Below are 72,089 nucleotides of genomic sequence, written 5' to 3'. Positions count from 1 at the left end.
ATCAATCAATCAATCAATCAATCAAAGATTTCCCACACCTCTTGCATGCATGTTCCTGTACACTGTCCTGTGTGTGTTGAACTGATTGTTTTCGACCTTTCTGTTCTGGTCGATTTTCTTTGTTTTTTTTTTTGTTTACAGCGTGTACCACTCTCTCCTGGGAAGCTGTACTCATTGCTTGTATTTGTGCACTAGCAGTCTCAGCAGCTCGACATGTGTCTATGGCCTTCTCCAGCGTGAGATTTGGTTCTCTCAAAAGTCTCTCTTTCTGGCGCTGATCATTCATACTAAACACAATCTAGTCTCTGATCATGTTGTTTTCTGCCACGGAAATTCACAAGCTTTACTCTTTTGTCTGAGCTCTGTCACATATTTATCAATTGTGATGGATTCTGCCATAGGGTGCGCCCAAAGCTGATGTCTCTCAAACACTGTATTCTTCTTGGGCTGGCAATAGGCTTTAAATGCTGCTAGAATTTCCTCCACAGTATGTTCCTCATCATGGACAATATCAAGTGTGTTATACACTTCGAGAGCTTCCTCTCCTATTGCGTGCAGTAAGATGGCTTTCCTCCTTACCGTCTGCAGAGCTCGCGGTCATGTAGAACTGGAAGCGCTGTTCCTATCTTCTCCAGTTTCCAAGTAGCAGCAGTGATGGTATTTTAAACTGATCCATCTTCTCTGCACTTCACGTTCCTTGAATAGCACACCTGCTAGCTTGATCTTCAGTTAGCAGAGTTTACGGGGCTCGTCTTTGCTGGCAAAATGACAAAGGGGACCGACTTCTGACACCATTTTATACTTTGATATGTCCTGACAACTTGCTGTGTTGTTAAAATCCAGAGGCTTGTCTTTAATTCCATGTCCAACATTTACGCCATACCGTGTAGTCCACATTACATTCATAACACACTTCTAGACACCGGAATTCGTTGACAACATATCACTCCGCCGCATCAGTCCCTTAGCATACTTAAGTGCGCGGCACTATAAACTACATCCTTCTTTCTCAATATGAGAATAACAGTATTTTGGATTTGCTACAGTAAACAGTTTCAAATTGAACTTTATGTCTTGTTACTTTCTTTTCTGTTTAACTGATACATTTTTCTGTAACACCAGAACATATGAACATAGATCTCATATAAGTACAAATGACCTGTAACTCAAATAACATTACTTCTTCTAACACATTCTGACATGTGCAGTATATACTACAATGCTCACAGATACTCTGTGTGATCCAGCAACAAAAATGAGTAAATAAACACTTATAGATTACCTTTCTTTGATGCCAAGCACACAGAACTTAACATAATTAATAAATATAAGATCCTGTCCACTCTTAATTTGCATTTCTGCTGGGCAGTGGGATTGCATCAGTGGTTTTAAAGAGATAGTTCGGATTTTTTTAAGTGGGGTTGCGTGAGGTCCTTATCAATAGTAAGTGTACTATGTACAGTAGATAACAGTCAACACAGCTCCTGTTAGGAGAAGCCGGCCGGAGTTCCTACACAGAAGCTAAGCTTGCAGACAGGGCCAAAAATTGCATGTACATTAGCCACTTAAAATGTCCTACATATAAACAAACATTTCAGATTAAGTGTACGCTGTATTTTATATTTTTGTCATCGCTTCACATTGATGTCAGTCAGCCCTTTCCCTGCACAATGGCCCTGTATCCCTATGCAGCCCACAGTATCATAACAGCTGTTTAGGTCAGCAGTTTGTAGAAGAGACAACAAATAAATCTTGCTTCCTTGACATCTCTGTGAATCAGGTGACTCAATGTTGTTAAGAAGTTAATTCCTGCATTAAAGCGTCTAAAACAATAGGTATTTCAAAGATCGGAATCAACACAACCACAAGGGGTTGCTGAGCTTGCAGGCATAGATGTGTACAGAAAATATAGGGCTGATTGGTCCAGAAGTATCCAAGATTGGCATACTCAGGATCAATAGCATGATCCCCCCAGGCATTTGCCTGCCAGATATAATCAAACGATTTGCCTGACAAACCATGATGTTTGATCAAGTAAAATGTATTGTGTTTTTCGGGGGAAACTGTGGCTAATGAGCAATAATATCAGATTTTGTTCTCTCTACTACTTATCAACACAAAATAGGGACATGAAGTTGACAAGAAAAGTCAGTTTCTAATAGCAGTACTGTCCAGTGGTGCTTTAGGGGGCCTTGGCTGTATATAGGAAAACTGTTGGTGAAAAGAGAAAAAATGCTTATCAATCTTCATTAAAAGACATTTTCATATAAGTACAGATAGAAATCTGGTCCTAGCAGCAGCTGGACTTTAAAGAATGATGAGAGCACATAAAAGGAAGTCTTGGTTGGGTAGCTTTTATTACTTTTCTGAATCTACACTGGCTACACTAGCCGCCCCCAAAAATACGCCGTCACTACTAAAGGCTCTATCGTCATCAGACTATGGTTTCTGAGAGAAATGCTCCTGCTAAATATCAGGCTAAATATATTGTATTTTACCATGATATCCTTTAAGTCACTATGTGTCAACACATTTAGACTTTTACTACAGACACAAAGTACTCTTGGCCTCCAACAACTGCTGTGTCTGGAGGCAATTTTCTTTGGTTTTACCATCCGTATGTCTGTTTTTTGTCCGTCCATCCCATAAATGTGATATCTCAGGAACACCTTGAGGGATTTTCTTCATATTTGGCACAAACATCCTCTGGGACATAAAAATTAAATGATTACATTTTGGTTGCCAAAGGTGAAGGTCACTCTGAACATACAGCATTGTGCAAAGGTTTTAGACAGGTGTGAAAAATGCTGTAAACTAAGAATGCTTTCAAACATATTTTAAAAATTGTTTATTTTTATCAATTTACAAAATGATAAGTGAGCGAACAAAAGAAAAATCTCAATCAAATCAATATTTGGTGTTACTACATTTTGCTTTCAAACCAGCATCAATTCTTATAGGTACACTTGCACAAAGTCAGGGATTTTGTAGGATTATAGTCAGGTGTATGATCAACCAATTATACCAAACAGGTGCTAATGATCATCAATTTCACATGTAGGTTGAAACACAGTCATTAACTGAAACAGAAACAGCTGTGTAGGAGGCTTAAAACTGGATGAGGAACAGCCAAACTCTGCTACCAAGGTGGTTGTGGAAGACAGTTTCATGTCACAGGTCATACACCATGGCAAGACTGAGCACAGCAAGAAGACATAAGGTAGTTATACTGCATCAGCAAGGTCTCTCCCAGACAAAGATTTCAAAGCAGACTGGGGTTTCAAGATGTGCTGTTCAAGCTCTTTTGAAGAAGCACAAAGAAATGGGCAATGTTGAGGATCGTAGATGCAGTGGTCGGCCAAGGAAACTTAGTGCAGCAGATGAAAAACACATCAAGCTTATTTACCTTCAAAATCGGAAGATGTCCAGGAGTGCCATCAGCTTAGAACTGGCAGAAACCAGTGGGACCCAGGTAAACCCATCTACTGTCCAGAGAAGTCTGGCCAGAAGTGGTCTTCATGGAAGAGTTTCAGCTGAAAAGCCATACCTCCAACATGGAAACAAGGCCAAGCGACTCAGCTATGCACAAAAACATAGGAACTGGGGTGCAGAAAAATGGCAGCAGGTGCTCTGGACTGATGAGTCAAATTATGAAATATTTGGCTGTAGCAGGAAGGCAGTTTGTTTGCCGAAGGGCTGGAAAGCGGTACAGTAATGAGTGTCTACAGGCAACAGTGAAGCATGGTGGAGGTTCCTTGCAAGTTTGGGGCTGCATTTCTGCAAATGGAGTTGGAGATTTGGTCGGGATTAATGGTGTCCTCAATTCTGAGAAATACAGGCAGATACTTATCCATCATGCAATACCATCAGGGAGGCGTATGATTGGCCCCAAATTTATTCTGCAGCAGGACAACGACCCCAAACATACAGCCAGTGTCATTAAGAACTGTCTTCAGTCTAAAGAAGAACAAGAAGTCCTGGAACTGATTGTAGGGCCCCCACAGAGCCCTGATCTCAACATCATCGAGTCTGTCTGTCTGTCTGTCTGTCTGTCTGTCTCCTCACTGATGTTTGGAACAACCTAACAGCCGAGTTCCTTCAAAAGCTGTGTGCAAGTGTACCTAGAAGAATTGATGCTGTTTTGAAGGCAAAGGGTGGTCACACCAAATATTGATTTGATTTAGATTTCTCCTCTGTTCATTCACTGCATTTTGTTAATTGATGAAAATAAACTATTAACACTTCCATTTTTGAAAGCATTCTTAATTTAATGCATTTTTTCACACCTGGCTTAAACTTTTGCACTGTACTGTATGTCCATCTATTAGAAGATATTTTAAGAAGGGAATTTTATCACGTCTTGCACAAATGTCCACTTGGACTTCAGGAAGAATTAGAATTAGAACACATTAGAATTTGGTGGTCAAAGGACAAGGTTAAAATTTCATTTTCAAGGTCATAATGTTTAAATGAATAAATTGAAACCATATCTTACCTGACACCTGCCTGACACTAACCTGAATTCTCAACCTCACAACTGACTCAATGAAACTCAATGACTCATTGAGTTATGTTTAATGTGTTTATTGCTGAGAGAGAGACTCCTACTCTCTCTGACTTTAATTTAACCACAACAAAAGTTAATGTGGGAAAAATAATATATGTAATATAATAATAATCTGTCTAATAAATGAAGAAAGTAGTTTGTGGCCCTAGACTCCTAGAGTTCAGACATACAATTGAGTTAGAATTGTATCTAAATTGTAAATAAGAAAACAAAATAGATATAGAACCTGCTAGATAGATATAACATTTTTATATAAAATTATTATTAATCTCATTGACACATGGCAGGGCAAGGCTGGCATGCGGCGGGGCTACGTGCTGCTATCCTGGTGACCCTGGGCCTTTGCTAATGCAACGTTGGGAGAGAAATATTTGAGCCATGCTAAAGCTTGTATGTTTAATTGAAATCACACCAACTTGGATTCAACAAGCAATCCTCTGCATTACACTAGAAACAACAGGATGTATACAACCAATTTATTTTATTAAGTGTAAAGAATACTCTTTCAGGATAATCCTTCACTTCCAGGTCAAATTGACCTGATGACACTTTGAGTTTGAGTTCCTAGTGTAAATTCATTTTCTCATTTTCTGTTGCATACTTAAATCACTGATTCCACTAAGTACTTTTCCCAAATGTACTCCTACTTTAAAAATACATGCCTATGAGATCTCAAAGGTTGACTTGAGGACTTATTGTTGCTCAAATTTATTTTGCCTTATTTTTATTTGCTTTATTTCTTTATTTTTTGTCTGAAATGTTGTGGTCAATACACTTCTATTAAGATATCCCTAATAGAGGAGATGGGGGAGAATAAAGAGGCAACATTTTAGTTGCTTTTCTGGGTTATCAGTCTCAGCAGCCTGAGCAGGACAGAGGTGTTCAGTCTGTTGTCTTTGTTATCAGCAAAGTTGTTATAACAGGATGTGCTTGAATGGGACACAATGTACCAGTTACCGGAGAGGGGGTGGGGGGTTAAATGCCAGCGTACACAGGAGCTTCCATTCCATATTATCAGTGAATCCCAAAGGGAATTAGACAAGAAGCTGTGAAGGGAGGAGGAATTAGGAGACTGATCCATGAGCTGTTTGCCTACACGTGACATTGAGGATATGATAACACCAAAGATGTTGAGTTGGACGATTACTTGAGTTCTGCCATTGCCTCAAGGAAATAGATCTTGCTCTCTTGCCTAATGCCCTAAGTAAGAACTCTGTTTAATGAATAACATTAAAGGCAAAGACAGCCCACTTCATCTGGAGGAGGAGCTTGGGACAAAGAGATGTCTTCTCTGCTCTTTACCCTGTGGCTTAACATTAGCAAGAATGTAACATCCTCTTCCAAGAATGAGACACATTGTCCAGTCTCTGTGGGATTAGGAACATGCACTTGCTTAAGTGACAAACAATGAATCTTAATTTAGCTGCAACACACAGCCCAGTTAACAGAGGCTATGCAATCAGTTAAGCCGGCTACAACAGAGTAAAACAGTAAATGAATCAGTGTGTTTTTTAAACAAGCAGCAATGGCATAGGTCACAGAGTCCTCCACCTCATCAGTGGAAGCACATCTAGATCTGGAGTCTACATAAAGAAAAGAACCTGCTAGAAAATTGTTGTGGTGGATATTAGAACTTTTACTTTTACTGACATGACCTCCTTTAAAAAATGTATCTTTAAAAATCCACTGACAACAAGAAATTGAGAGAACAGACCTCTAGGTGTACTCTGATGTGTTTAATGAACAAAAGGCCCTCTTAGCTTGGCCTCTGCTGACTTTGAGACCTCAGAGTCTGAGCTGAAAATCAATGAGCACAAAGATGTAGCATTATTCAGCTCAATGTGCCTGGAGTTTGAGGAAAAGGTCAGTGTAAACCACAAATGTCTGCACGTGGAGTTGAATCTGATGATTTTTAAAAGTCAGAGCCCTTGTGGACTATCATATAAGTATTTCTTTGATCCCATTGTGTAATTAATTCAAGGCCCCATTTTAGGCTGAACATTTTTGTAATAGACAAATTACATGCTTTCAGAAGACCAGAAAACTTTTTCTCATACATTTTTAATGAAAAATAATTGTGGTTTTCCCAAATGAATGCAGTTCACAGATATAAGAATCACAAATACAGAAACAAGAAACTATATCACTATCACCAGAGATTACATATAAAGCTATGGAATCATTGTCTATCAGTTGTTGTAAACAGTAACACTACTGTAATAGGTAAAGGTCAACTATACCTTATTACTGTACTTGTTGCCTTTTTTACTTACCACTAAGTACCCATTAAGGCAGTAAAGAATTTCAGTGAATTCATTGTTTATATACTGAGCAACAGTTTTGACACAGTATATAAACCCTAACCCTGTGGTTATTTGAAAGATGGACAACCCAAGAGGATGTGCAGCTGCTCTGTGGTATATATTGAGTGCATGGCACTGGGTGATAAAGAGCTGCTCCCAGTGTGTCCAGACTAAAGCTGGTGACACATGAGGTGAGGCCATGTCAGTGATCAGGCTAAACATAAGCAACCAAAATGCATGCTCTGGACAAAGCATTTTTCTAAAATAACTTGACATCCAATTAAATGTAAGGGTTTTGACATCAAAACAATATTTTTTTTCGAGGTTTTAAGGTCATGTTACAACACTTCTTTTTGCAACCTTGAACCTAAATATCAACTTACCAGTTGCATTATGCACAGAGAACAATGAAAACCAAAACATTCAAATCAGACCGTCCAGTGGAGAAGCACTCTACAAACTGAGGCACCAATCAAACATCAACCTTTAATAAGATGTCAAAACCTGCATATGTAGATTTTCTTTCATGGAGTTTGTGGTAGAGCAACGGGCTGCACTTCAGCATTTTATCATTTTGTTATCTTACTTAATTTAGGGTTGAGTGTCTTGCCTAAGGACACTTTGACATGTGACTGTAGCAGTCAGGGATCGAGGCCCAACCTTCCGATTGAGAGACAACCAACTCTGCCACTGACCCGCAGCCGCCCTATTAATTAATATCAAGAGAATTTTGAACATCGTTACCATCATACTATTGACATCTACTATGGATGGACAAGCACAGTTAGGTTATTGACTCAAAAGCTCTGAACTAGAAAAATCCACTAAAACAGCCATATGTTTATTAATTTCACTTTCTTGTTGGATACCATTGATTGTATTTAAAATGGATGACGTGTCTTCTCCTCCTCTTGTTGTACAAAAGTGAAGGCAAAGTATCGCTGACATCTAGCGCTAGTGCCGTCCTTTGAAGCAAGAGTCTGTGCAGTAGAGGTTGCCTGGTGGAGTCACTGAATAAACGTCCCGCCCCTACACCTACCCAAAACACACGTAACTTAATGACAGAATGGGAAAGATCCCTCAGGTTGGCACAGTCTACAGCAGAACATCTTACTGTGTTGGTCTGAAGCTTATATTCACAGTAATGGAAAGTTCAATGACTGTTGTGTTGGTGTTAGTTACAGCTCCTCTCGTCATTTCCTCATCTACTCTGCTACTGTATATAATACTGCAAGACCCAAATTTGTATACAGAGCTGTCAATCATGACATGACAAACCCTTTTTATAGCATTAAAACTAATTAAAACTTAACTTCTCTGAAAATGAACACATAGACATTAATCAATGTGATCATAACCAACTACAATGACAGGAATCATATTTGTGAAAAAAAAAATTCTGACTTTAGTTTAGATTTTTTTTTTTTTTTTGTTTGACCCATGTCCCATCTGTTAACATAGAGGAGGCTTTATGACCTATACTGCAGCCAGCCTATACTGCCATATAGTCTAATGACCATTTATGCATGTTATCCACTGATGATGGCTGTTATTCTGTAAAACTATTTGATTGCCTCGGAGTAGAAGCTGAATTTTTCCCAAATTTCATTCATTGTTGACCACACCAATAGCCAGCAAACTAAGCTCATGCTAAACAAATGAAAAATGGGGAGCAGCATAAGGAGAATCACATTTTTTTGTAACTTCAGTGCCTATACAGCAATAATTATGGATAATCAGGGGCTTTCATATCCAGCATCCTGTATCCACCCTCCTTTTGGGTTGATCATCGGTCTGAAACCCTTGCTCCTGTCATGTAAATGGTAAATGGAATGTACTTATATAGCGCTCTTCTAGTCTTTGCGACCACTCAAAGTTGCTTTTACCCATTCACACACACACATTTATACACTGATGGCAGAGGCTGCCAAGTGCCCAACTGTCAACCAGTTAACACATTCATATCCGTGCCACCAGGAGCAATTTGGGGTTCAGTGTCTTGCCCAGGGACACTTCGACATGTAGCCTGAGGGAGCTGGGGATCGAACCTCTGACCTTCCGATTGTAAGACGACCAACTCTACCACTGAGCCACAGCCGCCCCTGTCCCCATGTCAATGTGTGCATGCACAAGATACCTCAAATTACTCCCTGATGCATGCCTTTGGTCTGTAAGTGCATGTGGATGTGCCAGATTCTAAAGGGCAGGCACCTTGCATGGCAAGGTCATCAGTGTATGAATGTGTGTGTACTTTTTTTACAGCTTAATCCATGAAAACAGAGACCGTCCCATCTGACAATGACTTTGGTAAGTATGATGAGGGTGAATCTACAGTAAAGTTAGCTGAAAGGTACTCCAACAGCCAGTAGAGCTAAGGAAGACTGCAGTCGGAGGATATTTCTGTGCGTTTGGTTTGCTTAATGTTTCCATTGTTATGAAAATATTGATAAATTGGGGTTTAATAGACTATCTTAGCATTTGGAAACAGAAATGATGTTCACTGGCATTCATTTCCATTAAAATGTTGGAAATTAGCAGATTTTTAGATTTGATCCAAAGTGACAGCACAGGACAACACCAAGATAGCATAAAACAATAGTTATTGCTATAAAATGAATTTGTTATGAATGAATGAATTATAAAATTTTCTACTGTTCATTCAACAATGTTACAGCCTTGGTTTGTCTGATTGTATAATACTTTGTTGTGATTATACCTATCATACCTCAATAAAACCATACAAAGCCCAAATGTATGCTTGTTAAACTCAGCTCCAAAGAGGACAGCAGAATCTCAACATACAACAAACTTTCCTTGCTTTGGAGCACTTTGAATGCAATTACCACTGTACTTCATACAAGGGGGTTGAGAGTCTTGCCAGTGCACACTTCGACATGTAGACAGGAGGAGATGGGGATCAAACAGCCGGCATTCTGATTGGAGGGTGACCCAAATCTTTCTCTGAGCCCCAGTTAATTCATAAATTACATTACTTCATCTGCACTGTTCAGTTTGCTATGAGGCTGTTCCACTCTGCCTGCTCCACTGTTTACACTTTCGCCTCTGTTACTACCTCTGATGCCAGCTAAGAGGCGGAATGACTTCATCCCACTATTCCGCCTCCATGCATTTTACATTAAAGACGAGGCGAAACAGAGGCGTTATAATCCTGCCTTGAACTGGCAGTGTAAAAGGGGCTTATGAAAGCAATAATGGTGAACCTTAACAGTTGTGAAGGTAGCCAGCAAAACAATGAGCTAAACTAAGCGACTTTGAAGGTCTGTAAAGCTGATGGGAGCTGCAGATTCTGATGAAAGGGTCATAACTTAGATCGACAGCTTCCACATGGTCATCTTGTCATTTGAAACATTGTTATCATTAAAAGTTTGAAAAAAGGTTGCTTTAAAGATAAACATGTTTTTGTATTTTATTGTATTGTTCTTTTACTGTTGATCTTGCAGTATGGAAATTGAGCTTTTCTATTAAATGAGCTAATGATTCAACCCGAAATGTGCATTTGTTTCTGATTTATAGGTTGAGAGTGTGATTAAATGTTGCCAGCCTTTTTCTAGATCCCTGAACTGGTTTTTCACTTCATTCTCACAGGGGTCAGAGGTAACCTGGCTAATTAACGGCCCCCCTCCCCTTTTGGACAACCTCATCTGAGCTTTATGTTTTCACTTTCATGGTCCGGCAGGTCTGCCTGGTACTTCTAAGCTAATTTCACCTTGCCTGCACGGCTTTGGGGGGAGGTCTTGATAATCCACAGATAGCTTTTCAAAACGTCAAAGAATGTTTGCTCAGGAATCTGGGATGGTTGTCTGGACTATTTACTGCAAAATTTATACCGTATGAAAGTAAATTCCTCCGAGTTGCCCGGCTTTATAGTAAGTGCAACCTGCTTAAGAGCAAGCAACATGTTTTTATTTCCATCAAAACCTCAATGAAATTATCTCTCTCCACTGAAGTATTAGGTGCATATAAAAAAGTCCACAATAAAGAGTTTATTAGTTTTGCACATAGACATGACCATGTGAAAAAGTGTAATATCACTGCTAAGAATAAATGCATCATACTTCAAATGCTTTTCTGTTACACAGTGGACAGAGGACACACTTATCTTGCAGAACATATTGGACTTCATAATATCACATGCATGTCTGTCATAATTGGCAGAAATAATAGTTTTTTTTACTTGTGGGCATAGAAAATCTATAAACCCAATGCAGAAAGTTTTGTGTCCAATGTCTGAGTTAGAATTTTTTTTTTTTTTGTGTTGGACAACCTTTTTTTAATTATTCCTGAGGTGTTGGAAACTGATATCGGATCCTGACCTTGAACTGCCTCAAAATTGCAATGATTTAACACGTAACACACATGTAACTATGATATTAATCAATAAGTAATCCCTCTCAAAAAAAACCTTTTCATCATTATATTGTCATGTTTTTAGGGTCAATTTGGTCTCACCAGGATTTAAATGAATGAAAATATGTCTGTGTAGTGGAGCAAATAGGATTAAATGTGTTGTATGCCAAATGTCTGAATAATGGAATTCTGTCAAGAGATAATCCTCCCTTCGGATTTATACAGTGTCTCAGGAACGGACACAGACGTAGGAATTTCTGAAGCTAAAGTCTATGATCATGTTGAATTTGTGATTTTGAGAAATGCTAAATATAAAATCTAGTTCAGAATATGTGGAATCAAGAATCTAGAACAGATTATCCCCTACCATTTCACCTACAGAGCATTATCACCATTCACATCACAGCTGCATCTCATACAGGTATACCATTGTGTTGGTCGGCTTACCTTGAGAACTTCCATGTGGTTCACAGCATTGGTTGGGGAGGCTTGACACAGACAGTGGAGGTGTATTGGGTGCCTCGGTGCAGAGGGTCCCGGGTCTTCCTCTGTCAGACGTCCCTATGCTCTTGACCCAGGAGATGGGCAAACACCGGCTGCACTCAGAGTCGGGCCTGTGACGTCACGACTGGTAGAGGGTGGGAACTCTGGAGGCGCTTGTAGAGGTCGGGCAGGCCGGGGGAGCACTAAGGACCCAAGCCCACCCAAGGGCGAAAAGGGGAGGGAGTAGTTAAACAGACCAGGTTAAATAACATACTGGTGTGTATGTGCAAGGCCAGTGGCATTTTTCTGAGCCATCCTGAGCCAGTGAGCAATATGAGGTATTGTGGTGGAGTACAATATAATGATTGAGTGAGAGGGAGGCCAGAGATACTTCACTGAGACTATGTTATTGTTCTTTGAATGAGGGTGAAAGATGCATATGTTTCAGGGAGGTTATGCAATATGAAGTGCTAAACATTAGCACAGAGCTGTCTAGTACATTTTAGTGGTTTGAACTGACCTGATTGAAAATGTTAATTGTATTAAAAATGTTGTAGAAATGAGTCATGTTTGTGACTGTTTGTGACTGAACAACACATTGCAAAGGTATGTCTAACATCTTAAATCTGATTTGGTCTCCAAAAACCCCTTAGGGAATATATGGCTCTTGAGCAGCTAAATCATCCACTTTGTTCTCTGGCTGGCTCCAACTGGAGGCTAGCTCTAGCTTACTTATACCACATTTTGTTGGGCAGGTGGTGTACAGTGGCTTCCTGCTACAGCTGAAAACTTAACTGTCGCAAGTGTGGGGCTAAACCAAAACGTTAAAGCTGTGGAGTAGAAAAGAAAAACAAAAAGCTGAAGCGCTCCATAGAGCTGAGGGGAAATGCAGAGCTGTGTGACAGTTTATTTATCACTACATGCAACCCACTTCATCACATATAGTCATTTGGATCATTGTTATATATAGAAATAATGATTACAGTAGCTTTAAGTCACAATTTGGCTTTCTTAACTTCAAATGAGCCCTATTTTAGGAAGGTAAGGCAAATCCAAAGCTGATCTGAGGCATTACATCCATTGTAATTATGTTAATTAGCCCACCAGCTGCAGCCAAATCTGTTTGGTAAGGTTATTAGGGCCTAAATTTGGTTTACCCTCCTGCTCTGCCAGCTAAGAGTGTGATTTTAGGTGTAAGCTGGTTTGACTTAGTGCCACCAGAGTTCCAATAACTGGTTTGATGCAAGGTTTGAAGCAGTAACTGTGCCTATTGCAACACACAATGACTCTAATCACTTCATTGCTTTACTTATGTACAATAAATCACAGCGTAAAAAACTCAGTGTAGTGCTTCCATTACGGTACTCTCCTCTTGTCCACTCTGGGTTGATTCTTTCACATCTGTAGTATATTTGAGCAGACAGCGCATGCACATCCCAAACTGAAATGGATCTGGCGGCGCATACGCTGTCAGGATGAGGCATTCCCTGAGAAAATGATCCTTTTGATGAAACCACTTCAAATCCCCTCAGCCTTTGCAGCTGTGTGATAATCGCACTAATTAGGCTGGCATGTCAAATTTTGCCTCGGTCTACAGCTATCGCTTTAAAATCACAAATGGCAACGATTGAAGACTTGTAGAGCAACTCAATGATCTTTGGTTTTATATATCTAAGATATCTTGCCTGTAGAGAATGCCTTAGAACCGAGATGCTGAGTATAAAGTGTGTTTTATTATATCAAAGTCATCACAATAGAAGTTAAGTGGTTGGTACACTATTCGTGCATCTTTGTTTTCTAAAAAAGGAGGTAAAAAAAAAGGCTAGACTAAATCAGAATTGTTTTCTAACAAAATACAATTTCTTATTCAATTAGTTTTTAATAATAATGTCATACTTCCTTACTTTTTAGACTGTCATGGCTGCCACTTCTGTTTGTCTTTTTAAATTATCTTCTTTAAAGCCAATATGTAACACGAGTTATTCATGCATATTTGATTAAACTGACAAAAACATACATCATATATAGGCCTACAAATACCAGAAAGAATTGCTATAAAGAATTGTTATGACAAAACAAATGGAGAAATACTACATGTTGTATTGCCTGCACATGTTCAAATACATATTTAATGTGTCTGGCAAAAAGTAATTCATATACACAGTATGTTATCCTACATATGATTTGTTTGTATTTGGGGTCAAAAGAAACCAGGGCTGCACGGTGGTGCAGTGGTTAGTGCTGTTGCCTAGAAGGTCACTGGTCCAAACCCCGGTTTGGACAAAGATGGCCTTTCTGTGTGGAGTTTGCGTGTTCTCCCCATGCATGAGTGGGTTCTCTCAGGGGTCTCCGGCTTCCTCCCACAGTCCAGAGACATGCTCGTTAGGTTCATTGGTGACTCCAAATTGCTCATAGGTGTGAATGTGAGCGTGAAAGGTTGTCTGTCTCTATGTGTTAGCCCTGTGATTGACTGGCAACCAGTCCAGGTGGTACCCCACCTCTCGCCCAATGACAGCTGGGATAGGCTCCACCCCCCCCACCCCCCGTGAGCCTGAACAGGATACAGATAATGGATGGAAACCTCAGGGAGATCCTCTTATGAACAGTGTTATAAAACTCATCTAACATAGGGCCAAATTTGAATTGAAGAATTTGGGATTTCGTATGGCACTGCTGCATACAAAGCAATGTAAACACAAATAATTAAGAATATATAGATTAATTATATTAACCATGCTGTTTGCTCTAAGACCCCAAACTAAAGTATTGTTCCATTTTATGTAGTGGACTTCAGAAAACAATTCAAAATCAGATTTATACACAATTGTCAAATGTATCAAGGTAATAAAACAATATGAGTAAGTAAGCATTTTGAGTTAAGGCAGAAATTAATTGCATCTACAAAACAGTATTTACATTGCATACGTACATTGTGTTGCATTAAGTATTATGTATTATAATGCATTAAGCATTAAAAAAGTGGCGGCTATATTTTATATGGTCATTGTAGAAGCTCCACCTCTTCGTCATGTTTATTATTATTATAATTATAAATTGCTCTATGTCAAAGACATTGGAAGCCTCATTGGCACAAACAAGAAAATAAGGTGTTTTGTTTATTTATTTATTTATATTTAATAAGGTTCATGCTGGCTGGTGAATGTACTGTATGTTACCAATGAGTGTATTGATGCATGTCAGACTGACCTGGCAGAAGTGGTCATGGCAATGATTCAGGACGTGGCCAGTAAAGCCAATATATAAACCTGAATTTCAGATGCATGACTTTTGGTACCGTCCGGTCATTCCCAGTTGATTAACCTTTGTCAAAGAGATCTGTGGAAATCTGTTGTTGAATAACATGCTGTGGTAAATTTGTTTCTCTGATCTGTACTAGATGCAAGTTAGGTAAAATGTTAAATTCAGTGTCTAGAATGTCTGAACAAAAAAAAAGATTTGCATTACAGACTCATGGCAGCACTTACTCATGACTCAGCAGACTACTGTTGACTGTTTTCTGCACATGCTGTCCCTGAACAAGCAGAACTCTGATTAGCTTTATCCATTGACATTTCCTGTCCAAACAATGCCTTGACGCCATAACAATGTCAGTCATGTCCCATCCAAGTTAAAATGCCTTTCTTCAAAAAGTAACATTGTGACTACAAAAATATCAGTCCCAATGACTATCTTATCTTATAACATTACCTTTGTAACATTAAGATGACCCTGCTATCTCCAAGCTCAGTGTATTCTGTGAAAACCATAGAGAGCGAATTGTCTGCAGTTGGCATTTAAATAAGGCAACCTAAATTGATTAGCTTGCATGGGTAGCTCAGACACACAGCTGATGTGTTGCCAATTATTAGGATGTGGCTATTTGCTCCACCATAAAACATCCAGTAGTTGAATATGAAAGTAGGCATGAGAATGCAGGAAACATCTTTGACCTTTACATTGAAACAAAGAGGTAAGAATGCTTAAAACCAAAAGTAAATCATTAAGAATAAAACATCTTCATATAATTAAAGTTGTTTCTTACATTTTTATTTGCATGACAGTCTGTGATTCAAGGGTCCCTGAACCAATGACAGCATATAGGTGAGTGTGGGAGTGGTTCAAATTAGCAACCGGACCCCATTTAGACCGGCTAACATGGCGAAAGAGCAATGCAGAGTTGGCTTTCTTTCTGTTGGACAGGTAGGTGCCTCAAACTGGGGAGGACAAGCTAACCAGCGCTTAGCTGCTAGCGCAAAGCTAAATGGCGGTTAGCATGCTAGCGCAAAGGTAACCGTGATGCTGTCGGTGTTAACTCGGCGAAGTGGGCGTGTTCTCGCATGAGAGAGTGAGAGTGCGCTTCTGGTGATGAGCCCAGGAGGAGGGGCCCAGTGTTAATGTCTTGTTAACAAAATTCAAGGAACAATCCTACTTATTATACCTTTAAGGCACAGAAAGGTCTGACTCCTGGCTACATATCTGACCTTTTAACTTTTTATGAGTCAGCCTAAGATCCTCTGGCAAGGCCCTGTTATTTGTCCCACAGTCCAGGCTCAGGACAGAAGGTGACTGTGCCTTCTTTGCAAGGGCGTCTGTACTGTGGAACAGCCTGCCAGAAGCCACTAAGCTAGCACTTTCAAAAATATATTTTTATCAAGTGACAAATGATAAGCGAGCGAACAAAAGGAAAATCTAAATCAAATCAATATTTGGTGTTACTACATTTTGCCTTCAAACCAGCATCAATTCTTATAGGTACACTATAGGATTATAGTCAGGTGTATGATCAACCAATTATACCAAACAGGTGCTAATGATCATCAATTTCACATGTAGGTTGGAACACAGTCATTAACTGAAACAGAAACAGCTGTGTAGGAGGCTTAAAACTGGATGAGGAACAGCCAAACTCTGCTACCAAGGTGGTTGTGGAAGACAGTTTGATGTCACAGGTCATACACCACGGCAAGACTGAGCACAGCAACACGATCCAAGGTAGTTATACTGCATAAGCAAGGTCTCTCCCAGACAAAGATTTCAAAGCAGACTGGGCATTCAAGATGTGCTGTTCAAGCTCTTATGAAGAAGCACAAAGAAACGGGCAATGTTGAGGATCGTAGATGCAGTGGTCGGCCAAGGAAACTTAGTGCAGCACATCTTATCAGCTCATTTACCTTCGAAGTCAGAAGATTTCCAGGAGTACCATCAGCTCAGAACTGGCAGAAATCAGTGGGACCCAGGTACACCTATCTACTGTCCAGAGAAGTCTGGCCAGAAGTGATCTAAATGGAAGAGTTGCAGCCAAAAAAGCCATACCTCTGACATGGAAACAAGACCAAGCGACTCAACTATGCACAAAAACAGGAACTGGGGTGCAGAAAAATGGCAGCAGGCGCTCTGGACTGATGAGTCAAAATTTAAAATATTTGGCAGTAGCAGAAGGCAGTTTGCCGAAGTGCTGGAGAGTGGTACAATAATGAATGTCTGCAGGCAACAGTGAAGCATGGTGGAGGTTCCTTGCAAGTTTGGGGCTGCATTTCTGCAAATGGAGTTGGAGATTTGGTCAGGATTAATGGTGTCCTCAATTCTTAGAAATACAGGCAGATACTTATCCATCATGCAATACCATCAGGGAGGCGTATGATTGGCCCCAAATTTATTCTGCAGCAGGACAACGACCCCAAACATACAGCCAGTGTCATCAAGAACTATCTTCAGCGTAAAGAAGAACAAGAAGTCCTGGAAGTGATGGTATGGCCCCCACAGAGCCCTGATCTCAACATCATCAAGTCTGTCTGGGATTACATGAAGAGACAGAAGGATTTGAGGAAGCCGACATCCACAGAAGATCTGTGGTTAGTTCTCCAAGATGTTTGTAACAACCTACCAGCCGAGTTCCTTCAAAAACTGTGTACAAGTGTACCTAGAAGAATTGATGTTGTTTTGATGGGAGGGTGGTCACATCATAATATTTGATTTAGATTTCTCTTCTGTTCATTCACTGCATTTTGTTAATTGATGAAAATAAACTATTACCCTTCCATTTTTGAAAGCATTTTTAGTTTACAGAATTTTTTCACACCTGCCTAAATTTTTTGCATAATACTGTATATAAAATATATTTTATTATATTTTTCATCTTATCTGCTTTTTTATCTTCTGAGCTAACTCTTGGCTTTTTTTTGCATTGTTTTGTCTCTTTGTGTAGGTAAAGTCTTCCATTAGTTAATTGAATAACTGCACTTTAATTCAGGTTAAAAAAGATTCACATAAACAGCCTCATGTGAGCTTTGTTTTTTGGGCTTTATTTGATGTTTACAAACGATGCATTAAATAGTCACTATCTTATGATGCTTAAGTCACGTAAACAACCATGTCTTATTCAGTAAATGCAATGAAAATGTAAAGCACAATAGATATAATCAATGGATGTGTTTCTGTCTGCTGAGCTTTTACAGTTTTTTTTTTCACTGTGGTGATAACAGCTCTGAGCCATGAAACAAGCCATGATATTTGTTCCACAGGGTCACTGTCCTCATCTGCTTCATTTTTAACAGAGCCTTGTTTTCTTTCTAGTTTTAAGCTTGGTTATAAGGGTGTGTATATGCATGTGGAAATTATAATTGAAGATTTCAATAAGGCCTATCTATTTCATGTTAAAGGAATGTTGGGCTGTTTTTTTTAATAATTTTCATAATTACACGTTTTATTTAACTTCATATCGGTAACCTTGGCTTTAACAGCACATTTTATGCAAAGCAAAGATTTCCGACTGTACTGTAAAGAACACAGGTGGACAAAGCATGTTGACATTCATAGTGTGACTAAGAACTTATTTGTGAATGATCTTCAAAATCTTCCTAGATTGAATGTGAACAGTAACACAGCTAATGCGGTCACTGATAAAACAGGAAGCATGGTTTGTGGTTCAACCATTCCCATGCTGAAATTTGAAATTTTTTTACAGACTGGTTACTATTGTGACAAAGTGGGTGAAACCTTTTTCAACAAAACCCTGAAATCCATGCTAAGGACTTTTGTGGAAGACTCCAGGCAATACAGGGACCAGTGGCTTCCCTTCCTCCTTTTCGCCTACAGAGAGGTGCATCAAGCATCAACAGGTTTTTCCATTCCAGCTCCCATATTGGCATGCAGTTCGAGGTCCACTGGATGTGTTGAAGGAGGCCTGGGAGAGACTTTAACCAGAGAAGCAATGCAGTGTTCAAACTTGAACATTTCCAGGAGCTCGGCGACACGCATCTGGTCAAGACTCAGAAGCGTCACAAGCAGAGCTATAACAAAGCGACATGCCAGAGGGTCTTCCAAGAGGGCCAGAAAGTTCTGCTTCTTCTTCTGACATCAGACAGTCGTCTCATAGCCAAGTGGCAGGGTCCCTATGTGATCAGCAGAAAAGTAGATCCTGTCACATATGAACTGTTCATGCCATAAGAAGCATCAGGTATTTCACATTAACTTGTTGAAGTGGTTTGACAGACCTACAACATTGCGACAGCTGTGGGTCTGCACTGTTGTTGAGGAAATGGAAGGATTAGGAGCTCAGTGGTAGAGTTGGTCATCTTTCAATCGGAAGGTTGGGGGTTCAATACCTCACATGCCGAAGGGTATTGGCAGGTGCCATTGACTGGGTCTCTAAAGACTTAACAACATTTAGAGTCCCAGCTACATTTCAGAGGCTTGTGGATGAAGTCGTAAGAGGAGCTGATGAGTATGTGGCGGCCCACAATGATATTGTGGTGTCCAGCGAGACCTGGGAGGATCACATCCAAAACCTCTCTGATGTTCTGCAAAGGATCCAGAAAGCTGGACTGATCAATGCACAGACATGTTACATCGCCAAGTCAGAGATGGAGTATCCTGATTACATGATTGGGGATAGGGTCATCCAGCCTCAGGTGAGTAAGATTGAAGCTCTTGCCGTCTATCCTCCTCCAACCACCAAGAGGAAGATTAAATTATTCCTGGGTTTGGCTGATTGGTATTGTCACTTCATCCCCAATTTCTCCCAAGGGAACAAGGTATTCGACTACTGAGAAAGAGGCATTGGCAGTGAAAGTGGCATTGGCCACATTGAAATATTATTTACTGGGTGATAGATTTGTGTTGGAGACTGACCATCGAGCATTGCCATGGATGAACAGAATGAAAGATTCAAATGCAAGAATCACCAGGTGGTATCTGTCTCTACAGCTGTATCATTTTCCGGATCCAGTACAGACCAGGACACAAGAATGTGGTGGCTGACTGTTTGAGTTGATTATGATTTAATTTAAGTTTTTTTATTTTTCTGATAAGTTTCACGTGTAATTGACTGACACTGTAAATAAATATGCACCTCTGGGAAACAAAAAATCTGCTGAATTTGCCTGCTTACCTCCTTCTTTGACTCGTGAGCTTAACTACTTTACAATCGCCTGCATCCAATATCTTAAAAACCCGTTTCTGGCTGTATATCAATGTATTCTTTCTATCTTAGAGTTTCTGAAGGTCTAACATTCTGCTCAACCAGGGTCCAAAATTAACTTTTTGGTCTACATGCCATTGGCGGGTAAGCCAAAAAATGTTACCGACCAAAATATCTTTTAACCGGCCATAAAAAATGTCTTAGATATAATGTCAATAATAAACAGTGGTAGAAATCATACATTTACTTTAGTACTGAACTTATAATGTATCTATACTTTACTAAAGAAAAATATAAAGTACTTAAAAACAGCTCCACATTTAAAAAATGGTGTAGGCCTATGCAGTAATGCTTAAATAATACTGCACTGATATTAAACATATTACTCTGAAATAGGCCATCCTGCACAATGAGTAGGCTACCTTAAGTTATTGTACTGTAAGAATATCGAGATTAATAAAGGTTTATCTTATTGCAGGGCTTTTGCTTGTAATGAGTATGTATACACTCATTGATATTATTTTTTTCTTGAGTACTTATTTCATTACTGCAACAAAATAAACTTTTCATTAGTGCAGCTCATTAATCCACTGCACTATGAAACTTGCAGTAGTTCTGATCAAGCACTCGGCTCTCTCCTTCATCGCTCATCCGACTGTCATTTACAAGCTCTTCTGTTCTGCTAGTGACCATACTGTAGCTCAGCTGTGAGCGATAGCCTCTGCTGTTTCTTGCTAGGTGTCTCAGGTGTTTAGCTTCTCCTCAACCTCCCGTAGTGACAGTGGTGCAGGTTAAAACTGTAATTTAGATGCAGTGATGGCGAGGCTAAGTGAATTGAAAATACGTCTCCACAACATGGAAACTCAATAATTAGCTGCTGTAGCAAGGCCTCATTAGCCAGCTAATGTAGCGTCAGTTCCCTGTCCGGCAGCCCCCTGTAGAGTACAGTCACATAGCCACCCCGACAACCTGGTGTTGTCGGGGTGGCTGTGTGACTGTCCAAAGGATACATAGCAGTAAACAGAGAACGCCCACGGTCCGCCAACGTGTTTTGTAGTAATGGGAGGACACCGCCCCTGACGCCCAACCTAATTTATTTTAGTCGCCAAATTAGATTTTTACCCGCATTTGGCGAGTGGCGGGTGCTATTTTTGGACCCTGTGAGCAACATAAAACTGGAATCCAGAATCATCTTGTTTCAGTTAGGTTTAATCATTTATATTTTTAAGGACGGAATGTATTTTGGGGTACTCTGTTTTGTTTTGTATTACCAGCAAAAATGTTTCACTCACAATGCAAAAAAATTACAATTTAGCAGGTCAAACAATAGTAATGCGTGGCACAGATGGAGTGGAGTAAGAAAACATGGTTTTTAGTTGTGTTAAGCTTCGTACAGGACGCAGTGAAGAAAAGTCAGAAAAGACTTCCTCCTTTGTCTCTGTGCTCCATAACTGGGTGGAGCATAAAAATTAATTTGGCAGCTTAGTGTGCAAGGATGCAACTCATTACAAGGCCAGGTTGTCTGCACACAAAGGCCAATTCAAAGCAATATTGTGTGTTCCCAAGGATAATGAGTTACTCACAGGATCTAATGCAGAATAGTACAGATTTGCTTACCTCTCTAATTAATTTATGTTTGATATTCAGATGAATTACATCCAGAGCCTAGACCTCAATGGCTGTCTCTAGGACTTCCTAGATCATTAGTCCTGGACTGAAGAGAACTTTTTTCCTGCTTAATGTAAATTATTTCTCTAAGTCATATTGTTCCTTTTGTAGATTAGAGTCAATTAATCTAACGATGGAAGAAGAAGGAAAAAGCAAGTTCATTTAAGAGCACTTTAAAAGTTTACCATGTTGTATTTTCTTTGTTAATTGTTTTCTGATTAGGTTAAGTACTAGCCTGAACCAACAGTTCATCCATTTGCCATCAAGCTGCAGTATGGCAACTTCATAGTGACAGCAAGAGTTTAAACAAAGACAATTTAAACTTAAACTTTCTGAATTGGCAATCCAGATCAATCAGAGATGCATGTAAAACTGCATATGTGTATGAATCAAGGCTCCTTAAAAAAATAAAGTTCAAGAGAACAGTAACTAATTTGTATGTTTTAATACAGATAATCCAACCCGTTTTAGCAGTTTTAATTAATTCAGACAAATCATTTACATTTTTCTGAAAATGTCAAAGCCCTGAAGTGGTTTACTCCTCCATTCAGACCTCCTGCTCTTCATCACTTCAGGATACAATCTTGACTATTTCAGTTATGTGTTCTTCAGTGCCACCCACTGGAAATCACTGTTATTATGGGAACACACTTACCAATTTCACCAGAAATTTACAGCTGTCTCCTTTTGCCATGGTTCTAACTCTTGATTTTTCTCGCTTTCGTTTGTAGACTGTTTGCCTTCATCTGAGTGTCAAATTTGTTTCTTGTTCTTTGGATTTTCACTTATTTTTGAAGAAGTATCTGTAGTTAGTAATCGATCTTTTCCTTGTTTGTTTAGCCATAGTAGATTTTACTGTTTCCTCGCAAAGCTTACAGAAACCAGAAGTGCAGCCACTTAGCTCCACATACACTCTCTGACAGACCAACCATGGCTGGGTGATGGAAAATGCGTCACTAACTGGGCACCGCTTATGATTTTTTCCACAAATGTCACCACAGACACCCAGTCTATAAAAATACAATATACTGGACAATAGGCTCAATCACCATTGTGTTAACTCATTCAGTGATAAATGGTGACTTAAAATACATTTATTAAAATGAAAAAGTTCGACATTATACCTTTAACTTTGTTCATTTGTTTATACTGTATTTAACATTGCAGCTTTTTGTAATGCTTTGTGATCAAATGATAAATGGATTGTACTTATCCATTTATCCCACACCGTCATTGATGCAGAGGCTGCTATGTCAAGTGCCCAACTGTCAGTCAGTACTAATTACATTCACACACTGATGGCTATGTCACTGGGAGCTTTTTGGGGTTCTGTGTTCTGCTGAAGGATACCTCGACATGTAGACTGAGGGAGCTGGGGACTGAACCACCAACCTTCCAATTGATAGACAAACAACTCTACCACTGAGCCACAGCCGCCCCAAAAGAATGTTATTGTTGCAATGTTGTTTTTTTATTCTTTGGCTAGTTTTGGATCCCAAATGTCTGTTTTTATTAACAGACAATGTCATTTTTGCATTTCTGTTTGTAAACTTATCAAACAAATGCAGTATAATGTTATTATCAGTTAAAAAGTTCTTAGAAGTCTAGTTGAAGCTTTGAAAGCTAACTCCCTCTCAAAAGTGCCCTATTCTGCGCCCCTCTGGTAGATAGCATTTTTTTAAACTTCCCTATAAGATGGCCAAATGTGCAAGAAAGCCTGTGAAATGCGTGTGAAATCAAGAGTGCCCTCCTCGAAGGGTTAAAAGGGAGACAGTGAATGGAGATTTAGAGCTGTGGCGGTGAAGGAAAATGCAGTACATCTGATGGTTTCAAAGTAGTTATGTCCTAGAGCACAATTAATCCTACTCATGCCTTTTAAATGGATAAAACACATTACAGTGACAGAGGTTTAGTATTTTTACCTCAGTTCTGGACACATTAAATACAATTTTAATCTGACCAGGGATTATAAATGTTTTACCGCATGCAGATGGTGTTCTTTTTTTTTTTCTTCTTCTGTGCGCTAAGGCACTTTGTCTTTCCCTAAATCCAGGTCTACTGAATGCTACATGGCCAGTGAAAAAACACACTGCTGAAGCTTTCAAAAAACTCTTTGTCTCTGTAGGACCTTGCTGTGTAAAAATTGTTTTAGTGTTTTCTTTCCCCCTCTTCCTCTGCTCTTTTTAAATGTTGTTGTGTTGTGTGTATCACTTTGGGCCAAATTGTTGTGTTTGAATGCTAGAAAAATTAAGGTGGGTTGACAATATATGAAGGTATATGTATAAGGTCAGCTTTATGTATGACATAATTAAAAATGTTTTTTTTCCATCTTGTTTCACATAAGAAAAAAGCAACCAAATCCCTTTTATTTAGAGTGAGCATATAATTCATTCAATATGCTGACTAGGTATTTGTTCCTGTATTTTTACATTGGTAAGTCACATGTTACACCCATGCCAGTTCATCAGATAGTTGAACTTGACCTCAGGGCCTGCTTCAAAAGCTGTTGTAACCAGAATGGAGGGCAAATATAGTTAAGGTCATACCTACCATAAAGGCCTAAACACAGAGATTAATAGCACGCATAACATGATTACAAAACTTAGTTTTTGTTGTATGTTATTTAGGCAGGGACACTTTTGTCTTTGCTGCCTAGGTGGTTTGAGTTCAGGGTCAGCCAGATTACAGGGCCTTGGAGTATACAGATTATCATGCAGCTGAGTTGCAAGCTGAAGTACACAGCTGAAAGCCAGGTGATCAAGTTGAGGGCTGTGTGTAGCTACTGCACTGCTCATACTGAAGCATTTGCAGATAAAAAAGACAAAGACTAATAAAAAAGATTAATAGTTTTGGGCTCAGCTTTGAGATGGGTTCAACAAAACAGTCACTGTGATTTTCTTGGCTATTGCAGTACCTGAACATGTTTACCAGAGGGCGCCAAAGACAAATTACACTTTACTTTAAAGTCATTTTCTAGTTCACTAAAATATGAAAAAAGTTTAGGCTCTCCCCTCTCATATATGTTTAAATAAGTTCTGACAGGGTTGGACAACAATATTTCACAAAAAAATTGAAGGAATTTGAGAAAACTTTGAACAATAGGACAGACGCTGTCTGAACCTCTCCTCTCAGTTTAACATGCCCAAGCGATCTTCTCCACATGGTGGTACTCTAACAGCTTAAACAGGCCATTTGACTTACTGTTGACAAGCAGCCTGGTGAGTGATAAAAAGGCTTTTTACACTGCCATTTCAAGGCAGGATTATTACGCCTCTGTTACGTTCCGTCTTATAGAACGCACAGAGGCATAATGGTGGGGCTGTTCCGCCTCTGAGTCGGCATCGGAGGTAGTGTATTTGAAGCACACGCTGTTTGTTTACACCTTGCTCACGTTTTGCTTCTGCAACGCCGGAACAAAGGTGGCATGAGGACAGAGCTTCGTTACGGCGCTGAGGCGGAACCGCAGTGTAAAAAGGCTAGAAACTCTATGTGGCATAGCAAATAAAGTGCAGGAAGTCCATTAAATGTATCCTCTGATATACTACTTTTTTCTAGTTTTTAGGCAAAGTTTCCTTACTCAGCTCCCTACACGTTTTTTCAGCTGTGTTCTGATAATTGCAAAACATGCTAAAGGTTTAGATGCTCTCACAGTGTGATCACATAGCTACTGTTTTGACCTGAGCAGCCAAAAGAAAAGTCATGAGACTTTCAACGTCTTGATTACCCTGAAAATAGACATCCTAGTACAGTGGTCTTACACATCCTGTGCAGTCTGCCCTTTAGCTCTCACTAACGATAACTTGATTACACCAAGCCAACAAAAGGAGTCAGAGCGCTTGAGGACACAGACGCAAGTCCTCTCAGCAGCTATATGGCAAAGTTGATGACACCCATGACCAGTTCTGGAAATCACAAAAATATTTCGTCATAACTAGCATCCAGGAAATGTTTTGATCTGAAAACACTGAATATAAGATAATTAAATTCAATTTAATGGAACAAATTTAATGTTTCCAAGACTGACAGAAGAATAGGCCAACTGTGAGATGACATTTTATGTGACATGATGATTTACATATCAAAGATAGATATTGCTTCAATGTGCGTTAAAAGATAATTGTTGTTATACTATATTCTTGTTATATTTTATCACATGCAACAGATGGGACTTAATACTGTAATGTAAACAAGATAAGCACCCAGGAATCTCCTGACAACGTATCATACCCCTTTTCTACACCACATTTTGAGTTTTAATATCTTGTTCAAAAGTGTATTTTTTCTTAACTTAATCTGACTTAGCCATACCTAGCACTAGCTGAAGAACACTCAGAAAGTCCATGAGGTTTGCAGATGCTTTTAGGTGGCTTCCTTGCATGATGTTAGTCATAGAGAAACCACAACTCGGGCTTTATTTTACAGGTAATTGTGTTGTTTTTGTTTTCTGATCATAAACTTTTGTGACTGACTATGATAAATTAAATATTTTATTATATATTTGTGGACAGAATCATTCAGATGACATTTTCGTGGTCATTTTGAATGACAAGACACACAGGGAGAAAACCCTGGCTTAACATATTTAAATCTGAGCACCACAACACCTGCAGACAAAAATGCAGGAATAACACAGAACTATTTGGTTATTTTAATGCCTTGCTCTTTAATATTACCAATGTTCAACTCATTGTGTGACCACATTTTCAAGAAAAACATTTGCGGTTTAATTCTGTAGCCTGCATTTGCACTCTAGATGGGCAGCTGTGGCTCATCACGTGGCTCTGTATATGTTTCTCGGTCATCCTCAAGTCATTCGCCAAACTTGGTAATTGTAACAAAAAATGAGAAATGCTCTTTCTATTGCGCAGACCTAAGAAAATATTTTGATCACTTTAAAATGTTTGGAAGGGGTAACACACAGCAAGGAACTACTCCACTCATTCACCCTGACCTGGAAAATACTAAAGACACACTGAAATGACCAAGTTATCAAGAAGAATAAAGAGTGGTGGCATGAGGACAGCAGCACAACAGCTGACCTGCTTAGAGGCCTGATAAGAGGATGACACGGGGTGGAGGGGTCAGTGCTCACTTATTGTTGATGTTACTTATTGTCAACCATCTTTTGTTAATTTCCAGCTATTCATAAATGCAAGTTTTCTTTAAAGGGAAGCATGAAGTGAATGTCTGTCAGAGCAAAAAAGAACATGACATTACCAGTCCATCAAGGTCAAGGCTGATAGCAGGGGGGCAGAGTTAATCTATTCTGGAGGGGGTGGGGACAATCTGCAACCGAAGACTCAGAGAACAGGATGCACATGGACAATAGGCCAATGACTGAGGGACAGTGTGTCAGTCAGAGGCCGCTCTCATGAGGGCAGACCTCTCCATGTTAACATCTGTTCCACGAGCACAACATAATCCCTTGTACTTAAAATTCATATTTTCCTCCCTCTGCAAAACAAAGGTCCCCACACTGCAGTCTCAGTTATTCTCAGTTGTTAAATCTGGGCTTTAAATCTGTTTTTTGTTGTCATTGTCATCAAGTAAATCAGTTTTTGAAATTGTGATCTTCCTAGAAATATATGATCCAAATCTTGGCATGTTCACGCGATGAACTTTTGCCTATTTAACCACAACACTGTTTTATATATTTTTGTTTACTCAAAACTTTGCAATATTTAAAACAATTTACAGAGAATTCCACACGTCTCTAAAATCACAACAAAATAACTCAGTGATCAAAATGAGAGTATAGCTAATATGAAGTGTCATTAGAACAATAGCTAGTGGGCTAATCTTAATGGGAGTGAGCCCAAGCAGAGCTTTAGTGTGCGCGTGTGTGTGTGTGTGTGTGTGTGTGTGTGTGTGTGTGTGTGTGTGTGTGTGCGTGTGTGTGTGTGTGTGTGTGTGTGTGTGTGTGTGTGTGTGCATGGGGGGGGGGTTACTTGGAGCACACATGGCACCAGGGTGAGCCTAATCATGGGCTTGCAGAAATCCTCACAAATGGGGGAGGGGGATGGGGGCCGTCTCTGGGGTGACTCATTAAGATTTCGAAGAAAGCATTTTGCATGAGTAATACAGCTGGGCCTCACCTACACATGAAGAAGAATCTGCTTTTTTTTAATCTCTTCTGTGTGTGTATGCACAGCTGAGATAACGTCACCCACTGCCCTGACACTTAGTTCCACTGGTTAATAATAAACAGGATAGTCTCATCCCTCCCATTTCCTTAAGGCTGCAGTTTCTCTGGATTACTGTCCTTTTCCATTGTTTAGCCTGCAGAAGCCACAACAATGTGGTACTTTCATATTCTTTTCTCTTTCAATGTAGTCACTGAAGAACTACAATATTTCCAAATGTTAAACCAGGTTTGTAATAATCCTTATTTGAAATATGTGACAGTACAGTACAACATAGATAGATAGATAGATAGATAGATAGATAGATAGATAGGAGCCATTCAAATATATGAATATAAATATATGAATCCATTGCTGATACAAAAATATTGATTTTATATTAATATTGTTAGTCAGATGTATGAATGGCCGATATTGTACTATTTCACCAATACTCATCAAAATAATATAATAATATGTTAGAAACAACAAAAACTAACTAATCAATGGACAGTTTCTTTTTCTCATGATGGTATTTATACAAAAAGTTAATAAAAATAAATTTTAACTTAAAATTTACTTTCTGGTGTCAGTAGAGCGTTGACGCAGCAGAGAGCGCTGCTCCACCGCCGTGCGCTGAGGCAGTGCACGAGGGGAACGCATCTGTCCCATCCTGAATGTGTGGAAGGTAGCGGTGGGGAGGAGGAGGCGGGGAGTGTGAATGGATGGGACTGACTGAGTTGAGTGTCGGAGACAAGGTTATTATGCCGAACAGGCAGCGGCTTCCCTTCCTGCACTTTTCGGCTCGATCTCTAATGAACTCTGACAAACAACCTCTTTTTTTCACTCTGTCTCTCTTTTGAAAGTCTGCTTTTTTTGTTTTAGAGAAAGGGGTGGATTTATTTGACTGATCGGTGCCGGGCGAATGAGACGCTCTGCGCTCAGACAATACGCAGGAGCGATCAGATCACAACAAAAGACACAAGGTGAGAAACGTTTCATTTTCACACAAACATGAAACGTTAGAGCTTTTCGGGCATTCAATTTAATCGTAGAGAGATATTCGGTTGTATGATCACCTGTAACGAGCTTTTCTGAAAGCGGTCGGATTTGATATCTTAATAACTTGTAAACTTCGCTCTTTTTTATTGCTTTAAAATACATACTTCCATTATTTGTGGCTTTAAATGTTCTATTGTATATTTTATGCTTAATATTGACTGTATCAATTTTTAAAAAAAACTGCTAATTCGGTCTTTTGGGGTGTAAATTAATTCTTAATTCACGCCTCCTGTGAACTCGCATATAGGCCGATATGTCTTTTACTAGACATCTGCTGACTGGTGTAAACTTGGTGTGGGGCTGTTGACATGTAAACATTAGTGATTTGCTGATCAGTGACTTGTATTGGAGTTGGTAATGTTATCTGGAAAACATGAGATTGTGGACACCACAGTGATACCTGTGGTGCACCTTTAACTGAAAGGATAGAACAATTCTTCTATGATTTGTTGTTGTTGTTGTTGTTGTAAAATTAACCTCTAACCCTTCTGGCTGTAGCCTGTGGTCAGCTGGTCTGCTCTCCTCTGTGTGAATATCCTGTTTCCTGGATAAAACAAACAATGGGGAGGCCAGCATGGAAGGCATATGATATCCTGTATGGGTCTTGTGTCATAGCAGACCATAAAAAACAGGAGTGTGTAATGCCAGGCTTGGCAAAAACAGGATGAGTACTTTCATAAAAAATATACAAAAATATACATCGAACAGGAAAGCTAATGTGTTCTGAAAATGTTCAGTGTAGTTCATTGGTTGTGAAACACAGCAGCTGGTGTGAGGAAACGCAGGCACATGAGGCATGCAAGTGGACCAAAACAAAGGCACAGGGCTGGTTTGCATAGGTGACAATATTGAATTTATCCCTCATGAAAGCGACATGTGCTGTCTCTCTTTCATGCACACACGCAAACTGCAAAGGCAGCGCTGCTTTGTGTCAACTGCAGTCTAGGATATTCAGCTGCTTTTAATGGGGTCAGCGCTTCCAATTCAATAAAGCTATTAACCGCCAGAGAATATTCCAACACTGCTGCTCGGTTCAGCACAGATAGGAGTTCTTTGCTAATCAGGGCCCATTTACAACTGTATCCAGATAGGGCAGTCTTTGAAAAGGTAAACAGCACAGCCTGTCAACCTGGGGAGTGTGAAGTGAGCTGAGGATGTGTTCTCACCTCTCCTCAAAGACCCTGTTTTGTGCTAAAAGTTGTTCATCAGCTTTTTCCTTGTTTTTCTTTCCCACACATCTTCATTATAACGTCCTTCCATAAATTTGCGCAAGAGCATTTGTCAGTCAGGATATTTGATACTGTTGTCATGCAGGTTCACACAATTCAACACTTGTGGTAGAAAATAAGTTCCTGCCAGACTGGTTCTAACAACAGATTTTATCAGTCTTCTATCTCAGAAAGTACTCTGAACCAGAGACCAGCTAAGTGTGAGAAGAAAGTGGTAATGGGATCAAAAATCAATCCACGTTTCACATGTTGTTTTTACTTACAGTTAACAGGATGAGTAATTATACTACATACTGTGTATAAAAAATGCACCAGGTCCTGGCAGCGTTTTACATTTAGTTTATAGTAGATATTTTTTATTGGAGAAAAGTCTTTGGCGAGGAGTATTTTTATCATCAGTACGCAGAAATTACAAACATTAAATACCTTTTCTTAGAGAAACTCAAAACAGTGTATAATAAGCAATGTAGTCCAAGCAGAGTCATAGAGATCTTGACTATTAGCCCTAGAATGAGGAGGAAGCTTTAAAAAAAACACTGAATCCTAGTGTAAAGGTATTTTGCCATAAATAGTAAGACTTCGGAGCTCTTCCTCCACAGCCACAGAGGACAATATTCAACCATTTTTACAGGCTGTGTAAGACATCTCATGATGTGTAAAGTGAACTTGATCTGTAAAACTGATCGAGTGGCCCTTTAAAAAGAGACCGCACAGCAGCCACAACTAAATTCTAAACTTTTGTTTGTCAAATTCGAGTTTAGTATTTAGCTTAAAGACAAAGCTATTAAAACATAGAGATTGGATGTACAGTTACAAGATATCTCTACTTTAATGGAGTATAAATTTTTCTGGCAACTCCTACTTTAACCCTGTACATTTTAACTATCATATCTGTATCTTTTACTCCTTACGTAATGCAACTGAGGGAAATAATAATTTTTGTTTTGCATCATTATGTGCCGCCCTCCTATTAATTCTATTAATTCCTTGGAGTATCCATCAGTGCATGTCACCAACGTAAAAGACAAATTAAAATTAAACAGACAAGAGAGTGAAACTCGACATTGGAGAAGAGACGTCTAATGAGTGTGATGTCCGCCACCAACAGGGAGAAATAGCATGAGCAAAAGTGAACACATTGACAAAAACAGAGCAGATTCAGAGTAGCAGGACATTACCTGTCCGACTGATTAACACATCAGAGCAAAGTTGATATAAATTATTTTCAGTACATTGTTTCATATGATTTTGAGTGTCAATCATGTCAGTTTAATAGTCTCCCGAACATGTCATGAGCTTCAGTTAGCTTTCCATAGTGAGTAGAAATTTCCCTCAAAAGGCTACATTTAACTTTTATATTGTAAGTATAGTTCAGAGCCTGTACTTTTTTGATGATGAATTAGTACTTCTACACTTACCAGTCATTTTTACATAGTTATTTGTACTCCTGAAGGTATGTTCTCTTGCCACCAGTGATTGTAATAGAAACCCAAGGAGAAAAGAGTCATTACATCAACTAACTGAATCAGTAGTGTATGTTGTGCATCAAAACCCAAAGTTGTGACATTAGCTTCCACAAGCTAACAGTCATAATAGACCAAATCTCTATAAAAAGGGCAGATATCTGTCGGTCAGAGACAGCATTTTGGTATCAGAAGCCATCTGGTTGCTGTTTATATTCAGTTTGTATGGTGAATAATATTGACTCATCACATTTGAGCTTCAGTTGCATGCAGGAAAAGAGTTAGTGGTAGGACAAAGAGGCAAAAAGCATTGGCACTAATGCAATCTCTGAATGCATCAGCTATCGTCAGATGACAGTTTAGCTTTGTTTTATCCTCAGACAGGAAGAAACAGTTTCTGCATGTGAATCCAGATAATAATCTTGTCATAGATTCAATCCCTCAACCCTAACTCCATTCTAAAGTATAGTTTCGACTCTTTACAATGACCACCACACTGAATAGGAAGCCTGAAAATAATATGGATGTTGTGGATTATTGGCCTTTTAATGTGCAGCATGTAAACAGGCGTGCTGCTTGAGGCCTTATTTGGGGTCAGACAGTGGACTGATTTCTAGTTAAGGTTTTTTGGGTCAACACTAATCTATAGGCTTAGCAGTGGAAATCAATTCACATCGCCAGTGCAGAGGGGACATCTGAGTGAAGAGGCTGGGGCATAGCTGTTGAGTATTGCTCGTAAAATCCTTTGTGATAAAGTTTTGGATTTAATAGTCCAAAAAACTTTATCACAAAGGTCTCACTTCTGTTGGCTGTAAATGTACTCAGTGCTTCTAGTGCCTTCCGTAACATAATCCCTGCATGCATAGTTCACACCAAAAGTTGTGTCAACAGGACTCTGTTCCTCATTGGCTGCAAACCAGCTCAGCAGTGAGCAGACACTTCATCTCTTTTCCTTGTTGCATGTCTGCTTTGTCCTGTCAGACAGGACTTCCTGAGTAAAACAGAGTCTGGCCCTTAGTCTCATGACCAAAGGACATTGTGAAACATAGACATGCGTCCATTGTGTATTCCAAAATTTACGACTCTATCATACAAGCAATACAATATGCTAGAGTTTTATTAGACAAAAATACTATTGTCTTTTATTTGCATTTGAGGGAGTTGGTCCTTTTATGTGTGACTGTTGTGAATAATGATGTTCAGGCTGGTTTGTGTGTTTGTTTCCCAGGAAACATAGCAAAATACATCAGTATTAGCCCTGGAGAGTGACTCTCAGCTGGTCAGTAATTCCTCTGGGATCTAGTTGCCATATGATTAAGATAAATGAGACTACATTTATACAAGGTCTAATCTGTTTAAGGACTGACACTTCCCCACAAAATTCCACCCTTAAACCCAACTCCTTATGAATTATTTAAAAAATGGACACATGGATGGATTTATAGGTTACCCATGTGTATCAGTGGCCATTGACCGTGCACTTCTGTGAAAAAACCCCCTTTCCCAGGGGAATTTTGTGGCAAATTAATCACACTTCCAACAGTGGATGATTAATGCCAGTGCAATAACCTAAACAAATATGATAAAAAACAGTAGGTTAGTAATACATTATGATTTACCCATGGCAAAGACTACAGTCTCAACTCAGAAAGCTGGACCAACAGCAAACACTGAGCTTTGTTTTAAGATTCAATCTCCACTGTCAATCTTTATTTGTAATTTATTGTGACAAATAAATAATAATAAAAATCTTAATACAGAGCCAAAGTGAACCCAAAATTTTGAGGTTCTGCCCCAGAAGAGAACTGTAAATTGATGTTTCTGAATTTACAAAGCGATCTAGTTCCCTCAAATGTAATAACATAATGAGGTACAGCAGTGTCAAACTGTTAAAACATTTAAAACTGAATCAACTAAATCATTTGAACCAAAAGCATTATCTTTTCCATGCTTTTTTTCTTTGCCTAAACCTAAAACACAGATGAGACTCATGATAGAAACTCCAGTGTCAAGGTCCTGGGCTTTGTACCCCCACCATCCACCAGAACAACCTCCCCTTTGTAGCAGTTCACTCACTCAAAAATATATTTACCTTTGAACATAATCCTGCCAGTGATTCCTTGTGAGATTTGCTACATAATCATATGTAAATCTGAAAATGTTCAGACTCCATTAGATAGCACTCTATAGTATAATGTATGTTACCATTAGAACATGGGTAGTTAAGCCCATTGAATAATGGCTCGGTGGTTATTTCTCTTTTGGTCATGTGTGTACAAGTGCAACACAATGAACGTCTTTATGGACAGACTGTCTTAAAGAGTGGACCATTTTATCCCCATGTGTATGATTAATCGGGTCCCACCACCTGCTGTGATGGGAGGCTTTAGGGCCTGTGGTCATTCGTAGCAGATCTAAAAACTTTTGCCTTAAGATGCAGACCGACAGTTTAAATCTTTTTTAATGTTTTTTTTTTGCCTGCACAGAATAGTAGATGAGGATATATGAAATGGTTGTTCAACCTTCCAGATGATCCTAGACTATGTTTCCTTGTTTACCCAATTCACAGTGTTCCAAAATCCAAACATTGTGTTCTGCTGCACAGACGGCAGGTGTGATGTCTGCTACCAGATTCAAACAGGTGACCTGCCTCCTGGTGGGTTCATCCACATCCTCAGGCAGTCAAGGTAGCCTTGAATGCAACAGATCTATTCAGTGTTATGCCAGAGCAGAATATCCCCCTCTTTGTTTTGGTTTGCCTCCTCCTCCTCCTCTTCCTCCTCCTCCTCCTCCTCCTCCTCCTCCTCCTCACATGTCTTTCAGACTTGGGTGAAATTGCTATGAGGGTGAGAAAATGAAAATTAGAACAAAGCAAAGCCCACGTTCTCTGTCTGTGCTGCTGCTGGCTTGCCTACCAGGTTTTACAAAGGGATGGGGGCTGGTCTTCCCTGCAATCATGCTGCTTGTGTGGCTCTCCATCTTCCCATCTATCCCTCTCTAGTGATTACTCTTCATTTCTTCGTATTTCCTCTGAACATGCACTACACAAATCATGGGTACTCACGCACACACATCAACCAAGAGAGCTGTGAGGCCATAATGTTGAGAGGATGTTTGAAAGCTTCAATGGTAATGGCCAGAATTAGACTCCCTACACTGTGAGTGTGTGTAAGTAAAGGAGGAGGGGTTGGAAAGGGTCTGAGCTGCTATTATTACCCTCTCAGGCACAAATAGAAAGGTACATGGTGTCGAGTCTGGAAAAAATCAAGCGTGCTCACACAGCAGACATACCCCACAGCCTCAGATCCACAGTGATCGATAGTGCTCAATGCTTCAAACCCTGTGTGAGTGTTTCAAACGTTTAGTGCCAGAAGGGATGGAGGCATGGTAAGGAGAAACACCGGAGACTTCTGTGAATATGTGATGCTCTGAGTCTCACAACCACCCCCACCCAAGTAATTTCCTGTTGAGTCGTGCTATATCTTTCCTTTATTTAAGCCTTGCTCATTGACTTAATTTAGTTTGCGTTGTATTCTGAGTGGATTGTGGGTGTCTTTAGGGTGCGGTGTTGTAGACAAAAGAAATAAAGGCTGTATAGGTGCTCACCCACTAGAGCTTAGCATTCATCATTAATGGAGTGTTATGTGAGCCCTCCTTTTTACAGGGATAATACTGGAAACCAACCCCCCAACCTGGACCGATACTCACACAAGCTAGATCCCAGAAGCCACCTAGCCTCCACATCATATCCCCTGCAGTTTAGAAAGAAAAAAATCGTCCAGCTGCAGTCACCTTCATAACTGCAGCATGGAACAGGAGGGAGGAGGTGAAGAGAGGGAAGTCATTATCACCTGCCCTGTGGACCGTAACCGCATCCCGCTTGTACCTTCAGACAGGCTCTTGTGAGCCCTGTGAGAGGGACAGGTTTGTGGAGAAAGCCCAGCTAGAAATGTTTTGTTCTAAGAACGTTCTGAGAATGTTACATGCAGTGTTTTTAATAGTAGGAGAACGTTCTCTGAAAACATTTTCGGAACGTTGCAGTGAGAATGTTCAAATCACATTTCAGGAACATTTTATAAATCACGTTCTGATAGTTCAGGCCGTACTAACATTCTGAAAAAATCCTCAGAATGTTGCAGTAAGCATGTTCTACTTCTTCTCTTTGTTTTTATGAGCAAATGTTTAATAAAAGGCGACATCCTAGGCCTCAATAACATCCTGAAAATATCTTCAGAATGTTGTAGTTAAAACGTTTTAACGTTACAAGAACATTATTTGAAATGATAAACATCCTTAAAATATTCTTTAAATATTAGATTAAAACGTTTTCTTTCACACGTAATTAGAACTTGTAGGTAATGTTAGCCAATGTTATGGGAACGCTGCTAGCTGGGAGGCTGCATGTTAGCAGAAACATGGAGGAAGGATGTAGGTGTGTGGTGTTACAATGAAGGGGAAACAGTGTCAGAGGTAGTTCAATAGAAAAGCTGTATTTGATCAAGAGGTATTTTCAAGGAATTGTGCTGCTACAAGGCTTGGCTACTTCATGTTTAAAAAATGTCTATATAAGTTTGTGTATGCATTTTCACCTACTGCACTGTACTCGATGTAACAGCAGCACATGTCATGCACAATTACAGAAGCGTGCCCTCTCATCACAATTACTTCAGGTTAAACACAACATAGTCGCTCAATTGGCAGAAATGAATGATGTCAGGACAGCGTTTAATGATTCTGTGGATGGGATCAGATAGAACGCTGATGCACAGAGCTTAGTTGTAACAGGTGTCATGCAACAGGGAGGGAAGATAATACTGTGTCCCCAGGGGAAGGTTGTGGATGGTTAGGCTGGGGAAAATGAATGTTGGTTTTGTAGCATATGTGCAAATATATAAGTCTTTCAGACCAGACTGGGTTTGGAAATGTTTACTTGACAGTAGTGCTGAAACAATAAGGTAATTAAATGATGAGTCGATCAAAAGAAAATGTGTTTAATTTTGACAGTTGAGGCATTAATGTTACTTTACAAGCAACATGCCAGCTTTCCAAATATGAGCATTAAGGGCTTTTCGGGTTTATATGATTCTAAATTTCAAATGTATATATTTTAGAGAATGGGTTAGACCGATCAAGTGATTTCAAGATGTCACCTACAGCTTTGTGAAATTAAAATGTCATTTCATTGACTGAAGGTCTGGCCAATTCATCAAAAGAAATAATCAATTGAACCATGAAATATAAACATAATCATTAGTCACATCCCCACTTTACAGATTGAATAGCTAAATAGTAACAGCAATATAATAATTTCCATGAATATATCTTCATTACATGGCATACACATTATATAGATTATCCCTTTAATTTACAAATTATAATCATGGTTTAGTGGAATTTATGTTATAGCAACATTTGCAGTACTGTTTTAGTTGCTATTTAAATTTCTGTTTTTATGAATCTCAAACTGATATGAAGCCAGCTGAAGAGGTGAGGCCTCTTCTGATGCAATTGAAATTATGTGGCACCCTTATGGACCCCCTGTAATTTATCTCACTGTCCAGATGGCTCATGACCCGTGAAAATTGCTAAATGAAATTACTGGCAACCCCTGATAATACTATTTCTGCCCAGACCAACTATTATGTTGCATGTGGGGCCGGCTGTCGCTCAGTGGTAGAGTTGGTCATCTTTCAATCGGAAGGTTGGAGGTTTGATCCCCAGCTCCCTCAGTCTACCTGTTACATGTCCTTGGGTATAGTCAACGGGTATGAATGTGATAACTGATTGACAGTTTGGCACTTTAGGTCGCAAAGACTAGAAAAGCGTATAAGTACAGTCCATTTACCATTTACCATGATCAGGATACAGACTGTTTCAGCTACTACAAGGCTTCAACTGTAGTCAAGGAGCATCAGTAATTAAACAACACAAGCCACCGTATTTAATTAAGTTAGATAAGAGAACATTTAGTTTTTCAGCTGACACTAAATCACTTTGTATTATTTCTGCCCTTGATAACAGCACACATTATATTGAGTATGCCTTACAGTGTAAAGTTGAAGCAGTGTTAGATATTCTTTGCTGTTTTATTGATTTTGGACAGAATTGAATCTGAAAGTAACATCACATTACTGTATCCATTTGAAATAATGGAAATGTAAGCAAACATTTACACATTCAGCAGACACAAAGCAACATTTGCATTGATTTGCTGTTGTGATTTTGTCCACCTGATTATTAAAGAGCAACTCTACACTTCAACATGTTTTTTGAGCTGTAATCTAAATTATATTGCTGTACTGTGATTAAACACATGCTGGTATTAATATTGACAATTCTTACCAAATTCATAAAAATCTGCATTTCATGGGTTGGAAATGGCTCAACATGCCATCTACTGTTATAAATCAGCCCTAGATCTTGCCAGCCAATGTTGATGTAGACACGACCGTTTGGGACAAAATTACATCATGAAATGTATATATTTTTTAAAAGGAACGTGAACGCCTGTTAATGCACGCTTGGTCTGCGCATGCGCACTTGCATTGCCTCGGCTCTGAAAGCTCCGGCTTCAGGAATTAGTGGGGCTGGAGCCAACGGCTCGAACTGATAGGGCTTGGGACAACCACGGCCCTCCACCACACTAAAGTGCTCTTTAGGTGAGTCCTCCACCTTAAAAGAGCCCTCTGGGGCATATTATGAGTCTGTTTCGTTCTGCGTTTTTCTCTGGCCAGGGGAGGGGATGTCACTGAGTTCCCGGACACACCCAAAGCTTACTTTGTAATCATGTGTCTTAATTAACCAACAGTATATTGAAGAGAGTTTAGATATGCTATGCTTTAAATTGGCAGTGTTGCAGCTGTTTTCTGTAAAAAAAAAAAACAGAAATTAATTTGACAGGAACCTTTGAGAGCTTTCAGGCCGCCAGAAGCTTTGTTTTCATACAGTAGAACAGAATAAGAGGTTTTCTGCCATGTTAGGGGGCCTTAAGTTGATGGCATTAACATTCCACACCAAACATGTTCTGCAGTTTGTCGTACAGCACATCAGCATGGTTCAGTTGTCATTTCTCAGACGTGTTGTATTTCCAGATAAGGTTTTATAACTGAGCTGATTATTGTGAATTGAACTGAGTGATAAGCCAGAGGCTTCCTTCATGACTCCATATGTGTTAAGGGCACAACTCAACTTTTGGTATGAGGTTAAACCAGGCTGATATGAATTATTGGCATCAGACAGTTTCCCCATCTCTAAAACCTGATTACACACTTTCTTTGGATGTTATCAGACCATTAAATAGCTTTTAACAGTAATCATAACTATCTTTAAAATGCATTAGATAGGTCCAATGGCACCTACCAGTAGGTCAGAAGGTGCTTTCATCTGCACATCTGCAGCAGTGTGCAGCCTATTGTTAATTGACCTTGGTCTTACAGTAAAAAATAATAAACATAGTTAAAGTTTAGAAATAAGAAAAAAGATCATGGTTTGAGTCAAAATGTAAGTATTTCAAGGAAACTATGCATACCTTTTTCACTCTGGACATCATCAGTTTGATAGCCATCGTCTTTATTACACATTATTATATATTATACTTTCTTATAAAAGCTAGAAACTGGTATTTATTTAATTGTTGTTGTTGTTGTTGTTGTTGTTGTTGTTGTTAATCTTTAGTCTAAGTTACTCAAAAAGATCTGTCTGTGGCATTTGTCTTGGCTGCTTAAGACAAGTGGCTAATGCTGTCCAAGTGCCATGTAAAATAAGCATAGAAATTGTTAAACACACAGAACACAGACCCTGGTATCCTGTGTTTGTTTGACCCTTACATCTACCCCTACCGTCCGGATTGGGACTTTCCTGCTCTACGTCACGTGACTTCCTCCTATGCTCTGCTCCCATCATAATTACCCAGCCATAGCGCTCCCGATGGCTGAACTGACAACAGTCATTTCATGGGCTGTTAACACCAGAAACCTCATCTAGAGTACCAAAAGCCTATACGCAACATGACAGAAGGCAAACTAACTTCTATAGAGAGGATGTTTAAACTTCATGTTACAGGTAAACACAAAATATCAAATTTTTAGCCATAGACAAATGAAAAATCCTGGCAATAAAGTACAATTACATGAAAATCGATGGTTTGCTGTAGGTTTGGCAATATCATTTTGTCTGACAGTCACTGACCAATTTGGTCCAGACCAGGCACAGCGCCAGGATTTCACTTTTGGATGGGCCCAGGTAGTTTTGGGTGGGCCTGTTAATCACAGACGCAAAAGGCCAACATTATGCTTTGGAAGGCAACTCCTGGTCACACTTAGGCTTATCATTTAAATCGCTGACAGTTTATATTGGGCCACAGGGACTCAGTGGTAGAGTTGGTCTCTTGATCAGAAGGTTGGGTCTTCGATCCCTGACTGCTACGGTCAAAGCCGAAGTGTTCTTGAGCAATAGCCAATCTCAACAGTAGTTGGATATATTGTCATGAAATTTGGTTCAACCATACATGTCCTCAGGATGGGTTTGTTTTTACCTGCTACATAGATTCTGTCTCTGGAGTGTTGGCTGGCCGGCCTGCCAGCTGTTCTCTGAACACAAATGTTCTGTTTCAACAAGAATGTTTCAATGTTCTAAACATCTTCTATGTTATTAATGCAGTTGGGAATGCAGGGTTTGGACCTGTAGGCCCTCCCTATAAACTGGTAATGAATTAATTAAGGTTTGATTTGATTGATTGATTCTGTTGTGCAATATGAAACAGCCACAAGGTTGCTCTGTTGATGAGTTTGCCTCTGGTACAATGTACAAAGATCTTGATCTGGCTAGCATGACCAAGGTTGTCTTGTCTTTAGCCTGTGCACTCATCATTGTCCATTTTAGGTTGGTTGTTTTTCTCTGTTGATCCTGTCCTGTACATAGTCTGTATGCTGCTGTCATGGCCAAGCCTCCCCGTCAAAGAAAATATGTATCCAGTGGAAATATTTCAAGTTTAAATTAAGTTTATTCTTTCTTATTTACACTCTACTTTGCAGCATAGCTGATAGCTCTAGCTTTGTGCTGTTATTATTCACAATGAACTTTAAATGAACTATGACGGTTGGTCACATGACACAGCATTTTCAGAAGCAACAATAAACATGCATCCTTTTTAAATATCTCTTACTTGGCTCTTCAGTGTTAGGACTGAAACCATATTCATAATAAACATACACTTCAGAAGCCAAACAATTTCAAATTATTCAGCAATTTGTTCCTCCCTGAAATAATTTTACCCGCTGCCCCGCCTCAAGGCTCATTATAGCCATATAAAATGTGTCTCCTCCCCTCCCCCTTATCTGCTTTATCTCCCTTGCTTTCTCTTTGTTTCATTTGGACGCCTGTGGAGATGTCAACAGTCGGCATTCATATTTTCCATCACTTGGCGATGATATTGAAAGCTAATGACACAGGCTCTTTATGCCTCTTCTAAGAAATGTCTGGGCACCAACAGTCCCCCAGGGCAGCATTTTGTTGCAGCAGAAAGTATAAGGCTGCTCACTGACACCATGGCCTCGGCTGCCTCACAGTCCCTCCCCCCTGACCTCCTCCTTTTCCTCCTTAGCATCTGCTTCATACAGACACTTGGTTTATCATGGCCTGCAGCCACCAGTGATCCCCTGAGCACCGTCCCATACAGCAAGAAGAGCTGGCCTCAAATCCCCAGACACAACAGACAAGCCGATAGGTGGAGTAACAAGCCTGAAGCCTTTGGGCCCTCACATCATTGCATGCCTTCTTCTCTTGTTCTACCCCATGCTAGGCCACACAAAGCTTTACTTGACTGTGCCACTTAAATGCAAACAAAAAGCTTTATTTGCCAAATCGAGCTTCATCACATGTTGTTAATTGGCTGTAATGAAGATGTCTTGGGTTTATTTAAAGAGAGCCAATGCAAATTTCTGCCAGGATGTAAAATGCAACCACTCACTAGTTGGCCAAAGGGTAGATGTGTTTGAAAATCTGCGGTCCCTTTTGTGTTGATTTAATGCTCTTAAAGAATATTTCTTGAAATGGATAAACAACAGAAAAAAAAGCTTGATATTTCATTTTCTGGATACTCGTGCCTGAAGCTCACTATAGTGCCCCAGGGGGACAGGCGCTGTTCACCAGAGATAGCCCTCTTTCATGTTTTATGAACTTAATCTATTCATGTACAATGTATGACTCCTGTTGAGTATCATGGCTCCCGACAGCTGTTTCCACTTTGTCCTTTTCTAACTGTAAATGACAGGTGGAAAAGCATGTAGGTAGGCTCATGTGAGGCACAGAAAATTATAACTGAGGCTGAAAAGCATTTGTGTGTTTGTTATGCAGTGTGTCAGGCATACTGCACAGAATGTCTTCATTCATCGTGTCAGCTGCAGCCTCAGTATGTGGCATAGCTCGTCAGCTGTAGGCCCTTGTGGATGACAGCTGTTTCCCAGCCCTGCTCAGGCTCTGTTGTTCACTCCGAGGCCTTCCCCTCTTAGGCAATTAATCTACCTCTTACTGTACATGGTAATTGCCATCTGATGTTGAAATGAGCCTGGGGACATGGAACCGGGATGATCTTGGCTGTGTGGCTGCCCCTGTCTTGCCCTGCCTTGTATTCTCAACAGATTCAGGCCTATTAATACTAAATATCTGGGACTGAGCACAGCAGAGGGCTAAACTGTAACATCCAACCTGTCTGTATTCTCATTAAACATCCAATCTAGGCATCAAAAACTAAAGCCCTTATATTAGGAGGAATTCAGCCAACATAATCTACTAAACAATTTCAAGTAGTTTGAACATGAAGGGATTGTGTGAGAAACTCAATTGCCCCACCTGCTGGCTATGAGAGGTATTGCAGTATGAACAATAAATGATTGTAGTCAGTTGGGGTTGGGGTTGGGGTTGGGGTTGGGGGGGGTCACAATAGCCCGAAAAGAATGAGCACTTAAGTGAGCATAGTCTTGTGTGTAGCACATGACCTATTTAGAGAAGAAGAGTGACACTACAGTGACATCAGGGAGGATGACGGACTGTGTCGTGAGGTCATGGTGTTTCACGGTGCCAGGCTGGAGACATCAGCCATGTATACTGGGGTACTTGAGTAATGGGCACTATATGTAAAAAACCATGCTTGTTGTATTTCTCTTAAAGTTAGCACAGATTGTTTATTCACACTTTCCCCTGGGATTCCCTGGCATATATATTTATATGTGTGTGTGTGTGTGTGTGTGTGTGTGTGTGTTCACAGGAAGTGTTTGTGTTTCTATTCTATAGACAATGCCTGCATGCCTTTACATTGAAATTCATCCACTTTGTGAGTTATTTTTGGTTGACCTTACTACATATGTTTAAGTAATTTATTGTAGTTTGTTGTCTTAATATCTTACCGTAAATTAAGTGTTATGGCTCATTTCTATGAATATCTGCCTGCATTTAGCTTAGATGATAACTCACCGTGTGACCAGTTGCAACCACATCTTTTATTAACATTAAGTGGGCCAGAATTCACTGCACTCTCGCAGTGACCATGTGTGTGATCAACAGCAGCTTGTTTCTACCATATGTTTGGCTGTCTTTCCCACTGTCCCTCCAGGCAGCTGACGCCTCACACATCTGTGCATGTTTATCATGGTTAGCTGGTTATGATGCATGCATACCTGCATAGTTAGTCTTTAGTGATTAATCCTGCCCTCTAAAAATAGATCCATTCAGTTCTTGCAATAGTGGATTACAGTATCATACAATTTAATCCCGTATTTTCTAACTCTGTTGTTTTCGTGAACTTTTATTGTAACAGCACATCTCTGGGTCAGTACTATCTCTGGTCATTTCTCTGCACATTTAAAACTAAGCGTTTATCAGGAGATTTGCACGGGCAACAAAAGGCAGCTCAGGCTTTTTTTCCATAGATTTAAAAGAATTGTTGGACAATTTGGAAAATAACCTTTTCACTTTTAAAAAGTTAGACTAATCCCATAACTGGGAACTATTTGCCACTCTCTGAGCAGCTGCAATGCCTCCTTAGTACTAGTTGATTAGGTATAAATCACTTATTAACCACCTTTGCCATGTTTGTGGGAATTATAAATATTGCAGGTCACAGAGCATATGCTGTGAGATAATTACGCTTTGCATGTTCAATGAAACAGAACATGTTGTCTGCAGACACTTCAGCGTTCGAAACTAGGGTCACAAAACAAACAGCAGGAAATTGCTTGTTCTTTTTTTCTGTTCTGCTTTTTACAATATATGACAATTGTTAAATTTGATTTGATTTGATTTAAATCTGAGTCAGGTGTACAACTTGTGTGCAACATTTGCTGGTGAACTGCAGCTGTACCAAGGTAAACATCTGGATGTGCTTTTTCTTTCCATTGTTACACAAAGTTCCTCTAAATGTTTTTTCTGTAGTTTTGCTTTTAGTTTAGCCAGTCAGCCTGTTGATCCAAACAAGACCAATTATTCCTGCAGGGTTCCTGCAGGATATAATGGGTGGACGTGTCTGGTCTCCTCAGGAAATTGCTCCCACATCCCAGACAAAGTGACAGAGCATTCCCACAACCATTTTAAGGCAATTAAATACATGCTGAAATTTGACAAAAAACTCAGTCATTTACCTATGTTTAGCAAAATCGAAAGAGAGCAAATTCATTAAGTGATCTTTATTTGAGAACAATCACAGATTATACGAGCAAAACAAGACATTTTCCCCATTATGTTAGTGACTCACTGAGGAAAATATTTATGACTTTAGAGGTTGATTAACCAGTCAGTGTTTGTTTCCATTCATGTCATGTTTGTATACAAGTGTGTTTGCATGAAGGGAATACGGTGGCTCTGAGGCAGAGGCCTTGTGTTTCTGTCCTGCCCTCCCCTGCTCTCAATGAGGCAGTGTTTTGGACCAGGGCCCAGGACTAAGCCTGAGGCAGTCTGCTCCACTCCAGCCTCTCCAGAGCGCCGACTCTGACTGACATTACATCAGCTGGTTAGACAAAGTAGATTATATGTGTGAAGTGTAGATCCTCCATTTAGCTTGTTGATCTCAAGGAAAACTCGGTGGTCTGCAGAGGATCCTTTGTCCTGGTTCTGAAACTGTGAGGTGTCATCAAAAGGGGCAGAAACTAAGCATCAGGGAGAAAAGGCAGCTAACTATGGCCATGCGCATCATACGTGGAATGGAAGACCTGGTGGCATCAAGTAGCCAGCTTGTCTGGAGCCTGGCGCATCAGACCTTGAGGAGGTGGTACAATCACGGGCTGATGCCATGCAGACGCATTCTCGAAGCCTGGTTCAGGATTGGAAAGTGCTACCAGGTATGACAGCTCCTCAGACAAAGGTAGTGTCATTAATGTTGATAAATAGTTTAATGTAGCAGGTTCTTTGAATTGCATTATAGGCAGATATGTTAATGATTACCAACAGAGTGCCAGGTGGATTTTTTTGATTAGCCATTTTAAGGATTTACTAAGACTCTCTTTTCATCTTTTTTCAGAATGAGGTGAGGCCAATTTTTAGTCCTCTGGCTCATTAGCATATGCATGTTTTTATTTGTGTGAATGTGGGAAGGCAAAGGCTGTTTTTAAGTGAGGCACAAAGCGTGTTTTACAAGGGCTCAGCGCATATGGCAGTCATTAGAAAGCAGCATGACCAGCCGCTTGATCTGCCTGCCTGGCTGAAGAAGAGAATGTTCAAAGTTGTCTTTGAAATGCATTGTAGCTGAACACCTGAAGACAGTCTGTGTGGTGTCATTAACAAATCCTACTGTATGTGTACACTTAAAAGTCTGGTTCAGCTTTTTGCTCTCTAACAGCATAGTGCCATGTAAAAAGTCACGGTTACATCGTATGTGTTTTTTCTAGCCAGTTATTAGCTGCAATATAAATTTTGCAATGTACTCATTATTCTGTTATATGCAGAATACAAACCAAAAACAGTAAGAAATGACACTGGGCCTTTTCAGATAAGCTCTCTTTGGTAGGCAATTCATGGTTCATTCTGTTCCACCTTTTAAAAGCCCATAGAACATCTGACAGTCTTTAAACAGCCCTCTGAGTTTCCCTCTTTTTAAGAGTTAATATACCGAAAACCTTTTTTCTACATCAACATCACATACACATTGGTGGAAGGAATATTGTAATTATTTACCTTAGTAATAGTAGCAATACCAATCCAAAACAGGATGTTATAACAACGATGATATAATAAGTCAAAATCTTTTATTCCTAAATCTGCTCAACAGTTTGTATCAAGGTATTGCAAAAAAAACGCTTTATACTATCCAAATTCAAAGTACTCAGAATGGAGATATTATGCAGAATAGCTCCTGTCTAAGTTAAATTATTACATTACAGAATCTTTATTATAGATATCATGACATGTATGTTTATATTAACATGCAAGCACTACATTCATGTTGTGGCTCAAGGAGGAGCTTACTGATTTATTTACTTTAACCTACAGAATGTATCAACTTGCATATAAATACAAAATTTCCTTCAAAAATGTTGAAAAGTATAAAGTAGAAAAAATGGATACTGAAGTATAATTATTTAATAGCATTTAAGTAAATGAAATTAGTTACTTTCATTCATAGTAGATAGACATGTCGTATGATTCCCTACTATGGGTTAGTTGGTGAAGAGGAGGGTTGTAGGATGGTTAGAGCAAGGTTGGCGCAGCTCAGCCTGAGCAGGTCAGTGTGGCTGAGGGTCATGTGAAAAGAGCACCATGGGGGTTCTCTGCCCATAATGACAGGGTTTTAAGGGGAGGACCTCCGTGACACAAACATGGCCTTTCTTTGTTATTATCAGAGACTACAAACGGAAGCTCGGGTCCACTCTTTAGTACAGGCTGCTTTGCTAGTGCGACTTTTTAAATGCAGTTGTGAATATTTTACAGTAGATCCATATCGTCCATCCATAGTTTTTTTTAACAAGTAATTTCGGGTTGTTCTTTAGTATTCACTTAAAAGTGGCTGAGCATCAAGATTTGCAGAAAACACTTGGATTTGGCATAACATGCACAGATTTTGAAGGTGAATCTGATATTCAGTGGCTGGCTTTGAGCATGAAATCAGACTGTTAACTAAAGGCCTTTGTCAATTCTTCCCTGTTTTGATGTCACTCACTGCCCAGCAACAATGCTGCAATTATAGATGGGCCATGAAAGGATGGTGCCCTGGACAGCCACAACAATTCATAAAAGGGTTATAGTGAATAATCCTAGATTAAACTATTGAATGTGTGTTATTAACAGCCACCATTATGTTCCCTATCAGGACTAATCAAATAAAGATGTGTCTTTTATTGAGGTCTTATTCAGCTTTAGTAGTTAATTTTAATGTTTATTTTCCCTTCTTTGTCAGTCACAAAGACGCATGCATCCTCTGAACCACTGAGATATGAAACTTAAAAAGATCCCACTGTGTAGCTCACATCCAACAGTAGAAGTATATTGTGTTGAAATCTGAAGTTAGCATTAAAGTTATACCGATTGCAAAGAAACTCATTGTTGAGAAGTTCAGCTTTTCCCACAGACCTGTAAATCTCACTGAGGTTTAGGGTGTTGAAAGCAACAAAGTGGAAAAGTAGCTCATACAGTATAAAAGTGAAATGACATCTCTGTTGTGGTGCAGAGAACATAGGTCTGGGTAGACTGAAGTTAAACACCATGGCAGAAAGTGTCTTGCTGCCACACTGAATGTCAACATGACCCTCACTTTCCATTACAGAGGCCAAGCAGTTGGATGCCATATATTTTTACTTTAACAAATAAAAGTGGCAAATAGCATCCAGTCTACAGGAATACATCAGTTTTGCAGTTCTGCTCATTGTGACCAAGTTCAAACAGTCAAAAAACACTTCTGATGCTGTGGAATAAGCATGAGCTATGTTATGTACCAACCTCGAAAAAGCACACTTGACTTCAAGCTTGGTCTATTCAAACTGAGACTGTTAACTATCAAAACAAATGACATAAATACAAGGTTAAATTCATAAGCAATTCTGTGTTCTACATTATTTATGATTGAGTATAGATTACATTTCACCAACATAATAAATTATAAACGCCATCTCATCAGAATTTGTACTAAGCATTGAAAAATATTTCAAAATACCAGAATATGAGCTTGACCACAATGGCAACAGTTTATCACAGTAAATTTTACTTGACTAATAGTCATTGCCACACATTCCTATCTGCCTTGTCCTGCACTGAGAGGAAGTTCTGCTGACTACAGCAGAATGACTCTCAATACCATTCATCTTAAACAATACACTTGGAATTTAATTAAACCATGCACCAGTGCTTTATTGTCTTTCTGTTTTGTTTCTAAAAAGCAAAAACGGTATGTTCACTTTTCAGGGATTTCCATTAGACGAGTTGCAGAGAAAAGATATGTGGGTGAAAAAGACAATAGCATGTGTGGAGACCTAATGACAAGGATAAACTCAGACACTGTTTACAATTCATTGTTTGCTTCTGGTGAACTCATTTATGGCACTACTGCTCTTTTATTTTTACACTTCAAATGATTGAATCTTTATCTCACAATGAATGTGATGTTTTGGAGCATGGGTCCCAGTAGTACCTCATACCTTCAGCACAAAGTCAAATTTAAGGTCAGCCATTTAATTGCCAGGCTCAAACAGAGGAAGTTGTTTTTTGAGTGGAGAGGCGCAGGTGGAGGTGCAGAGTGTGATTTTGCAGTGAGTTGTCTTTCAGGAATCGTCATGTCTCATGTTTTTCTTTCTACAGATGACAGAGGGCCGTCTGTGCCAGGTCCACCTCCTTGATGGCAGGAAGCTGGAGCTGCTGGTTCAGGTAGGTGACTTTTCTGCTCGCCTCCTTAGGCACAAATTGTCCTGTAAATTGTGGGGCAACTGTTGCCCAGCGGTAGAGTCGGTCATCTTTCAATCCCAGCTCTCTCAGGCTACATGTCGAAGTGTCCTTGGGCAAGACACTGAACCCCAATATGCTCCTGGTGGCATAGCCATAACCAATGACAGTTGGGCACTTTACATAGCAGCTTCTGCCATCAGTGTGTGAATGTGTGTGAATGGGTGAATGTGATGTGTAGTGTAAAAGCAGCTTTGAGTGGTCACAAAGACTAGAAAATCGCTATATAAATACAGTCCAATTACCATTACACCCTTTGATATTATCCTGATGGACTGAATTGTGCTAATTGTTGTACAGAATTAAGGTTACTCTCAGTTTGTCAGGTTTTCACTGAAATGTATTTTGAATTTCTTTTGAGTTAACATTCGAATAATCTTAACTGACCTTCTGTTTGTAATGTAAACTTAACAGCCCAAGCTGCTGTCCCTTGAGCTGTTAGATTTGGTGGCCTCACATTTCAACCTGAAGGAGAAAGAATACTTTGGAATGTGCTTCATAGATGATACGTAAGTACATTTCCTTACACAATAGACAAATTAAAGACAAAAGGTCTAGTTGTGTGTATTTTATTAATTTATTTCTAGTTTAAAGAAATCTTAAGTGAAAAGAGAAAAAAAATATGAAAACAAATCCTAAATATGATTTGTTTATTCATCCCTGCTTAGTGGCCAGAATAACTGGCTGCAGCTGGATCGTAAAGTCCTTGATCATGACTTCTCCAAGACTTCTGGCCCTTTGGAACTCAAGTTCCTTGTGAGGTGAGTGCTCTGGCTTTAAAAGCTTGGAAAATGTAGAATTCATGGCATGCTTGATCAGAACTTTCAGTCGATACGAAAAATAAGAATATCTCAGTGTTTTAAATATTTGATTTAGTTGTTTATTATTCAGGATAATTATTAAAGTTGGTGTACTGAGAGCTTCACAGGCTCCAGTCTTGTCCTGACCAGCAGGTGGCAGTGATGTTTAAATGTTGATGTGTGACTGCAAAACTATAGGCCTATTGAACATGAGGAAGTTTTAAACCTGCTGAGGCCTATAGGAAAAATGCATTGACAATATATTTCAAGTGAACCTATCTTATCATGTAATATTCTTTCTAGGTTTTATATTGAGAAGATCACCTTCTTGAAAGAGAATACGACTGTGGAGCTGTTCTTCTTAAATGCTAAATCTTTGGTGTTTAATGTAAGTTTTTAAAAAATATATAATTTCTGATCTGAAAACTTGTCCAAATAATGTTATTAACTTATTATATGCCCAGATCAATGTACACAACAACTGATTGCCTTATGAGAAGATGCCAGATGATGCAGGCTACATACATTGTTTATACAAAATTTACTTTGTATAACTATGTGTCTATACTCCACAAGCCCTAGTAATAACGCATCATTTATAAGTAGGTGATTTCCTAAAACCCACAGGTTATTATTTAGATGACTTCATACATAGCTCTCTTTTATCTTTGTAGGATACTCAATAGTTACATTTACAATAATACATTCATAATATTTGCTTACTTTATTCATATACAGTTATTCAGAATGCTGCTTTTAGGTGCTGTTGAAAAATATAACATTTTAGCAAAGTTTATGATTCACTGCCACGCAAGTAATATCCAATTAAGCATTGCATTTTATTTTGTTCTATGTTTGTGCTTCTACTTCAACATGTCTTTAATTTTCGAGTTTAGAAATGAAATTAATATAAAGAGGACTGTTACGTTTTTTTAGAAGATGAAATCACACGGAAATGTGTAGAACAAGGTTTGAGAGGTCTTGGATTTGTACAAGGAACATTTGAAAGCATCATGTGATCAAACGTTGCAGTGCAGTTTTTTTTCGCGGGGAGAACAGACTGGTCACCATGGGAGACAGAAACTGTTGAACCTGCTTACGGATCGTACCACTTTACTGATGGGGGTGGTAGCTTCAGGCAGGGCATTGCACTGGACGTTCGATCAACCAACGTGTGTTTTTTTGTTGGATTTGGAAAATCTCGTGATAACTCAGGAGCTGAAAGACAGTATTAAATACACTTCACGGACAGTATCAAATAAAATATTGTCTAAACGCCAGTGGTTCAGTCGGTAACGGTGGGACCGAGGTACGGGACGGGAAGATTTTTTCTCTCACTCTCAAGTCAAGTGTTCGGACAGGCTATACTTTGAGTGTGTACGTGTTTTTCGAAAACCCGTGCTAATTTTTCGTTTTTTAACAACAGGAGACCATCGAAGTGGAAAGTGAAAATGTTTTCAAATTAGCCGCATTCGGATTGCAGGTAAGAAAGAGTTTGTTGCAAGCTCTCTAGACTGAAATGTTATCACTCACCACAAATGTGAATGAAGAGGGTCGAGTACGCAACATTTGAAAACAGTTGTCTCTTTAGGGTTACTCTGGTCGGAGCTATTGTTGACTAAACCCACCCTTATTGCCTTGTAAAATGATCTGACATTAGGCGGAGTATATCGAGAAGCATATAAGAGATCCGAAATAAAATACAATTTGGGATGTTTAATCGTAACGCTACCTTTGTGCAGATTGTGCACGTTGCTAACATTAGCATATGAGGCAAATTTGTAGGCTAAGTGTTGACATTTCTTCTTCTAATGCTTGTACTAACTGCAATATTTTTTCCTTTAAAGGAGGCCAAAGGAGATTACATCAGGTAAGAAGTTATAACACAATTATAACACAAAAGTCCTTAATGAAATAAATCTAGTTAGGATTTTTTCCAATCTAGTTGGTCTTGAATTTTAAACATCCATGAGTTAGCAATAGGCTGCAAGACAAATACGTTTGGCAGAAGAAGTAAGTTAGTTGAGAAAATTATCAAAGTGTTTGGTGTATCCATTAACCCTAACTGAAACTCATATTAGAATTGAAATCTATTAAGTGGTTTTCTGTACAAGAAAGCAGGAAGTTGTTTTGTCAGGTTGTTTGGTCGGGGCTCAGAGTATAAACGATGCCTTCTTGTAGTCAGTTAATGTTCAACTTCGCTCAGATTATTTTTTTTGTTGGCCGTTGTTCAGTTAATAATTACCATGATTTGTTCTTTTGACATTGCACTGAACCCCTGGTGGTATAATGTAATCCACATGATTTCCTTTAAATCAAAATACATTTGTATTGTGTATGTTGTCACACTGTTGCCTCTGAAGGAGGATGCATCTATTCATGATTTCAACAAAATGTTACAATGGTCTTGCAGTTCTTTTTGATATGCTGTGATTACATCGCTTTTCACAAAATGTTACATATCCTGACATACAAGTCCTATTTGACATTTGTATAGACTGACATTGTGTATAGGCTTTGTCTTGGTTGATGACACTGACGGGAGACTGTACAAAGCCTCCATAACTGCTCACGCATTGACATAACGTTGTCCATGCTCTCTGGCTTGACCTGCTGATAAGGTGACGATAAGGTAATGTTTTTTTGCCAGGAATAGGAGTGAAGGTCCTTGGCTGTGATTAGTAAACACTGCTCTGTCTGAATAAGTGACTGAGCAGGTTTAGGCAGCATAATCTGTGTGTGTGTGTGTTTTCCCACTACGTTGCCTCTAAAGGCCTCTTTGCTCATTATGTGAAGACAAAGATTTGTGCATTTATGGTTTGAATGGCAATACAAGCAATGCTGAAAATGCTGACCCTGCAACAAACCATTCATTTGTTCTTGTGCATAAAAGTGCAGTCTGATATGTGCTCATGTGGGTGTGGGGATGGGCTGTACTTTGTCCCGACTCTGAAAGCACAATTACAGACAACCTGCCAACAAATCTGATACAATCAGTGTGGATCAGAGTGTTTCCAAAACGTGCTGTTATTTACTTTGTGCACTACTTTTCCCCTGCTTTTTGTGTTATAGTTTTTAGATATTGTTTTTATTGTCTGGTATAAAAACTATTTTGGTCTTGAGAGACAGGAGTTAAAATGGCAATATTAGGTTGTTGTCCTGTAACTTGAAATCAACACAGGCCCCAATGCTTTGTATTGAGGCACGTCTGCCTTCATGTGGCAATATGTTTTTTTGTCTGCAGTGTCCTTTATTCCTAACTTGAGAAAACAGGCCCGGTAAATCCCCTCATAAACCACATGATACAAATGTGTATCCTCTGCACTGTATCAACAAAGGGCCCTGGAGCAGTGAGATTAGCTGTGGAGGAGTTAGGGAGACCTCCTCCTACTGCAGCCAGTTGCCTTAAGAGGGATGAGCCTGACAGACTGTCCAATGGTAGACAACTTGGCGTCAGGAGGACTCACTGTAGTCATGGTATTATGGTGTTGTGGGGGCGACCCCCTACTGTGCATTGTATTAATGCACAATCAAGAGGTTTTGTATTCTACTTGTACTGGAATTCCCCTTGCTATGTAATTTCATTGCATCTTACATTGCATCTTGCTCTCACAATAGATACTTACTTAGTGCTGTTTCACCAGCCGGTATATCCATAACTCATGCAACAATTTACAACTCCTCTCAGGGGTTGATAAAAGGTATGGTATAAAACATGGGAAATCACCAAATTGATGTCCTAAACTTTGCCTAACTGTTTAACTAAGCGGGGATTTATTTTCATTTACAGTGGTTAAGCAACTTCAAAAGTGAGCTACAGACATCGTCAGTGTGCCACTATATATGTCAACTGCTAATTATTTTAAATGAACTTTGATTAACACAATGTCAGTTGTCATCTATTTGTATCCACAGTAGTAGTAGGCGGCACCAGTTCTATTTGCAGGTGTAGCATGTAGTTAGTGGTTCATTTACAGCAACAGGCCCTTTCATTGTACTTCATTTACAGTAACCATGTCTCAGCCCAGTGGAATAGCTGACATAGGAGTATTATCTCTCCCACACTGGTAGGCTGCACTGGGCTGGGCTGTACCGGGTGTAGGAATTGCCCCCATGCCGCAGGCTGCGGGGAGATAACAGAGGTAGTAATGAATTCCAGATTGCTGACAGAGCAGTGCGGCTGCAGAGTAGATCACCCTGACAACGCCAGGCCCCAGCTCCCAATAAAGTGTATGCCATCAAACACGCAGTGAAGTGCCGTAGCAGCAAAACCCAGTCAACCTAGGAGAGGTAGCTACAGTGAAGAGTAATTCAAGTGCCTCTGCCTTTGCAGCAGCTCAGCCTTGATTTTTGTATAGTAAGCTGTTTCACATAACTGGATCATTATGCTTCTGTCCTACCATGTCAGCAGCTGTTATATTCCATTATTTGTAAATCACAAGACTGTAACTGATGTCTAGGAAAGACACTTAAGGTCAAATGGCCACTGGCCTGAAATATTCAATACTTATTTTGTTATGATGAGGTTACGGTTATAGCTGGTTCATCTCTTGAGGATTTTCTATATGGATATGGTCTGACATGCTCATTTGTGTTCTGTGTCAGAAGCCACAGACTGTTTTGAAACAGCGTCGGGGCTTGTACAATACTTCTCAGCACAGGGAGAGGCTGCCAAGTGCTTGTGAATGGCTTTTGTTCAGGTCTCCAGTGGACTGGCCCGCCAGGCCAGAGCCCTGTTTGTCAGCAAGGAACTATAGACACAGTACTACCTCCTACATGATGTTGGAGCAGCTCATGCTTTATTATCATAGACCTTGACAGTGACAAACACCACCATTTGTCTGTACACATAATATAGCTAGTTCCTGAATCTATTACCACACTTTTCTTCAGCAGTTTGTGAAGGGGACCAACTTTTCCTGTTGCATCTATCATGGTGTGACCACTTTCTGTAAAGGTGACTCATTATGTAGTTGTTGACCTAGAGTAAACAACTGTAGTTTGCACTATCTTTGAGAACCAGCTTGAAGTGACTTTTCAAATTTGAAAAGATTGCTCACAGAGGCCCTTAAAGGGCTCCCTATGAGTTAAAGGGTCTGCATCTGCTTTCAGAATCATGTCTTGCCAGACTTTTGTAATTAAGTCTGGCAACACATGAGTGAAACTCAAGTTTAGTCTTGCCAAGCATTACAACTCTTTATACTGTTGATAAGAAAGATTAAATCAATATACTGACGCTGCACCTTTTTGAAACGTTAGCAAACATGAATTATTGCTGTCATGCCTTAGAAATTCAAACCACACTGTGAGAGTGCAAAGACGGGGAAGACATTTTCTCAACACATTTTTACTTTGAGTTCCAACCTTGTGTAAACATCCACCTTTCCTTTCCTTTCTGTCAACTACCTGTTCTGGAGGACTCACTTAAGGTTATAACAGGATGTTATAGATGCCAATATTTAGAGATTCTCATGTACGGAGAAGTTAGTAATTGGATTATAATAACTTAATCAGCAATGGAGTTTGGTGCTTAGTTGTGTCTATCTGGGTTGTAAAGCTTAGATGGTGAACCAGACAGGACTGTTGTTATTCACTGTTCTCTAAGTTCTGATTGATTTTTTTCAGTGCTGAGACTGCCAGATCGGACCTTAAACAGCTCCCAGCTTTGCCAACCAGAGTACTAAGGGAGCACCCATCTCTTAATTACTGGTAAGTTTCCTGAAAACAAACCACAAGATGAATGAGGGTCAGGGATGGGGGCATCATACAGAGCCCTATATGATATACCCATTCAAACAATACAACAGACCTCCCTCTGCAATACACTCTAACAATTCAGCTGTCAGGTGACCTCAGTGGTAAGTAACACCTGGTTGTACTGAGCAGTCATTTCCCCTAAAGAGCAGTTGTTGGTGCCTTCAGACTTGCCTGATACTTGGCAGATGGGTTTGACTGTGCTGGTTGAGACTAATTAATGCCTGGGATGCGTTAATTACGTTTGCCCATTAGCCCTGAGAGAGAACAGGGAGGTGCTGACAGTCACTGGCTGTCTAAAGGATCGCTGTCTGTCTTTTCAATCCACACTGCTGTTTTCACTTCTCTGCCATGCCTTTCATCTTGCTAAACGGTCCTTTGAGACTGCTGCAGCCTCTGAAGCTGATACATCAGTTTAATATCCAAATTCAAATTATTGTCTTATGGTGTATGGTTGAGTTCAATTAATTCTGTGTCTCTCTGTCTCTTTCTGTCAGTTCAGCTGCATTGAGTATGCTGTCTCACTATGCTATTAAATGGGATGATTACAGTAGGAAGTAAATGGGCTGCATTTATTGGAGAGTTAGATGAGGGCCATCAGTAGGCCAGATTGCATTCTCTGCATGAGCAGACTGAATATGTGTCAAAGAAAGGGCCCTCTTACAATCCCTCTATGGCTGAAATGTGTAACACTTGATGGATTTTTCATTAAATGTTTTATCTATCCATTTGCAGTGAGGACAAAGTGATTGCACATTATAAGAAACTGAAGGGACTGACCAGAGGACAAGCTATTGTGCAGTAAGTTAAAACACATATTATATTTTATGATTATAATTGGTTAGGGTTTGGCAAGTTAACTTCTATGGCCCTTATGCACTATTTTCTTTGGTGCTACAGTTCTCCAGCACCAAGACCAGGCCTTCCTCTTTCACCTCACTTGTCTGTGCTGTAGTGGCTGTTGTTTTAAGAGGTGGCTGTCACGTACCACTATGTGTCATGAATTAGAGGAGGTCTTCGGAAAGTAGGAAGCCTGTCAGCCTTTGTCGGATGTCATACCTGCACTGTGTTTTTCCTGGGACTGTAACTCAGAGCAACCCTGGGTAATTTATGCTTGGATGATTTGTGCCCTTGAACTGATCAATGGACTCTCCCTCCCTCTGCCATGGCCCTGAAAAAAAATCAATCAGCTTGCCACTGCAAATGACTGTGGCCTCTTAATGACTGTAGGTTAAATCTCCCTCTGTCTGTTGTACAACAGCCGACAGTGATGAAGTGAAAGTGTCCTGTTAATCTGTTCGTTTCTCTCTGAAGATATCTGGCCCTGGTGGAATCCCTGCCGACGTATGGAGTCCATTATTACCCAGTGAAGGTAATAATAGTGCCCACAGAGTCATACAGAAGTTTAACCCTTGAATCATCAGACCTTTAACTGTGTTAAATATATGCTGTAGGTACAGCATCATCAGTCTGTTACTGTAGGAACACACAGGACTATACTGTGCCCACTTGGATGGGATAAGAGAATACAAACTGACATACAGAATTACACTGTAAATACTCTAGGGAATCAAGTCAAGAATCAAGTGACCAGCTGTAGCATGTTCTAGCAAGTTTACTTCTAAGTGATTCCTGTAACTCTCCTAGCTTTTACTTGCATCCATTAACTAAACCAGCCAAACTCAATTTAATCAAGGTGTTTGACCAGATCAAAGGCCTGTAATGTATTTGATCTCTTCTTGTGTTGTTATTGCTGTGATCCTAATAGGGGTAATTTCTTAGGCAACAGGCCTCTTTAGTGTTTTTTCCCCCCACCATTAAAAGCTACTTCTAACGAGTGGTGGTGCGGTGTTGTCTGTGTTCTTTCATGCAGGACAAGCAAGGAATACCGTGGTGGTTGGGAGTCAGCTACAAAGGCATTGGCCAGTACGATTTGCAGGATAAACTTAAACCGAGAAAAGTAGGTGCACCTCTTTTACAGCTGCTCTATTTGCTAAAACTGTATTACTTTTCATTTTAAATGTGTGAACTTATTCACTTTTTAACTTAATATGGAAGGTACAATTTATGTACAATACTTAAATGTCTTCTTGAAACATCAGCTTTCATCCCCATGCCTGTGGTTAGCTGGTTAATAATCCATCCACACTGTAAATAGGTGAATTAAGACCCTGATTCCCATGCCAGTCAGGAGAAAAGGAAGACAGATGGGGATAATATTTTACAGTATCAGTCTGTGTTGTGTGCAGTCAAGGCTGAAGGTGTAAAAGCAAATACAGTGCAGTACTAGCAACAATTGATAAAAAAGTAATCACGATTTCCAGTCCAACTTGCAAACTTTAAAGGAGAAAAGGCACAAATACTTACAATCTTGAATTATCATTGGGGCAGTGAGCTTTCCTAGTAAAGAAAAAAAAATCTTGCAAGTTTTTTACCTCTGACATTTGTAACTGATACAGTTATGCACCCTGAGTGTCAAATCTGTGGGGGTTTTTTTAAACAATCAGCCCCCACCATGTGTATGTTATGGTGTGTCTGTGTAAAAGGTACTTTCAGTGAAAAAATGTGCCAGTACTGTTCAACAATGTCTAAGTTTACACCACTGCCTGTGATTAGCTTCCCCTTTGTTTGTGAGGTGTTATTTAGGTGTTCAAACTAAGCATATCTCCTCAGTTCCTTTCATCTAAAAGTGGAACCTGTTGACATAGCGGGGTGTGCTTTTCCACTGAGGCACTAATGGGCACAGCCACGGTGTTTCTCTCCATAACCTCCCTAGTGGAAGGTGTAATTGTGGTTCCCTGTGGGAGCAGCAGGCCTCTGGGACTGCAGTTGGCTCTCTGCCAGTTGGGTGGGTGGGTTCCTGTTTGGTGTTGCGGGACAGCATTGAGGGTGTTGGTGTGCTTGGAGGGTTCAAAGTAGTTTTTGCCCTCACTTTCTACTCCACACAAGACAGAGATGGTAACATGAGCATGGATAAGGAAATCTTTTTAAATCACCTTTTAGTTGCTTTTACTGATCGTTGGATGCTTCTTAGATAGATCTCTATATTAGGTGAATATGATAGTGTTTCCTTAGTTCACAGCCCCTGTATTAAACCCAACACATCCCTCCTTGCCCCTCTGCCCTGTCCCTCTAAGGGGACTGCTTTCATTATGCTAATTGATGTGTGTGGGGCTTAGAGGAAACACAGTTGATCAAACAATAATATGAAACAATTAGCTGTGTGATGGTAAACCCTCAATGCTTGACCCCTGCCGTGAGGGGATCTAGTGACTCTACCCGCTTTTACACAGGCACTACACTTTAAACTTTTCAGGTCTTGATGATAATTTTCAGGTGATGATGATAATAATGATGATGATGATGATGATGATGATGATGATGATTATAACCATGATAATAAGAATAATAATAACAACTTAATTACTTCCTTACAATACAAAGACTGCATGTATAAGACACAGAGGGAATAAAACAACAACAATAATAATGTTATTAAAAAGAATATTAAACATGTATATTGCACGATGTGAAAAGTACAGAAAATAATTAGGCATAATAATATGTACTATGGGTACATATACTGTACATATGTTCCCATACATATACTGTATTTATATACTGTATATAAAGATGGTGAGTGAGGGGGGGATGTTGGCAGAGAAGAAATTGGATTACATAGTTGTTGGCATGCTGGTATTAAAAAGTCTGTCTGCAGATGGGAGTAGCAAGGTGGGTGTAGCAGTCTGCTGCTGAAGGAGCTGCTTAAGTCTGATGCAGGGGGTGAGAGGTTGTCCATGATGGATGTCAGCTTTCATAACATCCTCCTCTTATCCTCCATGGAGTCCAGGGGACAGGACAGAACTGGCCCTCCTGACCAGTTTATTGAGTCTTTTCCTGTCCTTCTCAGTGCTCCCTCCTCCCCAGCTGACCACTTCATAGAAAACTGCAGAAGCAACTATAGTGTCGTAAAATGTCCTTAACGCTGTCCTGCACACTCCAAAAGACCCCAGTCTCCTTAGTAGGTGCAGATGACTTTGGTCCTACTTGTACAGGACATCTGTCTAGTGTGACCAGTCCAGTTTATTTTTTGAGGTGAACACCCTGGTCCTTTGATAGTTGAACTCACAAAAAGTGTTGTTGTTTAAGCGATTTAAAAGAAGACACAGTGTGTGCAGCCCTGAACACAAATGTCCGTTGCGGCAGACATGAAACAGACTTTACCCTAGTTGTCCATTGCATGCACGGTGGGTGAGTGGCTGTGTTGATGTTGTTAATAAAGTTGCATATAGTTCAGCTGCCTCCTACTCTATTGTGCATTGCATCTTTTTTCTCTGAGATATACAATATATTGCCATATAAAATATACTGGTAATTATACAAGATAAATGCAGTGTGTAATTCATGTACAGAAATACAATATAAAATCCAATTTTTTATTATTTAGGTATTTAAAGACAGTTATCATCTTACAGAACATCCCCTTTCTTGCTTTTACAACACTTGGATCAGCCCTCTGCCATCAACTCTCTGTAGTCAGCAAAAGGAAACGTCAACACAGTGAACAATCCCTATATGTAGCCACAGTGGTACTATACCTGATTCTACAAACATTGTCTGGAGTTCATATGAGAAAACTGCTTTTGTTATGCCGTAGAGGTTATTTTGCTGTCGTGGTTTCCATCAATTTGCCTTTTAGAAGGACGAGACTCTGCAATGCAATACAAGTTGTTCTGAGTGATCGGCTTTATCTTACAGTGTAACATTTCTATTCTGGTGAGAGTGGTCTCATTGGGATGACAATGCCCCCACCCATAGGGCATAAAGGAAGAGTTTTTCTTTTTTTTTGGAAGAATGCTTTTCCATCCCATCTGTAGTTTCAGAGAGTTTTAGAATAAGCACATTTCGATATATATGTGTCCCAAACATTTGAAAGGGACATTGTAGAAAAGGAAAATACACCATTTTTTTAGGAAGAGGATTAGACACTAAATTATTCAATATGAGAGTACCCCAATGTGTTTCCAGGACATGTGATGGGACTGAAGCAGATGGCAAGTCAAGAAAATATTCATCACAAATTAAACCAGGAGACTTTTGTGTCTCACCTCGTCACTCTGTGTCATTGGGCTCTTTCCCAGAGAGGAATGAGAAACTCTGTAAGACCACATGCTGTTCCACAAATATGATGAGCCAGCAGAACTAAAATAAATCTTCAGTTTATAATGGGTGACAGTGTCAACCTTGGGCTTTTAATGACAAGGTATGAAGACATAAAATACTAGTAAAGAGTCTTGGAGAAAAATGTTAAAAAGCCAATATAAATGAAAACTGAAGCGATCCTGTCCACAGCCCCTGTTTTCAGTTTAACTCATCCCATCATGAATCAAAACAGGATAGTTTCTTTCGGTGTGGTCTGATCACATGTAACAACTTTAGGTTATGTGTTATTTTGTGGAAACATACAGAGCTGCAAGCCAGCCAGAGCTGGTATGTGACGTGTTATGTGAAGGGTGGGGCAGATCTTTTTCTGTAAAGGCATGAGTCAGAGCTTTGACACATTTTCATCCTTCTATGATTTTGTAGACTGCTGGCCTTGCGGGTCCGTGAGTACAGGGTGTGAGATGCATCTGAACAGCCTGATTTCATCTTAAACCACAGGCATTTCTGAATGACTTCCAGCTGCCCTTAATAACACATTTGATATGAGAGATCTAAATACTAAAGATACAAAGAATCAGAAATTCTGTGTATTCAGTCAGATCATTGGGGAACTGTTAAGCTGGTGTGTTTCCTGGTTTAAAGAAAAGTGTCACTTTTGTTTTGTTTACTCATGAATTGTAAATATGCGTCACTCGCATTGTGAAATTGTTTGCAGAATGATTTCTCTAAGTGCTTACTTTTAAAGAGAACTACTTGCAGTCCTGTTGTGTAGAGATTTAGGAGTGTCACATCTTTTAAATATTTCGGGAGTGGCTTTAGCAGCAGTCACTGGAGAGTCCTCTATTAGTTTCATCTGTTTGTTGGCACACATGTGGAGTTTCTCTAATGGGAGAAATTATCCTGTGGAAGTGTGTGTTTCTTGCTTAGACCTTTGTTACCTGTTATAATGTAAATGATGCCAGTGATAGTGACCAGGGGGTGTTAATTAGTGCAGGGTCCCCTTTACAATGGAGTGGGCTATTTTGAAGTGTCCTACTAGCTGGTATTAAGTACAACAATCGTCATATCACTGGCTGACTCATTTTGTTGCTGGTCAGGAGTGGAGTATTGTCTGGAACAGCATGTGAAAGTATTGTTGTACTTTGAGTAGAAATATGACAGTATAGGTTATGATATAAAAAACTAGACACAAAATTGACACAAACTTGAAGCTTTCGTTCAAATCATATTAATACACAAATTAAACTTGCATCTTGAAACTCTGAGGAGTTTTGTTGGCTTGTGTTAGTAAAAGCATATTGCATCCTGTTTCTTTTCATCTACTTAAGTGGCTGAAATAAATTGTAACATTTTAAATGCGTGCTCCCTTAGCACACACAAGTAAAGAGAGAGCCCCATCTATTAATGATTAGACAGTACTAACAAATTCCTATCATGTTTTCCCTAGAAGGCCAGATTGACATAGTAGATTCTGCTACAGTGCTCTGTGTCGTATTTCTCATGTAGAAAAGTGGAGAACTTCTCAGATGGAAGTGTAGTGTTCCAAATCTGTGTAGGATTGATCCTTTTTGTCTAGGAGGGAAAGTGGATAGAGAAAAGAAACACTGTCCAGAAAATACTTTTGTACAACCGGCTCATCTGGTCTGATTAAAAAGGAAGTGAGCTGTGTGGGGAGAGAGAGAGAGCAGAGCCTTGAAGACAGCAGGTATCTGTGATGTCAGAGGAGGAGGGGTTGTGAAGGGGCGTGCCCAGCTTAGCTGAAACTCTTGCAACACCTATCTGGCTCCAGACGGACAAGAGAGAGTATTGTTTGAAGAAGCTCTAGCCCTGTGGGAAACTCAATGTCAAAGGATTCAGTGGAAACCCAAGAGAATTCAGGAGGGATTTAATAAGTGGGGAAAAAAACCCTTTGACGGTAAGCCTTTCAATTGTGTCCATATATTACCTGTTCAGCTACTATAGATAGATAGCCTTCGGGTTTTAATGTTTTATTTTCCTCCTTTTACCTTCTAAATGTTTAGTGTGGTGTGGTGTTGTAGCAGCTCTCTGTGATCTGCTTCCTTGCACTCCCTTACTGTGTAAGCAATACAGTAAAGGAAGAGCTCTAGTGTGTTATGTTATGCCCAGCAAATATGCTTCTTCCAGTGAAGGCGGAGATGTGCCAGCTTATGATAATTTCTTACCCTATGCTAGGGCTCAATGTGTCAAATATTTTTTTGTAGTTGTAGTAAATCTACATTTTATATTTTTCTCCTTTATTTATCTCAGCCCCACAGTTGTGCAGAATCTTTCTTTTGCTCAAAATGAGAGCAGGGAGGAGTTATTCACAGTGGCTCCATGTTGGTCTAGTGATCCCAGTATCATGGAGCAGACTTTTTATTCTGACACAAAAGTCCTCGTTCTTTTTTTCCTCCACAGCAGCATGACATGAGAAGCTGGCCTGCCGTCTGGCTCGATTTTGCTCCCTGCTGTTAAAGCTGCATTGTGTTAGCCTGAACATACACCTGACTGGCTGGCCTGCTGAGCCCCATTCACAGCTTCAGCTGTTCTGTTGTGTCTGCTAATGTTGCAAGTTGACCAGAAAAAAAAAGCTGTGCTAAAAGGCAGGCTGCTGTGGCAGAAAAACAGCAAGTTGTTTTAGAACCTGCCTCCCTGTTGTGTCATTGATATAGACCCCCTCATAAAAACTAAATTGACAGACTAAATTGCTAAAAATGGGTGATTTCCAGTCTTTGTGTGTTAAATGACCTTTCTGTTTATATAGTATTTATCCACATTTAATCAATAGTCATGTGTTGGCTTGTGTACTTATTGATGTGTAATCTCTCTCCCCTGCCTCATTTCATCTGAACTGTTTCTTTCTCTCTGCAGTTGTTTCAGTGGAAGCAGTTGGAGAATTTGTATTTCCGTGAGAAGAAATTTGCTGTGGAAGTGAACGACCCACACAGGTCAGAGAGGGCAAAACCACTATTTTCATTTTACTCATTTTAGTATGTCCATTGCCTGTTTTTTAAGTTTCCATTTTAACCAATGCTCTATTGCTTACACTGCCCTTTTCCTACACCTTACAAACTATGGATGCATTTTCATAACTATAAACTGTCTGTTGAATTGCTATTCAAGTGCAACTTTATTGTTCTACAGTTGTTACAAGACCTGTGCTCCACACACAGGCTTCCAACGTGTTGTTAAATCCCACTGTCTATTTCAAAACGAGTTTGATGTCCCTGCTTGTCTCCTCTTTATGTCTATTATTGCATCCCAAAGTTTAATTGGATAAAGAATTATAATTGTCATCAAACCTTTGCTTTACACATCAACTGTTTAGTTTTTCTAGCAGCTATGGGACAAATACCTGTCTTTTTATCAGCAAGAAAACTGAGTGTTTGTCTTTTTATCTCCTAAAGAAGAACAGTGACCAAGCGAACTTTTGGACAGACTGGTCTTGTTATTCACTCATGGTATGCAAGCCATTCTCTGATTAAAACCATCTGGATGATGGCCATCAGTCAGCACCAGTTCTACCTGGACAGGAAGCAAAGCAAAGTGAGTGTCTGTTTTCTGCTAACTGATCTACTTTGCTTTGTTCACATTGCCTGCCTGAGATTAAGTTAGTCACAGACTAATACTTATTTTACACTGATGCATGACTTGTCTAGAGAGCTTGACTCATGTTAAGTGTTCTGTGTAACTAACCCACCTCTGGACCAGTGTCAGGTGTTTGTGTAAGTGAGGTCACACAGGGAAAAGGCGTAGATGCCGGAGAAGCAAATGCCTGGATGATTTACAAAGTGTGTTTTTGTTCTCCACTGGGCAGTTTTCCAAGTAATGTGACCCTTTTAGGAACTTAATTTTGGGCGATAATATTAAATACTTTTAGTATTCAGCAGTCGGGTTGCCCTATGTTTACCAGACTGTAAGATGAGACTTTAGATAGACACACACTGATCTTTCTCAGTCAGTTTGAATGTAGTCTGAAGCTCTGTTTTAAAGGTTATTGTTCAAGTGTTGCAGCCTGCTTGAACAGTGACTGTTTATCATGTGATTAACTGCCTGATCTGTGTTCCATGCCTATGACTTGTGTAAATAGCTTGGCAAACAGATATCCCCGTTCTCCAGGTTCAAAGTAATGGAATTGCTGTTATATGTTAACCATATGTTACAGGCACTTGGAGAGCTAAAATTGAAATGAACAAGCACATGTAATTGCTCTGAGTGAAGGTTTGATGTGGTAGGCAGAATTATGCAGTTGTAGTAGTAATAGTAGCCAATATCTCTGCTATGCCTCATCTGTGGCTCAAGAGTAATCATATTCAACTAAAATGAACTACTTACATGTATTGGACATGTAGTGAAGTTTAGATTTGAATGGATACATAGTTTTTAAGACTGCAGCATTAACAATAAATAGGAAAATACACAGTTTGTATGTCCTGAAGATTAAAGATACACTGTGGTCCATGTGTTTGAGTTTACTATGCATATTTGCAAAGTATTGGGGCTTTAATACAATATGAGATATGTGTGATCTGCATTTCGGGACATAATAGAGAGAGTGTAGCTGCAGTCAAATGAGGTTACTCAGCCACTGCCTCCCTCGAAGGCAGATGGTGTGTCAGTGATCATCCAGGAATAGAGTCCACGCTGATTGATGGGAGAGCAGTGCACTTGGAGTACTGAGCATGCAAATGGAGCCGTCTCTACTGCAGTGCGCTATCATTAAAATGAAATACTAACAAGGCCTTCTCCACTACTCTTTTCCCTCATCCTCATTCCTGTGTCCTCTTCCTTACTGTCTCCCCCTCCCCTACAGTCAAAGATGACCACAACCAGGAGTTCAGGCGACATAGCCATGGACCTCACAGAGATCTGTGCCCCGCGTATCAGTAAACTTTCCAGCATTGAGAGCAAAGATCAACTTATCATGGCCAGCAATGGAAGCCTCATCTCAGCTGGTAAGCAGATAGTAAATCAGCTTTCGGCTTCTGTTCAACATTAGAATCATGAATAATGATTTATTGCTACAACTTGTAGTTAACAAGACATGTTATCTCAGGTTCTGCAGACTCTGAAGTCAACGAAGAACAGAAGAAAGAGAAGATCGCTGGGTTGAAAAAGAAAGAAAAGGACCTTCAAGACACACTGACACGGAAACTGGAGGAATTGAAGAAGATTTGCATGAGAGAAGCTGTGAGTGTCTCTCTCACTCAGTTATTTTCCACTGAGGTTTTAAACATCCACACTCCAATTTACTGTTGTTGCTCTCGTTGCAGGAGCTTACAGGCAAATTGCCTAAAGAGTATCCCTTGGCGTCGGGTGAGAAGGCTCCACCAGTGCGACGCCGTGTTGGGACGACCTTCAAACTGGATGACCTTTTCCCTTATGATGAGGTTGGTAAAGCTTTAGTGTGGTGTGTTCTTGTTGTGACATATTTCTGTCTGCAACGTCACACTTTGTAGAAACACAGTTCCTACATTACTGTGTGTTTGCAAAGAGATCATTTAGATGATTTGACTTTTTGAAATAAGGATAATATAATAAATGCATAATGAACATTTGTTATGAGTTCTTTGGAAAAGTCAATCTGTATGAGAATATGAATTTTCAATATGCATATGTTGGCAGATGGAAAAATAAATCTTTCAAAATAAATTCTCTGTATTTTCACTTGGTGATGTCAAGGTTTCTGCTGTTGCTATTAACTGTGTGTTTCCCTGTAGGACCCATATCTGAGGAATCTTGAGAGCCGATTTGCCTTGCAGCAGAAGATCGTGGAAGCAGCACTTAAGTTATCCAATGAAGGTGACCTCTGCAAGACAGTGAAGAAAAAGAGGAGAAGTAACTGTCTCGATGCAATGAGGAAGCTGGAGGAGATTGAGAAGGAGATCAACAATTACAGGATCAAGAAAGGAAAGAAACCCACCCAGAGAGCCTCACTGATCTTAGCAGGTAGATGTCATAAACAACAACAGTGAAAACTCAAATAGACATGAAAGACAAGTGGTAATTGATAGGAACAGTTTGTCATTGCGAAAAGTGGAATATCAGAGGAGTCTTTAAGGACCCTTTTCTCTTTTCTGTTATCAGATGATGTCAACCCTTCAGAACTCAGCTCTCTGTCTGACAGCCTCACTCTGGATGATGGTAAGTGCCCAGGCATAGCTTGACTCAGTGTGCATGTGTTTACTTCTGCCTCCTTTCAATTTCAGATACATTTTAACCAAGCAATAACTTTTATCTCCTAGATGATGAGCTGGTTTCCCAGAGACAGCGGTCCCGATCGGTTCAGTATTCCCCAAGACCACACCACGCAGAAACTCTGGACATCCATTATAACAACGACAGACGGCCCTCTGCCAATGACCAGCATGCAGACAGCAGGTATAGATCTCTCACTTAAACCCATGAAAGACATTAAAAAATAAATTTGCTGTATGTGTGTGAGAGTTGTTTTTCTAGAGGCCCTAAGCACAGAGCTAGTACAGACCTGCAGAGTACATCCAGAGCTACATTCTTGCCAGTCACCTCCTCCCTTTTTCTCCTGCCTTTCCAACAATCTATCTCTTATCAACTCAATGCACGGGCTTTAAAAATAGATGGAACAGAACATGTAGCTGCCTGTGAAGGACCAAACAACACTTCAAGCTGGGGGGGAGACAAAAGAATGACTCTGGAAACTTAACTTAGCTTAAACGGCTGCTACTTCATGACTCTATATAAATTATATGTATCATCTGTTATATTCAGCTTCAAATTTTTAAAGCAATTCTGAACAATTATAATGCTTCCTGTTGCTTGAAAAAAAAATTCATGGACTATATAATGGCAGTCATTAAGGTGTAAGTGATGACAAGTGCTTCATTCAAGAAGATCCTTTCTCCATCTGTTTTGGGAACAAGAGAGAAAGTAAAGTGTTTATCTGATACAAAGAGTTCTGCCCTAAAGAGACAAACAAACACCTAGAAAATGTATTTTTATCTCCGTTCTAGATTGAATTACAACCAGGTCCAGGAACCACTCCACTTCAATCACCGTGATGCCTTATCAAGCCACAATAGCCCGTTTAAACTGGCTTCCAGACAGCCTCGTGATGCCCGCAGCATGCCCCCCACCCCCATCCTTACACGCAACGCTTACAGCAGCACCCAGCTGAGGTAAGGCCTCAGAGAATGACCATTTATTTTTTAGATGTTCCCTTTCTTTCTTGGAATACCTGTTGTTGTGGTGTATGTAAGTCAAACAACAGCTTTAATTAAGTATTTTCCAATTATAGGTCAGAGGATGCCCCCCAACATTTCCGTCAGCGCAGTGGTAGTCTGGAGTCCCAGTCTCAGTTCCTGCCGGAGACTGAACCTGCTGTGCAAACATTTGCGTTCTCCCCAGCTCGACGCAGCAACAGCACTGAGGTCCTTGATGATGGCTCCTCCTATACAAGCCAGTCCAGCGTAGAGTACACCGCCCCCGGCATCCACATGCACAGACGTAGGGCTCGGGGTCGGCACAGAAAAGACATGTATGCCAATACAGGCAGCATGCCAAATCTAGCTCAGCCAGACACCCGCTGCTACGCCTACCAGCCCCGGGCCCGACCCACCACGACAGCCTACTACGTCACAGGCTACCCCAGTTATGCAGAACCAGAGCCTTACTCTAACGGTGTCTACATGTACGACAATGAGATGGAGGGCCACTATAATGTCAACCCTGCCTACCACCCAACCCCAACAGCTTATCACAGCCATGTCATGCACAGTAACTATGGTAACGACGAGCTAGACGGCATGTCACAGAACCCGTATGCCACACTCAGGCCACCTAGGAACCGTCCAATGCCCCGCAGCAACGAGCAGGCCAGCAAGAACATCCAGAAGGCTTTGGTCGCTGAACACTTGAGAGGCTGGTACCAACGCAATGCTGCACACAAGCAGGGAGCATTCAACTATGACTATGACAGAGGCTCCCAACAGAGCCTGGGCTATCAGACCATGCCAGCACCCTACAGTCACAACAGTAACATCTCCTACTCAACAGGTTGGATCACTGCATCTCATTTTACAGTCTCTTGTACTTAATGTTGTGAACCCTGGTTTTCATGTTGGGGGATCATTTTCTGACTTGTACCATTTTTTCCCCAGTGTCCTCAACTCCCTCCGGTTCAAACTGGCACAGCAACATGAGTGTTGGTGGTATGTCTGAATATGACATGCCCATGCATGCGCCGCAGTCCTACTCTTACACTACAGCACCCTACAGCCACTCCGCCCACAACAGGTGAGAAAAAAAAACCTTTGCCTCAACTCAGCTCCTTATCCAATAAGCCACTCCCTGATCCTCCTTATCCCAAAAGCTAAGCGATAGTTTTTAATTACCTAGAGTGGATGGCCACAGAAAATATAAGGTGCTATTTGGTTTGGTATTCCTTATACCTGACAGTACTGTGGATTGCTGCTTAGCCAATGTTACTGTTTCTCTAAATTCACATAAACGTTAGAAAGCATTTATCTGCTTCACATGACAGCTTAGTTTATCAGTAGGATTATAGGATCTGTGAAGCCAGCCGCCAGTTCTTCCTTAAGAACTGAGCTTAAGACTGGTTCTACTCTCCTCCTAACTGTCCACTGGCCCCTGCTTTCTTATAGATATGGCAACTCCCAGCTTTTTATGGGCTCCTGGCACAGCCCTGATGGCCTGAGGCGCAGTGCCTTTCAGCCTGCTAGTTCTTCCTCCTCAGCTTCCTCCTCCACCTCCTCCCTTCTCTCCTCCTTTCCTTCTTCTTCCTACTCCCCTGGCTGTCCAGTCAGGCTGTTGGCCTCCAGCCCTGCACAGCCAAAATCCTCCAGAGTCCACAGGCTCAGTAAGGTGTCCTTTGCAAAAGGTAGTTCATAGTAAGTAAACAGCAATGGCTGGAGCCTGTGCTTTTGCGTCTTTTAGTTTGTGTGCAACGTGACTTCATAGTCTGCTTGTTGATGTTTTGAAGTGAGCTTGCATTTTTAGGATGTTTGACTGATCCTTTACTGTCATGCATAAGGTAACTGCATGGCTTTAAAAAAACACGCCTGCCCTACTTCCTCTTCCAGCATATTGTCAACCAATAGATATATTTCTCTGCAGTGTGCCTTAACTGCTCAGAAATCTTTGTTTTGTTTGTTTCCATCTGTTATTAGCGTTTCTCCCCTGTGCAAAAACTCCCTGCCCATGTGCTTCCATTCACCTTTGACCTTTGCCCCCTCTCATGCGCAGATGTCCCACAGAGTTTGAGTGGCGGAGCTCTGATAGGATGGCGTGCCCTGCGGGGCCTTTAGAGAAGTTTGGTGCTGTTGCCTATGCTACTGACCAGGAAAATTAACTCCCTCCCCCCTCTAATCAAAGTCCCAGCACAGAAGAAAGGGTGAGAGACGAGAATGTAAACTTCCCCACATGGTTATCATGGTGATGGTGACGTGTTTTTTTTTATATGTGGCAGGGACTGATAGAAGGCTCAAAATCATTTCTTATTTCTCTTTCTGATTTCACTTGATTTTTCTTGGTGTCTTTTGGTTTGGGGAGAGCACTTGTTTGGCAGAGAAAAAATGTGACTGCTGTATATTGTTGCATTAGAAGGCTTTTCTGTGCATAATGTCTGTGTGCATCTGCTGTTTTGTTGGGTGAGAATGTTTTGCCCTGAGTTTACCCTGGTTTGAAACATTATTTTCATTGACATGCTTGAATCACACAAGGCAACTTAGAATATAAATAATTGTATTTAGTTCTGTTCATACTACAAAGCTGAACTATGGTAGGATGGTGTTGAGAGCCCATGGTTAATTCATTCGGAAGTTATTGTAAACCAGTCAAGATCTACATTTATTTTGTGACCTTTTTAATGGGTGTCATTGTTGTGTTTTTTCAGATCCTACATAGATGTCAACCAAATGGAAAGTAACTTGGAGCCAGAAGACCACATTTACTGGCACGAAGACTCAAAACCAGGAACGATAGTTTAGCTGCCTGTCTGTCATCGTGCTATAGTCATTTTTCACCATGACAAGTTGTCATTGTGCCTTAAACTGCACTTACCTGTTTTTGTATACAAGAGGATCCAAAGAATGAAGTCACTTAACTTCTGTGGAATTCAGCGTGTGAAGGACATGAAGTCTTCTCATTTACTGTTCTCTTGAATGCATTTGCCAAACAGTCTTCAAAGCATAACAAAACCCCATGGGAGCGTATACAGGTCTGGATTGCGAATGTTTGGGGTGATGGCACTAGTGCACTGAAAATATATTAGGACATGCTGTGGACTGTGTGGTGTCACCAAAGGGAATGAGGACAAAACCCTGTCTCTGTAGAGATACTGACTACTAAAACAAGGACTAAAACTGTCTCTACAAGAGGATATTGAGCCACAATGAACAAATATAATTGCACACGTTTGAACACTGTAACCATGAAGGATTGGATGAAGACTGATGAAGAGTTTATCAAAATGAAGGATTAAACTCAGTAAAAAATGTGTTATAAGAGGGCTACTACCACCTGCAGTCACCAGATCCAGTTTTATCAGCATTGTTTGTAGCTAGCACAGTGCTTCCTGTTCTCTCGTTTGTCATTTACAAAGTATTCAATCGATCTTACTGTTATTACTTACAATGGAGCCAAATACTTCTGCCACACCATTGGAGTATTTCTAAAAGTCATCAACTCATATATCACTGCCACCTCTGATTATTTACTGCAGGAAGACAGAAAAGCCAGTTTTGTTTTGTTTTTTTAACAACTTATTTCATCCATGCTGGAAATCATGGACTGGTGCTCCCTAGTTCTCTCAAGAGAATAAAGCTGTATATAAATGTTGCTATTGTAAATACACTGGTTCCGTCTTTTATAGAGCATTTTTATGTATTTTAAAAGCATGTAATATATAGTTAACAATTGTTGTTAAGCTGGTTCTTAGTAATTTGTATAATTGCATTTTTTTGAATAAAAAAACTGCATTTGAATTGGTTGTTCAGCTTGAATGTGATATATATATAAATAGGACCAGCACATACTTCTTAGGGAAATTGAAAAAAGGAAATCTCATCCCGCAGAGTGCAGGAAAACAGAATTTAAAACTAAATCAATTAAATTAGATAATTGAACATCTGTTCAGTAATTTCAGTTAATGAAATGAGTTTTAAAGAAACTACAATGATTGTCAACGCTTCTAAAGGAAAAACCTGAATAGCCTAAAGTCTCGCTTACATTTTAATGCTCAGCAAAACAGGCTTTGTCACAGTGGCTCAGGATGGTGCTCCATGATCAACTGGATTGCTTATCTGGGCTGCATTTAAGGAGGAAGTATAGTTAGAAAAATAACTAGAGTACTGAACCATCCTCGTTTTCCACTTCTTTTTGAGTGTGTAAGAATAAATGCAGGGCTTGAATCATTAATGATGAGAGATGATGATGAATAAATGATCTGAAATACTTTCCTGCAATAGAGCCTTGTTGCTCTGCTATATGTTCTCACAGCCTTGCTGTGTTGCTAGTCTTGTTTTCTGTGTCCTGAAGCCGTAAACTGAACAAACCAGTCTTTAAACCTGCCACACCCACTATAGGCTATAACCTGTTCTTCTGCCCTCCCTTTGAATGACAAGCTAGTGTTAATAGTACCAAACACTCCCTCCCTGTAAGGCATCCATGCCCCCCCCACCACCACACTATAACCCTTCACCTCCTTTCCCTACGCTCTTTCCTTAGCTGGGACACATTTTCTACCACTACGAGTGTATCCTGTCACAAGTTGCCTCTTA

At 39.9% G+C, this 72,089-nt stretch overlaps 1 protein-coding gene across 2 annotated transcripts; it reads left to right on the top strand.

Moving 5' to 3' along the window:
- Nucleotides 1–28,705: 28,705 nt before the first annotated feature.
- frmd4ba (FERM domain containing 4Ba) lies at nt 28,706–70,297 on the top strand. Of its 2 annotated transcripts, none has more exons than XM_069678030.1 (24): nt 28,706–28,916; nt 48,458–48,523; nt 49,013–49,107; nt 49,267–49,359; nt 49,702–49,786; nt 50,825–50,881; nt 51,246–51,268; nt 55,024–55,107; nt 55,888–55,953; nt 56,467–56,524; nt 57,026–57,112; nt 63,187–63,263; nt 63,723–63,861; nt 65,129–65,270; nt 65,372–65,505; nt 65,589–65,705; nt 66,036–66,264; nt 66,403–66,459; nt 66,561–66,696; nt 67,305–67,469; nt 67,589–68,346; nt 68,451–68,586; nt 68,955–69,190; nt 69,556–69,696. In XM_069678030.1, exons 2-24 carry the CDS (start codon nt 48,458–48,460, stop codon nt 69,615–69,617), a joined length of 3,102 nt encoding a protein of 1,033 aa, XP_069534131.1. In that variant the 5' UTR covers nt 28,706–28,916; the 3' UTR covers nt 69,618–69,696. The 2 variants fall into 2 exon arrangements, with proteins under 2 accessions (XP_069534131.1, XP_069534130.1); XM_069678029.1 differs by lacking the exons at nt 28,706–28,916; nt 69,556–69,696 and adding exons at nt 44,796–45,012; nt 70,205–70,297.
- Nucleotides 70,298–72,089: the final 1,792 nt, after the last annotated feature.

The sequence above is a fragment of the Semicossyphus pulcher genome, unplaced genomic scaffold, assembly GCF_022749685.1.
Source record: "Semicossyphus pulcher isolate SPU_LCO1_2020_fin unplaced genomic scaffold, fSemPul1.0.p SCAF_3, whole genome shotgun sequence".
Lineage (NCBI taxonomy): Eukaryota > Metazoa > Chordata > Actinopteri > Labriformes > Labridae > Semicossyphus > Semicossyphus pulcher.
Note: the sequence above shows the minus strand (reverse complement) of the source record. Positions and strands in the feature narration are given on the sequence as shown.

Coding starts and splice junctions, on each gene's coding strand:
- frmd4ba (XM_069678029.1), top strand. CDS start 44,851: ATGGCCATGCGCATCATACGTGGAATGGAAGACCTGGTGGCATCAAGT. Junction 66,265..66,402: donor AGCCTCACTGATCTTAGCAG/GTAGATGTCATA, acceptor TTCTGTTATCAG/ATGATGTCAACCCTTCAGAA. Junction 66,697..67,304: donor GACCAGCATGCAGACAGCAG/GTATAGATCTCT, acceptor TCTCCGTTCTAG/ATTGAATTACAACCAGGTCC.